Source organism: Miscanthus floridulus, chromosome 6 (genome assembly GCF_019320115.1).
Source record: "Miscanthus floridulus cultivar M001 chromosome 6, ASM1932011v1, whole genome shotgun sequence".
Lineage (NCBI taxonomy): Eukaryota > Viridiplantae > Streptophyta > Magnoliopsida > Poales > Poaceae > Miscanthus > Miscanthus floridulus.
In genome coordinates this window covers 48639843-48711931 of record NC_089585.1, presented here as the reverse complement: position 1 = coordinate 48711931, position 72089 = coordinate 48639843, and the positions used below count along the sequence as shown (strand labels likewise).

Sequence of the window (72089 nt, the reverse complement as noted above, 5' to 3'; positions counted from 1 at the left end):
ATGCGGGAAACTCAAAGCTTCCAAAATTGTGTCAATCAAGGACTTGATGGCATAAAGGATTGATATCAGCTAATTCAGAGGAGACACTAGAATTGACTCTCTTTGAATGATGTCAGCAAATAACGATGATGGGCTACAGTTGGCGTCGGGAGATACATATCGGACTCTACAAAAAGGGAAAGATTAGGGTCCAAGTTATCTTAAGTTAGGAATGTTCTCTTTTATAAAAAAGATTGTAATAAGTCGTACCTGAGTATGATTCATGTTTAAGCTCCGGGTACAAATATTGGACCCCGGCTATTGTAAAGGACACACAATCAATCAAATACAAGTTACTTACTTTTTTGGCTCCAGCCACCCCTTAGGAGTAGGAGTAGAGTAGATCTCGGTGAGTTCTTCAGTGAGCAAGGCTGCATCGGTCCGGCCGACGTCCGGCTTGTCTGTAAGTACCGTCATGGCTTATACTTTTGTTCATACGGTTGCATCGATCCGGTCGACCTCCACTATGACTCTGGTATAAGCTAGTTATCGACTCTTGTCTAGTTCAAGTATGGCTGCATCGATCCGGTCGACCTCCACTGCTCAAATTAGATTAAGGTCAAGTTATTGGCTCTATCTAAGGGTGATGTCTTTCGGGTAGACTCATTAAGTTATCGATCTTGTTGATGTTTTTTCATTATTATTAGTTTACAGCAACATCAATCCGCCCGATCGAGATCGAAATAGAACGGCCTTATATCCTTTCAATCCGTCGTTCACTTTACCACAACACGATGTTTCCTTATTCTGAGCGACAGATTATGCTTCATCGACTATTTTTACTTCGATCTTGATCGTGCATAGTATGCGGTTAAGGCACGAATAATCTTGAAGAGGTCTGCTGGCGAGTTGAATCTAATTTATAGTTCACCATTATGGTTGTAACGATCCGGTCGATCCCCACTGATGGCACTGTAAATTGGAGGATGCTAGTTAGTAGATTTGTTCCTGGTTAGGCATGACCTTAGCTGTTTGCTATGCTTGCATCGTCTAAATAGCCGATCTCCTGTGCGTTAACGCATATGGTGTGTGTCCATGATTCTATTAATCGTGAATAGATCTATGTACTTTAATGGTTTGATTCGTTGTCTTTTTCACGGCTGCATCGATCCAGTCGAACCCCACTGTTAGAGATAGCAGGTTGAGTCTGAGGAGTCCATAGGTTCGTTCATGTAAAATAGTCGATTGTTCACATGCTGTAGTCCTTTTCACCTGAATCGGCTATTTTAGTTGATTCGTTCGAGCCTTCACGTATAGCATGTCTTTCGGAAAGCCTATCGAAGGACGGATGTGTTTGCGGATTCTTTGGTTTTAGTTTGTTACTATCATCATAGCTGTCATCGATCTAGTTGAACCTCACTGTTGGTGGTAATAGATTAGATTCAGAGCGTTTGTAGATCCGTTCGTATCAGATAGTCGTTTCATTCATGTGCTATGTCTTTTTCCTGATTAGATTCATCGGCTTCAATGCTTTACACTGGTAATATCTATCTAAGCCAATGATCTTATTTACATCTATGAGTAATGTACCTATCAATATGAAATTAATCGCTACATATGAGCTTTATAGTCCGTAACAGCCGATTTCTATGTGAATCAGGCTATTCAGTTGCTCTTCCTATATGGCTGCTCTTGAAGTGGCACACTTAGAACTGTCTGGGCATAGATCGACATGTTCCACCTTAAATTAATGATAAACTTTCTCTCCTTGTCAATTGCAGGGTCAAATTGACTGGCACATCTCGGGAGGAATACGTAGGATCAATCATCCCTACTTGAAGCCAGGTGGATCTCTAGCTCCATCGAGCAGACCCTTTCGACTTGCTCGTGTGCCCGGCACGATTGACACATATTTGCGCCGACACATGTTCTGGCATGCTTGGCGGGACCCCACAATCGTCATGGCGGCTTACAACAACAATGACATCCTTATGGTACCTTATGAAGACCAACCTGATGGAGATAAAGATGTCATCAGCAAAGCTATAGAAGAATTTTAGAACAAGTGTTTGTTGTCCTACACTAAGACACATGACAATACAATTGTTTCAGAAATATCCACTACCAAGAATTATGTTGCATGGGTAGATAGATGTAGATGAAGCAGAAGATAGATGTTTCTACATGGAAGCTGTAAACAAATATGTTCATGATGCCATATCGAACCATAATGAAATCTTCTTGAACATATTCCACAACACCATGAAAGAGGTGTTTCATGGATTTCTAGTTGATCAGGCTAGGTCTGGCTTATTACAACATTCCACATCCGTCGACTCAGGGGACTAATCAAGTCGGTACCAGCTACAGCAGATAGAGATTTCCAGTTGATCAGGTTGGTCCAGCTTATTATAGCATTCCACATCCATTGACTTCAGGGGACTAATCAAGCCGGTACCAGCTATCAAGAAGTAGCACCAGCCAGTAATGATGATGTCCAGGTAGTTCAGAGTTCATCTGAGCAAGTTCAAGCCGGTACCAGCTATCAAGAAGTAGCACCAGCCAATAATGACGATGTCTAGGTAGTTCAGAGTTCATCTGAGCAAGTTCAAGGTGCTACTACAAATCAAATACAGTATAATCCTAGATCATCAGTACAGCATGTGCAATAGCCGGCGGGGCAAGGTCAGAACCAGATGATTAATTTTGGCACATCAGGCCATATACCATCGTCGGCTCAAAAAATAGCACCATCAATTCAAAGGATTCCATAGAGATATAGATCCCAACGTCTATAACCAGAGACTTCAAGCAGCAAACCAGCAAAGGACCCAGCAGATAGAGATTCCACAAGGGTATCATTATGGCACATATTACAATACCCTTCACATGATTCTGAATCTAGGGTACCAAGGTACCCGAAATTTTAATCCACAAATGGGTCAGCATGTGCAGAGAAGTCCAAATTCAAATGCTGATGAGTTATTACTGAGAGTAACCGAGATGATGAAGAATCAGTTTGGTTTGAAGCCGAAAGGGCAGACCTTCTCGTACAAACACCCATATCTAGAATGGTATGATTTGGTTGCTCTTCCTACAAATTATAGGCTCTCAGAGTTTGCCAAGTTCACTAGCCAAGACAACACAAGCACAATAGAACAAGTCAGTCAGTATCTTACACAATTGGGTGAAGCATCTGTTGAAGAGGCCCATCGAGTTCGTTTCTTCTCCTTATCACTATCAGGGCCAGTCTTCACTTGGTTTTCATCACTGCTAGTTAACTCCATTGCCAATTGGGCTGACCTAGAGAAGAAGTTTCATATATATTTTACACTAGGACAGGAGAAAAGAAGATTATCGATTTAACAACTATAAGACAAAGAACTAATGAATCGAGCACCGAGTTTCTTCAGAGGTTCCGAGAGACCAGAAATTTGTGCTTTTCACTGAACTTGACTGATGATCAGCTTGCTGCTTTGGTCGTTCAAGGAATGTTGCTAACATGGAGAGAGAAGCTACTAGGACAAGAATTTGACAACTTGGCTCAATTGGCTCAACTGAGTGGCAGTGCTCAATAGCCAATTCCAGAATATGCGTAGAGATACCCGATTCTAGAAAAGTACCACAATGGCCGAAGCCTATAATCCATATTCAGTCGATGGCAGCTATGAAGACGATGAAGAAGAAGAGGTTGTCGTAGCTAAATGGAATTGGGGTAAGAAGACAGTAATGGTGCTAAATCCTTGGGGGAGAGAGGATCGAAGAGAGCTATGACTTCAACGTCACAAAATTAGACAAGCTCTTCGATTTCTTGCTTGAGAAGGGACAAATCAAGTTGCCTGATAATCATGTTATGTTGCCCCCTGATTAGTTGAAGAATAAGAAGTTTTGCAAGTTCCATAACAGTACTTCTCATTCCACTAATGAATGCAAAGTTTTTCCGGCAGCATATATAGAGGGCTATTCAGCAAGGAAGGCTCAAGTTTGATACGCCTCGGAAGATAAAAGTTGATGATAATCCTTTCCCAGGAGAACAAAACATAGGTCGATGCTAGACTGCTCAAGGGGAAGACTAAAGTCCTAACATTAGTCAGATCTAAAGAAACTAGGACAGTCGATCCTAAGATGCAAATATTGGCTGATGAGTACAAAGAAATTAGAAGGCGTCGTGATGAGCAAAAGAGCCAATATAAGCATAGAGAAATGTCAAAGGATGGGGCGACCAAGCCACATGTTACATCTCGAAATTTTGTTAAATAAATGGCAGCGGCCTGAAGGAAAAGGATATCGACGTTGGTTAGAAGAGCAAGAATACCAGCGTCAACAGGAAGAAGAAAGATACGAAAGAAAACAAGCCAAATCACATTGGAATTGTCCTTTCTCCAGACATTGCTGGAACGAATGTTTGAAATTGCCTACCAGAAATAACTGTCTAGAGTGCATCGAACAATATTGGGAGTTTAGGCAATCTTCAAGCCAGCCACCGGTCTATCCATGCTCAAGATGTGTATCATTATAATAACATGGATCAACGGTTGAAAAATAGAACTGTTCATGATCGGCTTGGAAAATAAGTTGTTGATCAAAACTGGACTGATTATGAAGAAGAAAGTAATGAGGGAGAATATGTTTGGTAGGAAGGCCAATGGTGTCCAAGAGGTCTGACAAGAAGCCAGAAAAGAAGAGTGCAATGCCTAAGGAACAAAGAGCTAGAACAAGCTCAGGTGTCTGGTAAACCTCAAGTATGGCGTGCTAAGCAAATAGCCGATAGAAGGCAACCATCGGCTAATATTCAAATGACTTTTTTGTTGCCATCAGAGTTCAGAGCTCCAGCAGATCAAGAGGTTTACTTAGAATTTGATGAATTCAGAGTATGAGGAGATAGTTGCCAAGTTGACAGTTATACAGCAGGCTATATTTGATAAGCCAGTCAAGCATCGACACTTAAAGACTTTATATGTAAAAGGTTTTGTTGATGGGAAGCCAATGAACAAGATGTTGGTGGATGGCGGTGCTTCTATCAATCTTATGCCTTACACCACTTTTCGCAGACTTAGCAATGGACCAGGAGACCTAATTGAGACCAACATGATGCTTAAGGACTTTGGGGGTAATGCGTCTAAGACCCGAGGGGCAATGAACAGTCAAACTGACAATTGGGTGTAAGACTCTGCTCACCACATTCTTCATCATCGATGGAAAAGGGTCATATAGTTTACTCTATGGTTGTGATTGGATTCATGCAAACTATTGTGTGCCATCAACCATACATCAGTGCTTGATTCAATGGCATGGAGATGATGTCGAGCTGGTTCATGCTGATGAGTCCGTGAGTATCGCAACAGCCAATCCAGTGTATTGGGAGCTAGAAGACTTCGAGTGTTTTTCTAGCAAGCTGTGGGAAGGAGGCTTCATTAAGATCAGTAATGAAGGCCAACAGCTGATCCAAGCAATCGGCTCTGAGAGTTTGTTTTAGTGAATAGTCATGGCTTCACGTCGGCCTGATTGGATTAAGGAAAATGAGCATTGGTCCTAGAGATAGGCTTAGGCCAACGTATGTGAGCGTTAAGTCAAATCCTAAGTACAATTTAGAGTTGATAGATCTATTAAAGGAAGTTTTGTTTCGCTTAATGAGATGCTTGGCCTAGATCGATCGATCGTTTAACCTTTGGTATGAAGAGTTCTAATGCAACCTATCAATAGCGATCGATGAAAAATATTTGAAGGGATATCATCCTAGTGTTTGATCAACATTTGATAGCCGATTCATTTAGTCATCGGCTCTAATAGCTGATACCAGAAAGGTATCACCTTTAGTTCAAAATAAACTCAAAGATGTAAGAGCTGATACGATATGTATCGCCTATAGAGCAAAAGCAAAAACAAAGACAGTCATGACATATACAAGGGCATTGCACTGAGACACAATCATGGAAGAACAAGAGATTCTGTTCATTAGTTTGCCCTAAGTACAAACTAATCAAAGACCTTGTTCACCACATCCTGAGCCAATGTGATGTCCACAATGGCCTCAGCCGCATTGATGAATTCTTCAATCAAATCTTCATGCTCCTCGAGGCTATCACCCATCGAGAAGCCAGTCTCCATGGCATGGAGTTCGTACCCGATTTGGACTTGCGCTGTGGCCAGCGCCACCGATGCACCATGACAAACACCATGGAGAGCAATCTCCTAGACACGGGCCAGGACGTCATGGAGGCGTGCGTTGACAAGGAGACCCCAAGCATTAACAGCATCCACGGCCATGTTCGCCGCCAGTTGAAGGGACTCCAACTGCACTATCAAGGCTGGTGATCACAGAAATAGGAGAGCTATCAATGTAAAGGCAATGGAAATCAGAATAAAGGCGTTCCTAGAATTCATCTTACCCACCACCATGGCGTCGGACTTGGCCAGTCGTGCCCGGATGGCATTGGCCTCTTCTTCGATGGCATGAAGGGTAGCCTGAGAGACCCCGAGGCGGATCTCAAGCTAGTTGTTTTCCTGAGTCACCTTGGAATAGTGGTTCTAAGCCGCCCTCCACTCACAGAGAAAACATCGGGCGTTGTCACCGTCATAGGAGTCGAAAGAATAAGACGACGAGGTCGGTGTAGAAGATGTAGCATCAGAGGGCTCATCGGCCCTAGGGAAGAGGACGAAGATAGTCATTCAAAATGAACCTATGGGCAAGTCAGAACAATTCATCATCGTGAACAAGAGATTTCAATCTCACCTCATGCGTCGAAGGCGCTGATTCACCAGCATATTCTCCTCTAGGATCTCCTCCGCTGCACGCTTGTCTCGGTTGTCCTCGCTAGAAATTGAGTTGATTGGATCTACTAGAAAGGGAGGAAGGCCGCTACAAAGTTTTGTGAGGGCGGAGAGGTGCAAAGAAACAGGAGCGGTTGCAAGTGTAGATGTGTTTGAGGCTAGAGCCCTTGGCCGGTATTTGAAGCCATAGAGTGAGGAGGTGGACGCCTTAGGACATGCAAAAGGCAACCGCAATTAATAGAAGGTGAAGCGCCACCTCACTAATATCGAAGAGAATTCAGTGCCTGGGTGACAAAGGATAGAAGATCAAGGGGTTCTCTTAATAATAAAGGTCGTGTTTTTAGAATTAATTGGATCAAGGTTGGAAGTCTGAATCGGCTAGTTTCAAATCGGCTCTTTAGCCAAAAACAAGAAGTACAATTAGGTGATAGAAAGTATGGTTACCATTGATTCTACACAAGATATGTGATACACGAATTACAAGTCTAGAACATCCTGGATTGCTTTCAAAACTTCTAGCCGGATAGCATCAAGTTCTATGATTTGTTGGTTATCTTCTTCGGTTGATCTAGGATGTTCTCGAGGCTACTTCAGGATGGCTCTGCCTTCTCTGACTTTGGCCAGCAGTTCCTATTTCTTTTGTTTAATGGCATCAGATATTTGAGCTAGGGTGGACTTAAGACGATCAATGGCAGCCTTCACGTTTTCCAGCTCCTTCTCAAGTTCTGCACGCCTGACTTCCAATTGAGACTAACTCTGGGTCGATACTTGAGGGAGGAGTTCTTCAAATGATCAATCAATTGTGTTAGCTCTTTGGCCTCTTGCTTGTTGGAGTTCCCTTTGGCCAATAAAGTTTCACTGTCGAATAGATTCCTCTAAACCTTTTTCACCTTCAGGGTCTGATCTTCAAAAATAGATAAAGGTGACAAGACTCTAGAGAGAATTGGGGATGGATTACCCTTAATACCAAGAAGACTCTCTGCATTGAATTAGTGTCTTAGACCAAATCGGACTATATTCTTCTCAAGCATTGACAATATGTCTCTTAGCTGATTTCTGGTCTCTTCCGACAAAGCTTCCTTAGAGGAGGTGGCTGATGAGCTGATTTCATCTTCATCAAGATACTCCTCAAAATTGAAAGAGTAGCTCAGGGCTAGAAGATTGAGTGCATGTGTATAAGGAAATCTTGGTTAGGAGGTTTGAATCAGTTTATAACAAAATGGATGGTGAAGAAGATACAGTACCTTTTCTGTAGTAGCCTCTGTCTGAAGAGGAGGAATAGCTGATGATGCACCAGTAATATGTGGTTGAATCGGCTCTGAACTCTCAACATTGACATCTGCAAACATCAGAGAAATTTTTAGTTCATATTTGTTGTAGAGAAATAAATTGAGCATATGACTTTCCTACCATCAGTTGTGTGCTAGATTGGGGAATCGATAGTTTGAACATCAGCGATGGCAGGATCATTTTCAATGAGGGGACTGTCAGATTCTTGCTCTTGCGTTGGTGTTTCCTTAGGAAGTATCTAGCATGGTAAGAAGTCAGATGAAGAATAAAAGTTGAATAGAATCAAGAATTTTTGAGGAAATATTTTGGCAGCATCAAGGATAAGATGGGAGGACTCATATCTTCTGCCATTTTTTAAGCATCTGTTGTTTCAACCAAAATTGGCTCTTCTTGGGATCAGTTGATGAAGGTCTAGTTGATGCCGAATCGAACGCCTGGGACAACAACTCCTGCACCCAAAACCGATTGGGATGCAATGGTTGATAACTGTGAAGAAAGGGGATTAGCAATTGAATGTCGTTTTGAGAAGGAAATGAATTATTTACCTGAGCAGCTGATGATCTCATTCTATGGAGTCTCTTCCTAGTAGTGGTTTTCTAGGTTGTCCCTTGAGCCACCTTGCGCTTTGAAGATGGATATGTTACGATGGTGGAGGCAGCATGAGTTTTCATCAATTTCTTCAGTGAAGGTGCAGCCGATCCCATTCTTGAAACTCGGGCATGGTGGCTAGTAATCTATAGGATGCCCCTTCCTATCCAAGCTCAGAGGATCAAATTCAGTATCCTAAAAAGGTCGGTTAGAACAGTTGGCAGAGGAATTCATCGAGTAGTTTTCTTGAAAATAAATGGCAAGTTACCTCTCTATTAGAAGCAAATTCCCCATCTAGAACTATACACAAAGGGTGAACCAACCAACAGAAAAGATGAGAGTGTCATTCTTGCCACCTAGAGTCAAAGAGAGTGGAAGAGAAGCTGACTCTGGTCCAGTCATGCAAGCAAAGGGAAGGAAGATCTGATCCTAGTTGGAAAACTCTGGAGACTTCCAGTACTTCACTAATATCTTCTCTTGGCCTCAGTATATCCTTGAAGAAAAGTTAAGGAGGCAATTGATCAAGACCAAACTAACGAGCTACAAAAGAGGGGTTGTAAAATTCATAGGTTGTAAGGTTGCCTAGGAGGAAGGAGCCTATAGCCATTTTGCCATGACCATGATGAAATTTGTCTGGAAGGACGCAGGGCTTGATAAAGGAATTGAAGATTGCAGCTGTCATCTCATCCGAACAACCTGATTCAAATCGAAATTTGAATGGGAAGATCAGCTCATTGTTTTCATCCTCATCGTATGGCAGCCAAGTCAGGATGTCCGCATCAAACCCTTTATAAAACTTTTTGAAGAGATGGCCAATATCGATATCAATTGTTATGGCTGATGTAGCCTCACCATAGCTCATACACTGATGGATTCTTCCTTCTTCGCCTCTATATTCCTCATCAAAGTTGGAAGAAGGGAACTTAGATTTCTAAGATCAGGTCTTATAATCTTGTGCATATACAGGTTAAGCCATAGTTGTATCAACCACCAGGAGCCACTGATAGTATGCACTGGTTCATTCTTCAGTAATTGGGCAGCTACCTAGTACATCAGATGATAAATAGCTCCTAGCAGATACTTTCCAAGAGGGATATCCTTGCCTACTGCTAGATGCTCAGCCATGAGTTTATGATTGTAAGTCAGACCACAAGATAACCCACAGAAGATGAATCTCTCCAACCACATGTTTAGAAAGGCTACATATTCTCTTTCACTGACATTTGATTCATCTCCAATATGGTTCAGAATGTAACTAGCCCATCCTGTGCAATCTGATATCTTAGCTAATTTCTTGGATCCATCACTTAGGAAGTCATAAGGCTACATCGATCCTGTTATCCTAAGGTCAGTCAGCATATAAATATCAGCTAAAGTGATGGTCATTGGGCCATGACCAAAAACAAAGGCATTTAGGGTGTTGGACCAGAAATAAGATGTAGAAATCAGGAGTGGATCATTCCTCTCCATTCTAGACAACGAGAGTGTCAAGCATTGACTCAGATCATAAAGCTCCCAATCTCCACCCTTTTTCTCAGATACCCTACGAAACCAATTTCTCCATCCCTTAGGCATTTTGAGCTAGTTTCTAAAGGGAGTTTTGGTGTTCTAGGAGGATGGATCCACTGCAGACTATTCGAAGGAGTTTTGATTGGTTTCTTGATGGATAAAATTAGATGGATCTAAGTCACCCATAGGCCTAAGAAAATAAACATTGGAAACAACAGCAGATGTAATCAAGATTCCGTTCCTCATCTCCTAGAAATCGGATGAAATAAATTTGAGCACAGAGGAGCTGCAGGGTAGTGACCGATGCTTTGAGAATGGGAACTTGGAAACATACCTCAGGAATGTGGTCGCTAGTCGCCATTGTAGCCGAAGTAGATTTGAATCTGAGTAGAACCGCTTGAATAAAATTCAATAGGGCTAAAAGCTGGCTAGGGTTAAGACTTTGGCGATGGCGGCGTCGGCTGTTAACATTTGCTCAAAAACAAGGGGAAAGCAAGAGGGCCGAGTGAATTGGAAAAGATACTATTGAGATATTATATAAGACTCAGGTCAAAAAGTCAGGAATCATGCGTATATCTCAGAACAAAACGGTTGCGGCGTGATAAACGGATGGAAAAGAATTTTGGACTAAAATCATTTTTATCCCTAAATTGGGGGGCATGTGTTTACACCAAAATTTGGAGAAGAATGTGGGAAACTCGAAGCTTCCAGAATTATGTCGATCAAGGACTCGATGGCATAAAGGATCGATATCAGCTGATTCAGAGGAGGCACTGGAATTGGCTCTCTTTGAATGACGTCAGCAAATAATGATGATTGGCTACGGTTGGCATCGGGAGATACATATCGGACTCTACAAAAAGGGAAAGATTAGGGTCCAAGTTATCTTAAGTTAGAAATGTTCTCTTTTATACCAAAGATTATAATGAGTCGTACCTGAATATGATTCATGTTTAAGCTTTGGGTATAAATATTAGACCCCGGCTATTGTAAAGTACACACAATCAATCAAATATAAGTTACTTTTTTGGCTTCGAACACCCCTTAGGAGTAGGAGTAGAGTAAATCTCGGTGAGTTCTTTAACGAGCAGGGCTGCATCGGTCCGGCCGAGCTCCGGCTTGTCTGTAAGTACCGTCATGGTTTATACTTCTGTTCGTACGGCTGTATCGATCTGGTCAACCTCCACCGTGACTCTGGTATAAGCTAGTTATCGACTCTTGTCTAGTTCAAGTACGGCTGCATCGATCTAGTCGACCTCCACTGCTCGAACTAGATTAAGGTCAAGTTATCGGCTCTATCTAAGGGTGGCGTCCTTTAGGTAGATTCATTAAGTTATCGATCTTGCTGATGTTTTTTCATTATTATTAGTTTACAGCAACATCAATCTACCCAGTCAAGATCAAAATAGATCAGCCTTATATCCTTTCAGTCCATCGTTCGCTTAACCACAATACGATGTTTCCTTATTCTGAGCGACGAATTATGCTTCAACGGCTATTTTTACTTCGATCTTGACCATGCATAGTATGCGGTTAAGGCACAAATAATCTTGAAGAGGTTTGCTAGCCAGTTGAATCTGATTTATAGTTCACCATTATGGCTGTAACGATTCGGTCGATTCCCACTGATGTCACTATAGATTGGAGGATGCTAATTAGTAGATTTGTTCCTGGTTAGGCGTGACCTTAGCTGTTTGCTATGCCTGCATCGGCTAAATAGTCGATCGCCTGTGCGTTAATGCCTATGGTGCACGTTCATGATTCTGTTAATCATGAATAGATCTGTGTACTTTAATGCTTTGATTCATTGTCTTTTTCACGGCTGCATCGATCCAGTCGAACCCCATTATTAGAGACAGCAGGTTGAGTCTGAGGAGTCCATAGGTTCGTTCATATAAAATAGTCGAATGTTCACACGCTGTAGTCCTTTTTACCTGAATCGGCTATTTTAGCCAATTCGTCCGAGCCTTCACGTATAGCATGTCTTTCAGAAAGCCGGTCGAAGTACGGATGTGTTTGCGGATTCTTTGGTTTTAGTTTGTTACTATCATCATAGCTGCTATTGATCTGGTAGAACCTCACTGTTGGTGGTAACAGATTAGATTCAGGATGTTTGTAGATCCGTTCGTATCATAGAGTCGATTCGTTCGTGTGCTATGTCTTTTTCTTGATTAGATTCATCGGCTTCAATGCTTTACACTAATAACATCTATCTAAGCTGATGATCATATTTACATCTATGAGTACTGTACATATCAATATGAAATTAATCACTACATATGAGCTTGACAGTCCGTAACAGCCGATTTCTGTGCGGATCGGCTATTTAGTCGCTCTTCCCGTATGGCTGCTCCCGAAGCGGCACACTTGGAACTGTCTGGGCACAGACTGCACGTTCTACCTTAAATTACTGATAAACTTTCTCTCCGTGTCAATTGCAGGGTCAAATTGATTGGCACGTCTCGGGAGGAGTACATAGGATCGATCATCCCTGCGTGAAGCTAGGTGGATCTCCAGCTCCATCGAGTTGACCCTTCTGGCTTGCTCATGTGCCCGGCACGATTGACACATTTTCACGCCGACACCATCCACTCGTGATCTATCTCTGTACAAAATATTATTGAGACAGTAATTACAGAGAAATTAATAAGAAATCGAGCATCATGAACAATAATTGTTGCTCGAAAACTACAATTTATTCTACACTTATTTAAATTAGTCACCCCATTTTTGGAAAACATTATTGTACACTAATTATTGGAAAATTAAAATTGGTAGCCTCAGCCATATATAAATGTAAAATTGTAGCCCCATGAAAAAACAATTATTGCACAATAATGAAAAACAATTATTCTACTTCATGCCACATAAAAATAGAGACACTAATTTAAAAAACACTAAAATTGGAGATATGATCATGAACAACAATGTAGCTCCAAACAATGTGTTGATAGGTGGCATATGGATTAATTTGCTTACCAAAATTGTAAAAGAATCTACTCTACCCCTATCAAGAACTAATTATAGCATCACATACTAACAATGATCTTGACCACCATGTAATTAATTAGCTAGAAATTTAAATGTGTTCAAAGACACCAACCTTTTGGATGATGGATTCACCACAATTTACTTGGAAGCCTTGCACAAAGTCCAATTGGAAAAGTGCTCCCTAAAATGTAGAAAGAACTAGAATGAGAATCAAGCAATGTAGCCATCAAAACAATGATAATTAAGCAAAAAAATCAAAGGAGTGGATGCTTGTTACTAACCTCAAAACAAGAAGATCAAGCCATTCTTCCAAATCTAAGAGCTAGCTTCATAGTGAAGAGCAGCCGCAACAATGGAGGGAGGGGCCCAAATGCGCGCCTCTATGCTCAGGATTCCAGAGAGGAGGAAGGAGAGGACAGCGTCAGCTTTTTGTACAGTCATTTTATCACCTCGGTTCTTAGCTAGAACCGACAATATTTTCACAAAATCACTGTCGGTTTTTGGCTAGAGCCGGCAGTGATAAGTGGTTGTCAACTCACTGCCGGCGCAAGCCACGAACCAGCAGTGATGTGGACCTTCACTGCCGGTTTTGGCCTGCTCCCAATCATTTTTTATTTTCAAGCTCAGAACTAGTAGTGAAGGTACATCACTGCCGGTTCACCCAAATCCAGCAGTAATGCGGCTGATAGTGATGTCCGAATCTGTAGTAGTGGCTGATGTAGGAGCTCAAGAATGGCAGGTGATGGTGGAACACAATGATAGTGAAGGAGCTCCGAGCGACCATCAATGGTGCTAGCGGCAACGAGAACGATGTACCCTTGCATGGTTCTCCACCTCAGAGACCGTGCCCGATGTAGAGGAGGTGTTGGGGGACCCGACAGCGTAGCTTACGAGGGCCGCAGCGGTGGGGTTTGCCGGGAATAGCAGTGCATGGCCTATGGCCATGAGCCTAGTGGCCACGACCATGGCTATGGCACCCATGCGCAAAGATAGAGGACGAGCCGAGGCGTGGCTTTGGAGGTGCAGGCACGGGCAATCGAGGTAGGGCACCATGGGTGCGTGGAGAATGCGCGGGTGTGGCATCACGTGCATGGTGGTGACACTGGTAGAGAACCGAGCTTTACTCCCGGTGGGGAACCCCCTCTAGTCCCGGTTCCCCACCCGGGAGCAAGCATCCGGGACTAAAGGGGGGGTCCTTTAGTCCCGGGTCAGGAACCGGGACTAAAGGAGGACCTTTAGTCCCGGTGGGTAACACCAACCGGGACTAAAGGTGCCTCCTGACATGCCACGATGGCCGGCACCTTTAGTCCCGGTTGGTAATACGAACCGGGACTAAAGGTTTTTTTCTTTTTTCTTTTCTTTTCATTTTTTTGTTTTCTTTTCAAAATAGGTTTTCGAAGTCGTATTGTACGCTGCTAATTATACATTTATATGCGCATATAGTATGTTTCGGTTCAAGCACAATGAACGTATTAAATCACACAATTCAAGCATAGAAATATATATATATATATATATATATATATATATGCATGCATGCATCATATATATATTTACATGCATGCATGCATATGTGTATTTTACATTATATTATTTCATGTGCATATATTACAAAAGATTGCATTATAGTTGTTGTGACATAACAAGTTTCTTCTCATCCTCTAGCTTGGCTTCAATGGCAGTGTTGGGTCGAAGTAGAACTCGCCCTTGGAATCGATGACCTGCTCATTAAAAAAATCCGGCTATAGACTCTTGAATTGCTTTGATTTGGTCTTGCCGTATGACCTTTTCCTCCAACCATCGAGTCTACAGGTTTGAATTAAAGGAAAATAAATTAATATATGTACATATATATATATATAAAGACATAGTAACACAATCAATAATAATAATTAAATGAATATATAGTGTATTTTTAACGTACTTTGAGTCTCTCTGTAGGAGTTCTTTGGGAGAGCACCTTGATAAACTTGCAAACATAGTAACCACAGTAGTTGTTCCCCTGTTCCTGCCTCAGACACCACTTTATGAGAAAAAGATTTGTCATCCAATCTGGTGATCCGGTGAAAGCTATATGTTTAATTAATAAAGATGATGCGATTCAGGGGACTTACTTTCAATGGGATTACATTCAGTGGCGCTTTGCATTTTTCCATGTGTTGCTTCTCAATAAAGGTTTTCCAAACACTGCCCAATAAAAAATTTGCCACGTCATCAGATATAGTTAATCATCATGTTTGTGTGTATATATAGTTGCTAGAGATCCCGAAATTACCTCTGGATAATATCTATCATATCTTGGTAGTCTTGTTGTGGTTTTCTCATCGAGTCATAGATTATCAAGTGACTTTTCACCAGATCGATGTCCATCAATATCCAGTGATTGCTACATGTGTTTATAGGATATAACGCATAACACTCATTAATTAACTAGAATCAACATATGAGCCATTAAGGCTATGATCGACATGATTAACACTCACTTGAAGTTATAGGGAAAGAGTATATCCTTCTTGTGGCGTTGGTTCACTAAGAAGTTCATGAGGTTACTCTCTGACTCAGACTTCCAATTAGTCATTGGAGTAATTGGGTCTTTGAATACTATATGGGGATCAACAAAACCAATTTCATTGCAGCCTTCCTTTCTGAGCTCTGTCATTGTAAATCTGCATATATATAGTACTTGTTAGGATAATTTATATGCATATACACACATATGATGAGTTTAATAATAGATCGAAAGAATTATTACTTACAGGCAATAGCAGCTAATGATAACTTTGTCCAGAGAGGTCAGGTGGCATAGTTGATGAAATTCTGCAAAGTCAACATACATAACATCATCGCCACGGAACCAATGTTCGTCTCTAATTCTGACACCAACGCAGAAGTCTCCACTGGTAGACGCCTGCATGTACCACTTGTTTAGCAGGTACATTTGTGTCCCCAGATCAGATAAGGCTTGAGGGTTGTATAGACTCTGGCCTAGTACAAATTTTTTCTTCCAAATATCAACCTCCGCCGCACTCTCAATGTTTCCATCACCAAACATCGGGTAAAGGTCGAGACCAGTCTCATCAAGAAATTCACCAAGGTGATCCAAATCGACATCCGGAGGTATGTTTGCCTGATGCATTAATCCTAAATTCGAACCATATTCATTACCAACAACTAGCGGGGGGATTGATTGGTGCGCTTGTTGTCCGAGTTGGGCAACTCCTTTCCCTGCCCGCTTCTTTTTCTGTGCCACCTCAATTGACTTGGTGAGAGTGCGGTCATAGTCTGATAACGTTGATTTGGACGGCTTATGAGATTCCCGCTGTTGTTGCTGGTAAGAAGTCACCTTTTTTTCTTAAAATATCCGGAGCTACGAAGAAGTACGGTTTCTCTAGGTTTCTCCTTGCTTCTTGATTCATTTTAAGTTTGTCATAGAATCTAGACATGTCTTTTTTATATGCATCAGTTCCTTCTTCCTTCTCTTCAGATATTATTTTGGGAATAGCCCTTGGTTTCACGGTGGCTTTCTTTGCAGGCGGGGACTGGTTCTTCGTTTGAGGGGCTGGCCTCTTGCTAGGCTTCTTGGTAGGCGGGGGCGGGGGAGGCGTTGGAGACCTCCTTGGAGGTGTTGGCAGCGGCGTTGGAGACCTCCTTGGAGGTGGCGGCTGCGGCGTTGGAGACCTCCTTGGAGAGGGTGTGGATGTAGCCTCGTCTTCCAACACAATGTCATCGTACAGAGCACTATGATGATCTGGCGATTGAACAATTGGATTTAGGTTGGGGGAGGATCTGCTACAAAAAAAGGAATGACATATTATTATGAGCAGATTGTTAATTATTTAAGCCAATACAAATTAATGATGTAGTGTTTTCATCCGCACGTACCTATGGTGAGGTAGTTCAAGAGGAGGTGGAGCCGACATCCCTGGAATGATGATGTAGCGCTTGCGCCATAGAATGAATGTCTTCTCCACTTCTCCTAGAGTCTTCTCGCCATCACCTCCAGGAATGTCAAGAGGCAAATCACTAAAACCTTTTTCAGCTTTATCTACCGAGATGCTAGCATATCCTTCTTGGATTATATTCCCATGAATCCTTGGTGTCTTGGTTCGGTCGATAGGATTAACAAGACCGATAGCCACCTTGATTGTGGAATTCTCCTTCGGAATGTGTAGCTCACACGTTGTACAAGGTTCAGTGACGTCATCCACAGGGAAGCGCAGTCCTGTGTCCCCTTGATTTGGTATCTCCGTGGAAGCGCAGCTGCTTTTCAACTGAACAGATTGGCTAATGTTGATTCCTGGCTCTGATGCCTGCTTGCTTGCACTCACTTCTATTTGCACTTGCCTTTTGATTTCCTCCTGCATTCACGCTTCAAGGTTTTTTTCCCGCTCCTGTGCTTCACGCACCGCTTCCTCCAACCTCTGGAGACGTTGTGCCTCTTCTTCCTTCTTTCTCTGGCGACTTCTGTAGGAAGGTCTGTCCTGAGGGAATCCATGCTCCCACGAGACACTTCCTTTGCCTCTAGTTCGGCCACCATGTTCAATAGTCCCGATGGCGTATGTCAGCTCATCCTTCTCTCTGTTGGGCCTGAACGCACCACTAGCAGTAGCTCTCTGTTTCTGCTGCTTCTTGCAGTCTTGCGCCATAAACGCACTTCCCTGTCTCCTGGTCTAGTGTTCCCCCATGAGCGAAAAACCAATTCTTTGCACGTTCTCCCCACTCGAGTGATTCTGGTCTGATACCCTTGGCAAGAAGGTCTGCTTCCATTTTGTTCCACTTCTTAATGGCAGTCGGGTAGCCACCTGATCCCAAGGTATGGTGGTATGTCTTCTGTTGGGCATTACGTTGGTTCTTTATCACCCGACTCACACCCTCTTCCGAAGTCTTGTACTGTACAAACTCATCCCAATAGGGCCTCTACTTTGAGATCAGGCCTAGGACAGTAAAATCTGGTGCTATGTTCTTCTTGACATACGTCGTGTATAGGTGTTTCTTCCAAGTCTGAAACTGGGTGGCCATCTTCTTCATTGCCCAATCCCTAACTCGCTCCTTCAATTCATCACCATCTATTATATCATCATAACCATCTGTTTGGAGCGTGAAATGTACCAAGACATCATTCCAAATTAACGCCTTGTCACGATCGGAGACAAAACTGATATGAGGAGCATTGGTCTTCTTCTTCCATTCACGGGTACTAATCGGGAGCCGGTCCCGTACAAGGTAACCACAGTGGTGCACAAATTTCATTTTATTCGGCCCCCCCGGTTCTCCTGTATCCACATTGAACTCCGAGATGATGAAGCGACCCTCCAATGGCTTTTTGGGACCTCGAACATTTTTACTCTTCGTTGTAGTTGTTGATGTTGATCCAGAGGGCTACAAAACATAAACATTATTTTTAATGTCATGAGCACACATAAGACATATGATAATATATATATATAGCTAATAATAAAAAATATATACTTGGCCAATATGTTGTTGCTCATTTTGTTCAAGAGCTAAGTACTGACTCCCGTCATCTACATCCTCTTGCACGTTATTTTTAGCACCATCATCGCCGGCAACTTGAGTGCCAGTGTTGATCAAATTCATCATCAACTCCTCCTCATCCATATTTCTCGGGTCGGCCATCTAGCTTCAAAAAACAAAACCAATATATAGTACATCAAATCTTTGCTTATTACATGCGTAAAATCTACAAACAATATGCATTATTAAATCTTGCCCCTCGATCACGGACGCAATTCGCCACACTAGGACGAACTACGTCGGTACTAGGGCGAATTAGGGCACGAGAAAGGGCGATGTGACAAGAGTGGCGGTGCTCCACTCCACCGTATATATGTCTGTACACATGGGTAAACGAGGGCGGCGGTGCTCCGCCGTATACATAGAAACGCATGGACGAAATGCATATGAATACAAATGACGTATATATACGTGTCGGCGCGGTGGCCGGTGTGCTGACGACGATGACGTGAGGCGGGCCGGCGTGCTGACGACGACGACGACGTGAGGCGGGCCAGGGCGGTGTCGGTGCGTGATGTTGTGATCCTATGTACCATGTGAACCATGTAGTCATTCATCATATGAGAAAATTCTATGTTAATAATGTAAGTCATTATGAAATGTAAGTATATGTGTCTTATTGCTCATATAACCATTACTATTTCCGAAATGATAAGAATTTATTTTCTTCTTCTACAGGCGATCTCTGATGCTATGATATAAAGTTTGAAGATAGTCTTCCCGGAAAAAAATATGTAATGCTCATATTACTTTAGCAACATTAATATATTATATCTGTATATTCAAAGTTCACAAATGAAGAAACATTGAAGTTTTCCTTCATTTGTCTGTAGCCATGCATGCAAGTCCAAATAATATATAGCGTGTTTATTATACAAGCCATGGATTTACATCGATCTAATTAATTTCTAAAGTAATTTCATTGGTGATCCTTAATTATACTTGTCATGAGTTCAGGTCCCAGTGATCTTAAAATGTATTTTTGTACCATAAAATGCAGTTTTTGACACTCTAATTAAACTTGCTAATTTATCCATATAATATCCAAATATTCAAAACTTGCCTTAAGATATGTTTTTATTTAAAATCATTTAGAGTTCCAAATATTCATTTTTAGTTTCTAGATTTTGTGATTCAAAATTTGGAATTTTCAATCGACCTCGACCGTTGACATGGCTTACACCAAAGTTGTAGTTTTCGACGTGATCTATAACTCGGCAGTGGAGGGCTTGGACGAATGTACAAAGAGATCGACGAATATATCACCTCGATCAAGCTCGGCAGTGTACTGGAGGGCCTCGGGCCGGCGCGGTGGGGCAACGCGCGGTGGAGGGCCTCGGGCGCGGAGGAGGGCGCGGTGGAGGGCCACGGGCAAGCGCGGAGGAGGGGCACGGGCGCGCGCGGTGGAGGCCGCACGAGGAAGAAGACGGCGGCGCCGGTGTCACGGAAGGCGAACGGACGCGGCGCGAGGAAGAAGAGGGCGGCGGTGTTCGACGAGGAAGAAGACGAGCGGATCGATCTGCGCCAGGCGCTGGAGGTTATATAGCAGAGAGAATTACTCCCGGTGCCAGCCACCAACCGGGAGTAAAAACCCTTTACTCCCGGTGCGTATTACCAACCGGGAGTAAAGGTGCCTTTACTCCCGGTGCGTGTTACCAACCGGGAGTAAAGGTATACCTTTACTCCCGGTTGGTAACACGCACCGGGAGTAAAGGCTTTTTTTGGCGGGCCACGAAACTGCAGCCCACCTTTACTCCCGGGTGGGCTTCCCACCCGGGAGTAAATGTGGCCTGCAGTTTCGTTTCCCACCTGTTTTAAGCAATAGTCTTGTTAAATACAATAGAAATGCAATAGTTTTTATTAAATACATAGTAAATTAAATAAAAGGCATAAAATTATTTTGTTAAAAATATGAATTTTATTTTTGTTTATTGCACATAGGAAAAATCGATAACCTAACTTTTTTTAATTTTTTGTTAGAATTATAAAACAGAATGTAACTAATATTTATTATTTCGTTAATGCAAAAATGTAGTGTTTAATTAAAATTATTAAAATTATTGGTTTTGGACAGGAAATTTGTTTTCACATCATTTTAACGTTAATATTTTAATTTTTCATCACTCAGTATCCTAATTTACCTTTTTGAGAGAGAAATCCCACCAAATCAAACATTGATTTAATTTCAAACATGACATAATAAACATCTGAATTCACAATTATTACATAATATCTCAAACACACACTATATTAAATCACTATATCATCAAGTGGGCACAGCAGTGAACTTCTTCTTTATGTATGTCCCTTGGTTATGATCGCTTCGTAACCATGGAGTGTCCTCATCATTTACCAAGATGCTAGGGTCTTTGTTCACTTTGAAGGGCGGAATTCAGTCATCCTTTTCATATTCTTCTGACATGTCCGACTTGTCCTCAATTCCCACGATGACTCTTTTCCCTGAAAGAACTATGTGGCGCTTTGGCTCTTTGGTTGAGTCATTATCGTTTTTCCCTCTTTTTGGTTTGGTAGACATATCATTGACATAGAACACCTGATTCACATCCTTGGCAAGGACGAATGGTTCGTCTTTGTACCCAATATTACTAAGGTCTACTGTTGTCATTCCATACTCGTTGTCTACTGTTACCCCGCCTCCGGTCACCTTGACCCATTGGCACTTGAACAATGGGATCTTCAAAGTAGGTGCATATTCTAGTTCCCATATTTCATCTATGCGTCCATAATATGTCTGCTTATTCCCATTCAGGTCAGTGGCATCTATGCGGACACCACTGTTTTGGTTGGTACTCTTTTTATCTTGGGCTACTGTGTAGAATATGTTCCCATTTATCTCGTACCCTTTGTATGTGACGATATGCCATGATGGTTGCATAGCCAATAAATACAGTTGCTCATGGATGCTCTCATCACCTTGACATTTTTTTCGCAACCAACCGCCGAAAGTTTCCATGTGCTTATGCGTAATCCAAGCTTCAGTCTTCCCTGGAAACTCGGATCGTAAGAGATCCTTGTGTGTCTCAATATACGGATCTACCAAAGAGGAGTTCTATAGAACTGTGTAGTGCGCTTTATTGAAATAATCATCATCCGTACCAATATATGTTTTCCTCCCTAGTGTCCCCTTTCCGCTTAGTCTCCCCTCATGTCTCGATTCAGGAACACCAATCGAGTCAAGGTCGGGAATAAAGTCAACACAGAACTCAATGACCTCTTCTGTTCCATAGCCCTTGGCGATGCTTCCTTCTGGGCGAGCACGGTTGTGAACATATTTCTTCAGGACTCCCATGAATCTCTCTAAGGGGAACATGTTGTGTAGGAACACAGGACCGAGAGTGAAAATCTCCTTGACTAGGTGAACTAGGAGGTGTGTCATAATATCAAAGAAGGAAGGAGGGAACACTAACTCAAAGCTGACGAGACATTGAACCACATCATTCTGTAGTTTAGCTAGATCAGTTGGATCAATTGCCTTATGAGAAATTGCATTGAGGAATGCACATAGCTTTACGGTGGCTAGACGTACATTTGGAGGTAGAATTCCTCTTAATGCAACTGGAAGTAATTGCGTCATGAGAACGTGACAGTCATGGGACTTTAAGTTACAGAATTTCTTCTCTGGCACATTTATAATACCCTTTATATTTGAGGAGAATCCAGATGGTACCTTGATGTTGTTTAAGCATTCAAACATGTTTTCCTTCTCCTCTTTGCTTAGAGTGTAGCTAGCAGGACGTAAGTAATGGCGTCCATCATCTGTCTTCTCTGGATGCAGGTTGTCTCTTTCTCTCAAACAACGCAGGTCCTGTCGTGCTTCAAATGTGTCCTTAGGCTTTCCATACACACCCATAAAGCCTAGCAGGTTCACACAAAGATTCTTCGTTAGGTGCATCACGTCGATCGAGCTACGGACCTCCAGGACTTGCCAATAGGGTAGGTCCCAAAATATGGACTTTTTCTTCCACATGGGTGCGTGACCGTTAGCGTCTTTCGGAATAGGTTGGCTTCCATGTCCTTTTCCAAAGACGACTTTCACATCATTGACCATATCGAGTACGTCCTCACTGGTTCAGTTGCGAGGCTTGGTCAGGTGGTCTGCCTTCCCTTTAAAATGCTTACCTTTCTTTCTTACGGGGTGATTTGCAGGAAGAAATCGACGATGGCCAAGGTACACGACTTTTCGACATTTTTTCAAGAATACACCTCTAATATCACCGAAGCAGTGTGTGCATGCATTATATCCCTTGTTTGACTGTCCTGAAAGATTACTTAGAGCAGGCCAATCATTGATTGTTACGAACAACAATGCTCGCAGATCAAAGTGTTCCTGTTTGTACTCATCCCACACACGTACACCTTCTTTATTTCACAAAATGAGAAGTTCGTCAATAAGTGGTCTCAGGTACACATCGATGTCATTGCCAGGTTGCTTCGGGCCTTGGATGAGCACAGGCATCATAATGAACTTCCGCTTCATGCATAACCAAGGAGGAATGTTGTAGATACTTAGAGTAACAGGCCAAGTGCTATGACTACTGTTCTGCTCTCCAAAAGGATTGATACCATCTGTACTTAAAGCAAACCTTAAGTTTCTTGCGTCATTTGCAAACTCCGGGAATTCTCTGTCGATTGCTCTCCACTGGGACCCATCAGCAGGGTGTCTCAACATATTGTCTACCTTACGGTCTTCTTTGTGCCATTGTAACAATTTTGCATGTTCTTTGTTTCTGAACAGACGTTTCAAGCGTGGTATTATAGGAGCATACCACATAACCTTGGCAGGGATTTTCTTACGCGGACGTTCGCCCTCAACATCACCAGGGTCATCTCGCCTGATCTTATACCGCGACGCATGGCATACCGGGCATGCATCCAATTTCTCGTACTCTTTGCCACGGTATAGGATGTAGTCATTAGGACATGCATGTATCTTCTCTATTTCTAGCCCCATAGGACAGACAACTTGTTTTGCTTCGTAGGTAGTGGCGGGCAATTCATTGTACTTCGGAAGCATCTTCTTTTAGATTTTTAGTAACTCTCCAAATCCCTTGTCAGATACACCATTCTTTGCCTTCCATTGCAGCAATTCTAGTGTGGTTCCCAATTTTTTCTGCCCTGCATCACAAGTTGGGTACAATAATTTCTTGTGATCTTCTAGCATCCGCTCGAACTTGATCTTCTCCTTTTCACTTTCACATTCTCTTTGTGCATCACGAATGACCTGACAAAGATCATCAGCCGGCTCATCTTCTGCGGCTACCTCTTCTTCAGCTTCTCCCATTGCAGTATCATTGAAGCACGCACCATCAGGAATAATATCATTGTCGTCCCATTGTTCTTCTTCACCTTCTTCCATTACAACACTGGTTTCTCCGTGCTTTGCCCAACAAATATAGTTTGGCATGAAACCCGACTTGAACAAGTGTGAATGAAGAGTCCTTGAGCAAGGATATTCCACCGTATTCTTACATATGGCACATGGGCAGCACATGAAACCGTCGCGTTTGTTTGCCTCGGCCGCACGTAACAAAGAATGCACGCCGTCAATGAACTCTTGGGAGCGGCGATCAGCATTATACATCCAATAACGGCTCATCTGCATTACATGACATAAATATCATATTAAAACCTAGATCATAATTAATTATTTATACAACATGCGTGCCACCACAAAAGATACAAATTTATGAAAGCATCGCTACAATGTAGACAATCCCAACTACCACTAAAAGAACTAAAGCTAAAATACATTTCAGGAGCACAAGGATTTCGCGACCAATCTCAACTAAAACAGACAGATCCCCTGATTGTGCAACATCTTTGGGCTTCTTCGGCTGGATCACTGCCTCATTAGCCGCCGTATCTGCCTGTTATGCAAGATATTTTTGCACGAGTTCAACATACTCTTCCTCCCAGTAGAAGCCTGAACATCGTCCACTGCCATCCCACTGAAATTAAAACAAAAAATTAGAACTTTAATCACAACCATCATGAAAATAGGTATAAACTAACCATAATCATTAAATACGATAAAATAACTCACATTGCGATCCGGACACTTGTAGAAGATACGATCCTTGTTGGGACCCTCCTTCTTCACTCGGTACTCCATCACAATCTTCGTCTCATCACGACACTTGCCGCATGGAATGAGAGGAAGGCCCGGCCTAAGTCGCTTTGGAAACCCATGAGAGGCCGAGGACCTGGAAGCAGTTGCCATCTACTCTCTATACTCATTTTTTAATACACTATAAATTTCTCCTTTTATAAACAAATAAAATTAACAAACTATAAAATTATCTAGATCTCTAAACAATGATATTTTTAATGGTCATTGTGTTCTCGTCTTTTACTGCGGCAGGTAAGTAATTCATATGATATTTCCGCAAATTAACAGAAGAATGGGAATGTACACACATAACAGACTACTACGTTTAGGTACGGTGATTGACAGACTACTGCGACGACATCGGGATATGTGAATAAATAACCATCCGTACTAGTTGACCTTGCTTACGTGATCAGCTCGGCGAGCATGTCTCCACTGGACGGCACCGTACTTGGTCAAGGAAGAGCTCCGATTCTACGAGGAAGGGAACACGGTCTTCCACGACCGTTGTCGCTCTCCCTCGTAGAATCAAAGCTCCTCCTTGACGTCCGTTACCGCTCGGCAGAGAACATCCTCACCGACCTGAACACGGTCCGCAAGTTCAACTAGTAAGGATTTGCTATAATTTTCTAACTATTTTCTAACTTTATATTTATATATACTACGTTTAGGTACGGTGATTGACAGACTACTGCGACGATATCGGGACATGTGAATAAATAATCATCCGTACTAGTTGACCTTGCTTACATGATCAGCTCGGCGAGCATTTCTCCACCGAACGACACCGTACTTGGTCAAGGAAGAGCTCCGATTCTACGAGGAAGGGAACACGGTCTTCCACGACCGTTGTCGCTCTCCCTCGTAGAATCAAAGCTCCTCCTTGACGTCCGTTACCGCTCGGTAGAGAACATCCTCGCCGACCTGAACACGGTCCGCAAGTTCAACTAGTAAGGATTTGCTATAATTTTCTAACTATTTTCTAACTTTATATTTATATATACTTTAACCTTCTTTCATGTAAATATACAAGCTTGAAGTGATTTTGAGCTCAAATTGCTTACAAATGAAAAAAACCACAATAAAGAACCATAAATATATATAGTGAACAAAACGGCATAAGATAATGGTAAAAAATGAGAGTATGAGATTGGTAACCTTTACAACTGAAGAATCGACGGAGGAATCGAAGAAATCGATGGAGGAATCGAAGAATGGATAGAGGAACAATGGAGGGAGGGAGGAAGCAAGAACACTACTGCAGTGAGCTTCAAAATGTGCTGAGCTCGGGCTCGGGGCCGGGAGGAAGGAGGAGACGACCGATTTATAAAGGGAGAACATTTAGTCCCGGTTGATGGATCCAACCGGGACTAAAGGTAACTTTCCAACCTCGGGCGCAGCCACGGCCCGGGAGTAGACCTTTACTCCCGGTTGGAGCCACCAACCGGGAGTAAAAGTATACCTTTAGTCCCGGTTGGTGGCTCCAACCGGGACTAAAGGTCCCTGCCACCTCTGTCTGGCGCAGTAGCCGTTGGGCAGGGACCTTTAGTCCCGGTTGGAGCCTCCAACCAGGACTAAAGGTATTTCTAGTCCCGGGGGCAAAAAATTCCGGGACTAGAGCCCATTTTGGTCGAGGATCAAAGGTCTGTTCTCTACTAGTGTGACCAGGCCGGCACTACTTGGCCGTCGCTCGCACTTTGCTCATTGCACGCCACCGTGGCGCCAGTTGCCACGTAGGTAGGGATGAAAACGGATCGGATACGGACGGATATCACCGATATTACATTTGTTTTCATATTTTTGTCTGGATTCGGATTCGAATATGGAAGTGTCAACTATGTCGGATAGGATACGATTGGATATCGACATCATAAATATACGATTTGAGTATTTGGATACGGATACAGTATCGGATGTTGGATATCCGGACTTGGATACGGACAGATCTCAACCCCTCTAAACGGATTCAGTTTCAAATACGGTCGGAAAATATCTATACCGTTTTCATCCCTACACGTAGGTAGCAGAGTCCTATATGGTTTGCTTTGGATGACGGTTAGAACATAGATAAAGTTCATGGACCCAGACAAGAAAAAAAAAGTTCATTAACCTAGATGAGTAGTGGGGAAAAGTTTAAAGACCTACGGTACAATTCACTCAATATTGTATATCTCTACGTCTATACCTAATATATCGTCTTCTTTACATTTCAAAATATGATCTCTGCGCGTTCCATGACACATGTGTAATTCGGACTCACGATCTGTGCTGACATGAGATGGTATGGAATACGATTCCATGATGTGTATATTGAGTTCTATTGCAGCGTATGGACGTTTGCTAGTATAATAATAATAAATTGTGATGTAGAGGTCTTTCGTGAAGGTACAAACCTCTTACGAATTCGAGAAAAAAATAGAAACATCCGTGAGAGGGCAAGGATTAATTAGCCTCTATGTAGGCTGACAAAAAGACAAACAAATGAACAACTTTTGGCTGTCGCCATATATCTCTTAGAAATAAAGGCACTTTCGTCTCACCGTCACTGCATAAACATGCATACCTACAAGTAACTTGTAGTGTACCAAACAACTGGCAGGTTCTGGCACTGTGCTAGACAGCTGGTCCTTCGGCCGATGGCCTGGTGCATGCAGATGCAGGCATATGCAGACGATACGTACTTTTGTAGTGTGAGAAACCGAAGAAAAGAACACCGAATAGTTCAAAAGCAAAGAGATTAGTTTCAGGCTTTCAAGCCTTTCTGAGAACCTTGCTAAAGCTGCATGCTCTGTCTCTAGCTTATCTTAACGGCACTACATTTAATTACTTTCCCTCTTTGCATTTATAAAAGGGACAGTTTTTTTCTCCTTTCATTTGGTTTCACGCTCACGTGTTCCATCGCTCTCGCTTGTTGTTTCTTGCTGAAATTGCTCTTGGGTCTGTTCATTTTGAATCATTTCCCCATATCCCCGTTCCCCAATCCTGTCCATAGTCTATCACGGCAGTAGACACTAGACACCATTTCTTGTGTGAACCATAGTTGATGTCATATGTCTTCCATGGCTCAGCCTCCCAATCCCAAGAGAAGATCCCTACCTCTCCCTGACTGGAAATCCGGCCTGCCAGAGGATCTCCTAGAGTCCATCGGGAAGCGTCTCGCGTCAGGCCACGACACGGCGTCCTTCCGATCCTCTTGCTCACCATGGCACGCCGCCGTCCCATTCGCAACCTTCGGGCCGCTCTTGCTGCTCCCGCTCGACCCTGACTCGGACCGCATCGGCTTCTACTGCGTCTCGGAGAAGAAGGTCTTCTCCAAGACGCTGCCCGACGTGCGCGGCAAGGTGCCGTGTGGCTCGTCGTGTGGGTGGCTGGCGCTCATGGATGAGGCGGCGTCCGTGACGCTGCTGAATCCATTCACCGGTGCCCATTCCCCCCGCGTTGAGCTCCCGCCAGCAGGTGAACATGTCGCGGCGGCGTCCTCATCGGAACCCGTGTCTAAGGTCCACGGCCGGTGGGTCATCCATTCCACCAACGGCTACGGGGGGACGCGGATGCCGTAGGCAGAGCCATCAAGCTAGAAGACATGAGGGACGTGTTCTTATGTGAGATCGTGCTCTCTGCGCCGCCTGACGCCGCCGTCCGCGAGTTTGTGGCCATGGCCATGCTTGGGTGCTCCACGGAGGTCGCGTTCTGCCGAGTTGGAGTCTATAGCGCATGGACGCTGCTCGACACCAAACTTCAGTTCTCCGTGGCGTCCATTGTCCACTGCCAAGACAAGTTTTTGGCGATTGACTGCACTGGAGAAATCTCCGTCTACAGCAGCAACGCCGCCGGCGCAACTCCAACCGCGACGCTGCTGCCATCGCTGTCGCCACCTGCGGGGCTCTGCCACCGCAGCTACCTGGAATCAAACGGTGAGCTGCACATTGTGGGTGGCATGGTGAGCACGTTCCATGAGACATAGAGCTTCACCTACAGCAGCGCGATCTACAAGTGCAATCTCCACGACCGTACGCCTGAGTGGTCCAGGGTGAAGGACATCGGTGATCAGACATTGTTCGTGTCTAAACATTTCAACGAAAGCTTAAGTGGAACAAGTGTATCCAAGTACAAGGAGAACAAAGTCTACATGTCTGAACCCTTGTATGGGGATCCATATGACTTGGTCCATTGTTTCGAGATCGTTGATATTGCTACCGGCACATCTGAAGTGAAGCCCGTCCACGAGAAGATGCAGGTTCCGAGGCTCTAGGTTGGATTCGACCCAATCTCTGGAAGGGAGGTATGTTGTTCTTTAAAGGTTTATTACTTGAAATACACATATTAGGGCAAGCGGTTGGGATGTTTTAGCTTCTGCAACAGAAGCACTGGCTATGAAAAGAATTTGATATATGCCACATTTGGTTATTGCTATTAGTCCGTGAACTGAGTTGGTTGAAACAAAACCTTAATTGACGTACATTATAAGTACGAATGCAGCCAGTTCTCTCCTTTTATATTCAATTTTGGCGCGTAATTTATTTCCCGCGCTACAAATAATTGATGGCATTGTAGATCAAGGCCAATGCTAGTGTGTATATGGGCAACAGTGAAGTTGTGACAGGGCGTGTCCAAGCATAAATTCCAGTCATATAGCTAGGTTCTCTCTAAATTCTTATAATCTATTAAACCTTATATATAATAGATTCTAGTTTTGAACAACTTGTTTTTTTTTCTGGTTGTACGAATACTAAATGGATAGGCACTATATACATATCCGATAATCCCATATCACCGTTTTTTGGTTAAGGGCATAGTTCGTCATCTTGGCGACTAGCCATATATCTTACTAAGCCTGCATTATAGTAATTGTCCAAGTAGAATCATCTTATTAACTATATGCTGTAGCTCATTGTATGGGAACAAGGAGTTCAATCTGATTCCTCTTCATAATTTCAGGTGGGTTTTCAAAGCACAAGGAAAAATCATAGACAGAAGCAACTTCTAATGTGACAGGCTCGCCTGAACCTGCAGCAGAAATCAAGTCTGGTGTTGTTCAGTCCAAGAGTACTTGAGACACAGATTCCTGTCCTTGCCCTAGCGATCAACAATCACTGAGCTCAGATGTGAGTGTCAGCATATCTTTTATTTCATGGAGTGACAGACTCTGTAGGTTTAATTATTTGGTTGTTGAAATGAGCCTAACTTTTCCCATCTCAAGGGAAAAAGAAAAGGAAACGGTAATTTTTAGATAAACATGAACTCGTGGGATGTCGAAAGATCCTGTTCATGAATATGTTTGTCCCCAAAACAACAGTAGTCATCCATTATTTTTTTAGATTAAGGAAAAAAAGTATATCGGCCTCCAACATCCAACTGGTGAATGAATATAACCATGCAATACAAGTCTTAGCACAATACTCCACTAAGAGGCGACACAATCAAAAGAAAAAAAACTTAATCTTCAACCCTCTTGTGGTGTCTCCACTGCTTTCCAAAGATCTCTAACACCAAAACTTCCAGTAGACGACAACCCTCCTTCATTTGCAGCCCCTCTTCCTCTTAGATAACTGAGACCAAAGCCTGATCTAGTATGTCCCTCTGAAAATCACCTGTGAGAAAGAGTTAGTTGTTGTTCTGCCAAAGACAATATCATTTCTACACAACCACACAGCCCAGCACATCGCCACTACACCAACTGTTTCTTGGTTTCTTAGCCTTGGAGCAAAGCTCCTTAGCCACGATCCAAACAGAGATGGACTATATCTGTAGGCGGCTGAAAATTAAAAGTTATAAACAACGAATTCCACACACCCTTTGATATGTGACACTCAAAAAAAGAGGTGTTGGATTGTTTCCTCCTTGCCACAAAAGCTGCATTTAGTTTCCCCTTTCCAACCCCTCTTTAACAAATTGTCTTTTGTCAAAATTGCATACCCCTCTATAAATACCAAAGAAAGATCTTTATTTTTAAGCGTAACTTAGTCTTCCAAAACAAGTTCTTTCCTGGAATTCTATCCCTTTCCATGATATCTTTGTACAAAGATTGAGTCGAAAAGCGACCACTTTTATTTAATTACCAAGTAAACACATCCTCATTCTCATTTAATTACCAAGTAAACACATCCTCATTCTCATTCAGAATAGTAGGCAACACTAGAGATACTAGGTTGATCCAGTATTTTAACTTATCCCCCAACATAGCACTCCTAAACGAAATGTTTAGAGGCGTTGTACTTAACACACTAGCCACCATAACGTTCTTCCTTCTCACTATTTTATATAGAGTCTGGTATTTTAATCTTAAGGGTTCTTGTCCTATCCAAAGATCTTTCCCAAAATCTAGTTTGGTTCCCATTATTGACTTTGAATTTTCCCTTTTCGAGAAACAAATCTTTAGCATCCCTGCCCAGAAGTGAGAGTCCCCTGGTTGTTTCACCACTTGAGATAAGCATTTGTTCTTTAAATACTTACTTCTCAGAACCTCTTGCCAAAGGTCATCCTCGTTCAAAAGCCTAAACAGCCACTTGCTAAGGAGACACAAATTTTGGACTTCTAGATTCAAGATGCCCACCCATACACTTTGGTTTACAAAGGATATACCGCCTAGCAAGTTTATACTTCTTATGTTCATCGCACTGCCAGAAAAATCAAGAACGATAATAATCCAACTTTTTAATTATTCCCTTAGGAATAGGCAGAAAGGACATCATAAATATTGGTAAATTGGACAAAACTGAATTGATTAATACTAGTCTACCACCTGCCGACAAAAGTTTACCCTTCCAACTACTAAGTTTCTTTTGGAAGCATTCTTCTATATGTACCCAATCTTTCTTCATTAGCTTATGGAAATGCATAGGAATACCAAGATACTTGAAGAGCAATGCACCTTCCTTACACACAAATAACTCTGTATATTCCTTATTCTTCTCCTTAGCTGAACCAAAACAAAACAACTCACTCTTATAGAAATTGATTTTCCGCCCTGATAACTTCTCGAAGGCAAACTAGTACTAGTTTTAAGTTCTTAGCTTCTTCTATATTGTTTTCCATAAGTAGTATAATATCATTAGTATATTGTAAAATGGATAAACCCTCATCAACCAAATTAGGTATTAAACCCTTAGCCGACCACCACTTTTTGCCCTTGAGATAAGAGTTGCCAACATATCTACCACTATGTTGAGGATCAGGCAAGAGCGGATCTCCTTGCCTAAAGACCTTTTCTAGTCTGGAAATAGCACCTCATCTCATTGTTAATTTTAATCCCTACACTTCCTTGACTCACAATAGATTGAATCCATTTACACCGGACTGGTGAAAAACCCTTCATTCTTAGGGTTTGCTGTAAAAAGGACCAATTTACCTTATCACAGGCTTTTTCAAAAAGAGAATTATTTCCTTGGCCTTAAAAAAAGTTTGGCTTTTACTTTCTTGGCCCTTTTATTTTTGAACTTACCAATTTGGCCCAAATGCTATCATTAGTTCCTTGTATGGCCCTTCCGTTAGTTTTGGGACATACCGGTGTTAAGTCAAGCATAAAATGATGATTTTGCCCTTGAGTAAAAAATAACAGAGGCGGGTTGATCCACTAGATCCGCGTGGATCCAGCTTGCGGGGGATGGTGAGCTCCTCATCTCTTCTCTCCTTCCTCTCCTCTATGCTCACCCTCACTTGGTTGATTCATGCTCGCCCTCACTTGGTTGATTCATGGCGCCCTCACTTGGTTGCTCCTCATCTCTGCAATCAGTAACTATCACTAACTTTCTTTCAGATACTAAAATTGCGTTAGAAAGTTGCTTGATTTGACACCGACATGTTAACAGAACTACTGATGCACTTGTAGTACAGTTCATAACCTCCAACTTTATAATCATTTGCGAAGTTGGAGTCTCTCTGGCTGCAACGGCTTGAGTCCTATGAAAAGATGACACTTTACTGTTGTATGTGCTGCAGCTTCAATGCGCATAAATAGTACTGATTCATCTATTGTCTAGAGCATAATCGTACTGGTCATAGGTAACTGGTGCAAAATTTTTGTCATTGCTCACACAAATCGTCATTGCAATTTTCCTGGACGCCTTGATGACTCGTTCCTTTGGTACCTGTAGTCCTCTATGAAGTGCAACTAGGCAGTAAAATTAGTAAGCTGAGAACATTGCTATAAGTAGTCTATAAAAGTCAAAGTATAAGGAACCCCTGAAGCTAGAAGCTTACATGCCTGCAATATATATGTAATAGCCCAATTTTATCGAAATGATCTATATGCTTCTAGTATGTAGTGCTGAGATGATCTATCTAGTTAAACTGAAACTCTTATATCTTGCTGAATATCAAGTATGATCAGTTTCTGCTACAGTGATGGTGATTGTCTTGCATAACTGTTTTCAGTAAACTTATTGTAAGAGTAGCTGCAGAAATATTTTGACAATGTTTATATTCATGGTCTAATGCTGAAATGCTTGTTGCTAAATTTAACTAAATTTTATCTATTTATTTTGGATCTTGAACATTGTGCTTGGTAAATCATCACTTTTTTCTACTGAAATGTTAGGATTTGCCAAACTGACCCCAAACTTAATGAAGAGCTTATGTACTAAATTTAGCTTATAGATCATGATTTAGTTTCTAATAGTTATCTGCACCTGTCATTTGTACATGTATGCATATTGCAACTTGTTCAATTGTATTATGTGCGTTCAAAACTAGTCTTGGTTCACTAGTAGAGAACAGACCTTTGATCCTCGACCAAAATGGGCTCTAGTCCCGGAATTTTTTGCCCCCGGGACTAGAAATACCTTTAGTCCTGGTTGGAGGCTCCAACCGGGACTAAAGGTCCCTGCCCAACGGCTACTGCGCCAGACAGAGGTGGCAGGGACCTTTAGTCCCGGTTGGAGCCACCAACCGGGACTAAAGGTATACTTTTACTCCCGGTTGGTGGCTCCAACCGGGAGTAAAGGTCTACTCCCGGGCCGTGGCTGCGCCCGGGGTTGGAAAGTTACCTTTAGTCCCGGTTGGATCCATCAACCGGGACTAAATGTTCTCCCTTTATAAATCGGTCGTCTCCTCCTTCCTCCCGGCCCCGAGCCCGAGCTCAGCACATTTTGAAGCTCACTGCAGTAGTGTTCTTGCTTCCTCCCTCCCTCCATTGTTCCTCCATCCATTCTTCGATTCCTCCGTCGATTTCTTCGATTCCTCCGTCGATTCTTCAGTTGTAAAGATTACCAATCTCATACTCTCATTTTTTACCATTATCTTATGCCGTTTTGTTCACTATATATATTTATGGTTCTTTATTGTGGTTTTTTTCATTTGTAAGCAATTTGAGCTCAAAATCACTTCAAGCTTGTATATTTACATGAAAGAAGGTTAAAGTATATATAAATATAAAGTTAGAAAATAGTTAGAAAATTATAGCAAATCCTTACTAGTTGAACTTGCGGACCGTGTTCAGGTCGACGAGGATGTTCTCTACCGAGCGGTAACGGACGTCAAGGAGGAGCTTTGATTCTACGAGGGAGAGCGACAACGGTCGTGGAAGACCGTGTTCCCTTCCTCGTAGAATCGGAGCTCTTCCTTGACCAAGTACGGTGTCGTTCGGTGGAGAAATGCTCGCCGAGCTGATCATGTAAGCAAGGTCAACTAGTACGGATGGTTATTTATTCACATGTCCCGACATCGTCGCAGTAGTCTGTCAATCACCGTACCTAAACGTAGTATATATAAATATAAAGTTAGAAAATAGTTAGAAAATTATAGCAAATCCTTACTAGTTGAACTTGCGGACCGTGTTTAGGTCGGCGAGGATGTTCTCTGCCGAGCGGTAACGGACGTCAAGGAGGAGCTTTGATTCTACGAGGGAGAGCGACAACGGTCGTGGAAGACCGTGTTCCCTTCCTCGTAGAATCGGAGCTCTTCCTTGACCAAGTACGGTGCCGTCCGGTGGAGACATGCTCGCCGAGCTGATCACGTAAGCAAGGTCAACTAGTACGGATGGTTATTTATTCACATGTCCCGATATCGTCGCAGTAGTCTGTCAATCACCGTACCTAAACGTAGTAGTCTGTTATGTGTGTACATTCCCATTCTTCTGTTAATTTGCGGAAATATCATATGAATTACTTACCTGCCGCAGTAAAAGACGAGAACACAATGACCATTAAAAATATCATTGTTTAGAGATCTAGATAATTTTATAGTTTGTTAATTTTATTTGTTTATAAAAGGAGAAATTTATAGTGTATTAAAAAATGAGTATAGAGAGTAGATGGCAACTGCTTCCGGGTCCTCGGCCTCTCATGGGTTTCCAAAGCGACTTAAGCCGGGCCTTCCTCTCATTTCATGCGGCAAGTGTCGTGATGAGACGAAGATTGTGATGGAGTACCGAGTGAAGAAGGAGGGTCCCAACAAGGATCGTATCTTCTACAAGTGTCCGGATCGCAATGTGAGTTATTTTATCGTATTTAATGATTATGGTTAGTTTATACCTATTTTCATGATGGTTGTGATTAAAGTTCTAATTTTTTGTTTTAATTTCAGTGGGATGGCAGTGGACGATGTTCAGGCTTCTACTGGGAGGAAGAGTATGTTGAACTCGTGCAAAAATATCTTGCATAACAGGCAGATACGGCGGCTAATGAGGCAGTGATCCAGCCGAAGAAGCCCAAAGATGTTGCACAATCGGGGGATCTGTCTGTTTTAGTTGAGATTGGTCGCGAAATCCTTGTGCTCCTGAAATGTATTTTAGCTTTAGTTCTTTTAGTGGTAGTTGGGATTGTCTATATTGTAGCGATGCTTTCATAAATTTGTATCTTTTGTGGTGGCACGCATGTTGTATAAATAATTAATTATGATCTAGGTTTTAATATGATATTTATGTCATGTAATGCAGATGAGCCGTTATTGGATGTATAATGCTGATCGCCGCTCCCAAGAGTTCATTGACGGCGTGCATTCTTTGTTACGTGCGGCCGAGGCAAACAAACGCGACGGTTTCATGTGCTACCCATGTGCCATATGTAAGAATACGGTGGAATATCCTTGCTCAAGGACTCTTCATTCACACTTGTTCAAGTCGGGTTTCATGCCAAACTATATTTGTTGGGCAAAGCACGGAGAAACCGGTGTTGTAATGGAAGAAGGTGAAGAAGAACAATGGGACGACAATGATATTATTCCTGATGGTGCGTGCTTCAATGATACTGCAATGGGAGAAGCTGAAGAAGAGGTAGCCGCAGAAGATGAGCCGGCTGATGATCTTTGTTAGGTCATTCGTGATGCACAAAGAGAATGTGAAAGTGAAAAGGAGAAGATCAAGTTCGAGCGGATGCTAGAAGATCACAAGAAATTGTTGTACCCAACTTGTGATGTAGGGCAGAAAAAATTGGGAACCACACTAGAATTGCTGCAATGGAAGGCAAAGAATGGTGTATCTGACAAGGGATTTGGAGAGTTACTAAAAATCCAAAAGAAGATGCTTCCGAAGTACAATGAATTGCCCGCCACTACCTACGAAGCAAAACAAGTTGTCTGTCCTATGGGGCTAGAAATAGAGAAGATACATGCATGTCCTAATGATTGCATCCTATACCATGGCAAAGAGTACGAGAAATTGGATGCATGCCCGGTATGCCATGCGTCGCGGTATAAGATCAGGCGAGATGACCCTGGTGATGTTGAGGGCGAACGTCCGCGTAAGAAAATCCCTGCCAAGGTTATGTGGTATGCTCCTATAATACCACGCTTGAAACGTCTGTTCAGAAACAAAGAACATGCAAAATTGTTACGATGGCACAAAGAAGACCGTAAGGTAGACAATATGTTGAGACACCCTGCTGATGGGTCCCAGTGGAGAGCAATCGACAGAGAATTCTCGGAGTTTGCAAATGACACAAGAAACTTAAGGTTTGCTTTAAGTACAGATGGTATCAATCCTTTTGGAGAGCAGAACAGTACTCATAGCACTTGGCCTGTTACTCTAAGTATCTACAACATTCCTCCTTGGTTATGCATGAAGCGGAAGTTCATTATGATGCCTGTGCTCATCCAAGGCCCGAAGCAACCTGGCAATGACATCGATGTGTACCTGAGACCACTTATTGACGAACTTCTCATTTTGTGGAATAAAGAAGGTGTACGTGTGTGGGATGAGTACAAACAGGAACACTTTGATCTGCGAGCATTGTTGTTCGTAACAATCAATGATTGGCCTGCTCTAAGTAATCTTTCAGGACAGTCAAACAAGGGATATAATGCATGCACACACTGCTTCGGTGATATTAGAGGTGTATTCTTGAAAAAATGTCAAAAGGTCGTGTACCTTGGCCATCGTCGATTTCTTCCTGCAAATCACCCCGTAAGAAAGAAAGGTAAGCATTTTAAAGGGAAGGCAGACCACCTGACCAAGCCTCGCAACCGAACCGGTGAGGATGTACTCGATATGGTCAATGATGTGAAAGTCGTCTTTGGAAAAGGACATGGAAGCCAACCTATTCCGAAAGACGCTAACGGTCACGCACCCATGTGGAAGAAAAAGTCCATATTTTGGGACCTACCCTATTGGCAAGTCCTGGAGGTCCGTAGCTCGATCGACGTGATGCACCTGACGAAGAATCTTTGTGTGAACCTGCTAGGCTTTATGGGTGTGTATGGAAAGCCTAAGGACACATTTGAAGCACGACAGGACCTGCGTTGTTTGAGAGAAAGAGACAACCTGCATCCAGAGAAGACAGATGATGGACGCCATTACTTACGTCCTGCTAGCTACACTCTAAGCAAAGAGGAGAAGGAAATCATGTTTGAATGCTTAAACAACATCAAGGTACCATCTGGATTCTCCTCGAATATAAAGGGTATTATAAATGTGCCAGAGAAGAAATTCTGTAACTTAAAGTCCCATGACTGTCACGTTCTCATGACGCAATTACTTCCAGTTGCATTAAGAGGAATTCTACCTCCAAATGTACGTCTAGCCACCGTAAAGCTATGTGCATTCCTCAATGCAATTTCTCATAAGGCAATTGATCCAACTGATCTAGCTAAACTACAGAATGATGTGGTTCAATGTCTCGTCAGCTTTGAGTTAGTGTTCCCTCCTTCCTTCTTTGATATTATGACACACCTCCTAGTTCACCTAGTCAAGGAGATTTTCACTCTCGGTCCTGTGTTCCTACACAACATGTTCCCCTTAGAGAGATTCATGGGAGTCCTAAAGAAATATGTTCACAACCGTGCTCGCCCAGAAGGAAGCATCGCCAAGGGCTATGGAACAGAAGAGGTCATTGAGTTCTGTGTTGACTTTATTCCCGACCTTGACTCGATTGGTGTTCCTGAATCGAGACATGAGGGGAGACTAAGCGGAAAGGGGACACTAGGGAGGAAAACATATATTGGTACGGATGATGATTATTTCAATAAAGCGCACTACACAGTTCTACAGAACTCCTCTTTGGTAGATCCGTATATTGAGACACACAAGGATCTCTTACGATCCGAGTTTCCAGGGAAGACTGAAGCTTGGATTACGCATAAGCACATGGAAACTTTCGGCGGTTGGTTGCGAAAAAAATGTCAAGGTGATGAGAGCATCCATGAGCAACTGTATTTATTGGCTATGCAACCATCATGGCATATCGTCACATACAAAGGGTACGAGATAAATGGGAACATATTCTACACAGTAGCCCAAGATAAAAAGAGTACCAACCAAAACAGTGGTGTCCGCATAGATGCCACAGACCTGAATGGGAATAAGCAGACATATTATGGACGCATAGATGAAATATGGGAACTAGAATATGCACCTACTTTGAAGATCCCATTGTTCAAGTGCCAATGGGTCAAGGTGACCGGAGGCGGGGTAACAGTAGACAACGAGTATGGAATGACAACAGTAGACCTTAGTAATATTGGGTACAAAGACGAACCATTCGTCCTTGCCAAGGATGTGAATCAGGTGTTCTATGTCAATGATATGTCTACCAAACCAAAAAGAGGGAAAAACGATAATGACTCAACCAAAGAGCCAAAGCGCCACATAGTTCTTTCAGGGAAAAGAGTCATCGTGGGAATTGAGGACAAGTCGGACATGTCAGAAGAATATGAAAAGGATGACTGAATTCCGCCCTTCAAAGTGAACAAAGACCCTAGCATCTTGGTAAATGATGAGGACACTCCATGGTTATGAAGCGATCATAACCAAGGGACATACGTAAAGAAGAAGTTCACTGCTGTGCCCACTTGATGATATAGTGATTTAATATAGTGTGTGTTTGAGATATTATGTAATAATTGTGAATTCAGATGTTTATTATGTCATGTTTGAAATTAAATCAATGTTTGATTTGGTGGGATTTCTCTCTCAAAAAGGTAAATTAGGATACTGAGTGATGAAAAATTAAAATATTAACGTTAAAATGATGTGAAAACAAATTTTCTGTCCAAAACCAATAATTTTAATAATTTTAATTAAACACTACATTTTTGTATTAACGAAATAATAAATATTAGTTACATTCTGTTTTATAATTCTAACAAAAAATAAAAAAAGTTAGGTTATCGATTTTTCCTATGTGCAATAAACAAAAATAAAATTCATATTTTTAACAAAATAATTTTATGCCTTTTATTTAATTTACTATGTATTTAATAAAAACTATTGCATTTCTATTGTATTTAACAAGACTATTGCTTAAAACAGGCGGGAAACGAAACTGCAGGCCACATTTACTCCCGGGTGGGAAGCCCACCCGGGAGTAAAGGTGGGCTGCAGTTTCGTGGCCCGCCAAAAAAAGCCTTTACTCCCGGTGCGTGTTACCAACCGGGAGTAAAGGTATACCTTTACTCCCGGTTGGTAACACGCACCGGGAGTAAAGGCACCTTTACTCCCGGTTGGTAATACGCACCGGGAGTAAAGGGTTTTTACTCCCGGTTGGTGGCTGGCACCGGGAGTAATTCTCTCTGCTATATAACCTCCAGCGCCTGGCGCAGATCGATCCGCTCGTCTTCTTCCTCGTCGAACACCGCCGCCCTCTTCTTCCTCGCGCCGCGTCCGTTCGCCTTCCGTGACACCGGCGCCGCCGTCTTCTTCCTCGTGCGGCCTCCACCGCGCGCGCCCGTGCCCCTCCTCCGCGCGTTGCCCCACCGCGCCGGCCCGAGGCCCTCCAGTACACTGCCGAGCTTGATCGAGGTGATATATTCGTCGATCTCTTTGTACATTCGTCCGAGCCCTCCACTGCCGAGTTATAGATCACGTCGAAAACTACAACTTTGGTGTAAGCCATGTCAACGGTCGAGGTCGATTGAAAATTCCAAATTTTGAATCACAAAATCTAGAAACTAAAAATGAATATTTGGAACTCTAAATGATTTTAAATAAAAACATATCTTAAGGCAAGTTTTGAATATTTGGATATTATATGGATAAATTAGCAAGTTTAATTAGAGTGTCAAAAACTACATTTTATGGTACAAAAATACATTTTAAGATCACTGGGACCTGAACTCATGACAAGTATAATTAAGGATCACCAATGAAATTACTTTAGAAATTAATTAGATCGATGTAAATCCATGGCTTGTATAATAAACACGCTATATATTATTTGGAAACAACGCTACGAACCATTCGCTAATGAACTTTCGTTACAAACTCCTCAGGATGGCAACCATTGTCGTTGTCACTAAAGCTGAAAATGATCCAGCCCATCAACCGCCATATATTCATCACTATATGATATGCCATTATTTCAAGATGCAATTTCAATAGAAGAATTTTTTCTATCTTCATAGATCAATGTTTGTTAACGAAATTTTATCCAAATATATTCATGTAGGGTCTTTTTTTGAAGGATTTGTTGTAGGATATATAATGGTCAAATAGGAACTCAATTTTGATACCCAGTTTGTAAACTAAGTGTTTTTTAGTTTATCAAAAATATCACATGTGATGATGTTAGCAGTTTTTGTTGGACTTGCATGCATGGCTACAGACAAATGAAGGAAAACTTCAATGTTTCTTCATTTGTGAACTTTGAATATACAGATATAATATATTAATGTTGCTAAAGTAATATGAGCATTACATATTTTTTTCCGGGAAGACTATCTTCAAACTTTATATCATAGCATCAGAGATCGCCTGTAGAAGAAGAAAATAAATTCTTATCATTTCGGAAATAGTAATGGTTATATGAGCAATAAGACACATATACTTACATTTCATAATGACTTATACTTACATTATTAACATAGAATTTTCTCATATGATGAATGACTACATGGTTCACATGGTACATAGGATCACAACATCACGCACCGACACCGCCCCGGCCCGCCTCACGTCGTCGCCGTCGTCAGCACGCCGGCCCGCCTCACGTCATCGTCGTCAGCACACCGGCCACCGCGTCGACACGTATATATACGTCATTTGTATTCATATGCATTTCGTCCATGCGTTTCTATGTATACGGCGGAGCACCGCCGCCCTCGTTCACCCATGTGTACAGACATATATACGGCGGAGTGGAGCACCGCCACTCTTGTCACACCGCCCTTTCTCGTGCCCTAATTCGCCCTAGTACCGACGTAGTTCGTCCTAGTGTGGCGAATTGCGTCCGTGATCGAGGGGCAAGATTTAATAATGCATATTGTTTGTAGATTTTACGCATGTAATAAGCAAAGATTTGACGTACTATATATTGGTTTTGTTTTTTGAAGCTAGATGGCCGACCCGAGAAATATGGATGAGGAGGAGTTGATGATGAATTTGATCAACACTGGCACTCAAGTTGCCGGCGATGATGGTGCTAAAAATAACGTGCAAGAGGATGTAGATGACGGGAGTCAGTACTTAGCTCTTGAACAAAATGAGCAACAACATATTGGCCAAGTATATATTTTTTATTATTAGCTATATATATATATTATCATATGTCTTATGTGTGCTCATGACATTAAAAATAATGTTTATGTTTTGTAGCCCTCTGGATCGACATCAACAACTACAACGAAGAGTAAAAATGTTCGAGGTCCCAAAAAGCCATTGGAGGGTCGCTTCATCATCTCGGAGTTCAATGTGGATACAGGAGAACCGGGGGGCCGAATAAAATGAAATTTGTGCACCACTGTGGTTACCTTGTACGGGACCGGCTCCCGATTAGTACCCGTGAATGGAAGAAGAAGACCAATGCTCCTCATATCAGTTTTGTCTCCGATCGTGACAAGGCATTAATTTGGAATGATGTCTTGGTACATTTCACGCTCCAAACAGATGGTTATGATGATATAATAGATGGTGATGAATTGAAGGAGCGAGTTAGGGATTGGGCAATGAAGAAGATGGCCACCCAGTTTCAGACTTGGAAGAAACACCTATACACGACGTATGTCGAGAAGAACATAGCACCAGATTTTACTGTCCCAGGCCCGATCTCAAAGCAGAGGCCCTATTGGGATGAGTTTGTACAGTACAAGACTTCGGAAGAGGGTGTGAGTCGGGTGATAAAGAACCAACGTAATGCCCAACAGAAGACATACCACCATACCTTGGGATCAGGTGGCTACCCGACTGCCATTAAGAAGTGGAACAAAATGGAAGCAGACCTTCTTGCCAAGGGTATCAGACCAGAATCACTCGAGTGGGGAGAACGTGCAAAGAATTGGTTTTTCGCTCATGGGGGAACACTAGACCAGGAGACAGGGAAGTGCGTTTATGGCGCAAGACTGCAAGAAGCAGCAAAAAGATTGTTTTATGCTCAGAGAGCTACTGCTAGTGGTGCGTTCAGGCCCAACAGAGAGAAGGATGAGCTGACATACGCCATCGGGACTATTGAACATGGTGGCCGAACTAGAGGCAAAGGAAGTGTCTCGTGGGAGCATGGATTCCCTCAGGACAGACCTTCCTATAGAAGTCGCCAGAGAAAGAAGGAAGAAGAGGCACAGCGGCTCCAGAGGTTGGAGGAAGCGGTGCGTGAAGCACAGGAGCGGGAAAAAACCTTGAAGCGAGACTGCAGGAGGAAATCAAAAGGCAAGTGCAAATAGCAGTGAGTGCAAGCAAGCAGGCATCAGAGCCAGGAATCAACATTAGCCAATCTGTTCAGTTGAAAAGCAGCTGCGCTTCCACGGAGATACCAAATCAAGGGGACACAGGACTGCGCTTCCCTATGGATGATGTCACTGAACCTTGTACAACGTGTGAGCTACACATTCCGAAGGAGAATTCCACAATCAAGGTGGCTATCGGTCTTGTTAATCCTATCGACCGAACCAAGACACCAAGGATTCATGGGAATATAATCCAAGAAGGATATGCTACCATCTCGGTAGATAAAGCTGAAAAAGGTTTTAGTGATTTGCCTCTTGACATTCCTGGAGGTGATGGCGAGAAGACTCTAGGAGAAGCGGAGAAGACATTCATTCTATGGCGCAAGCGCTACATCATCATTCCAGGGATGTCGGCTCCACCTCCTCCTGAACTACCTCACCATAGGTACGTGCGGATGAAAACACTACATTATTAATTTGTATTGGCTTAAATAATTAACAATCTGCTCATAATAATATGTCATTCCTTTTTTTGTAGCAGATCCTCCCCCAACCTAAATCCAATTGTTCAATCGCCAGATCATCATAGTGCTCTGTACGATGACATTGTGTTGGAAGACGAGGCTGCATCCACACCCTCTCCAAGGAGGTCTCCAACGCCGCAGCCGCCACCTCCAAGGAGGTCTCCAACGCCGCTGCCAACACCTCCAAGGAGGTCTCCAACGCCTCCCCCGCCCCCGCCTACCAAGAAGCCTAGCAAGAGGCCAGCCCCTCAAACGAAGAACCAGTCCCCGCCTGCAAAGAAAGCCACCGTGAAACCAAGGGCTATTCCCAAAATAATATCTGAAGAGAAGGAAGAAGGAACTGATGCATATAAAAAAGACATGTCTAGATTCTATGACAAACTTAAAATGAATCAAGAAGCAAGGAGAAACCCGGAGAAACCGTACTTCTTCGTAGTTCCGGATATTTTAAGAAAAAAGGTGACTTCTTACCAGCAACAACAGCGGGAATCTCGTAAGCCGTCCAAATCAACGTTATCAGACTATGACCGCACTCTCACCAAGTCAATTGAGGCGGCACAGAAAAAGAAGCGGGCAGGGAAAGGAGTTGCCCAACTCGGACAACAAGCGCACCAATCAATCCCCCCGCTAGTTGTTGGTAATAAATATGGTTCGAATTTAGGATTAATGCATCAGGCAAACATACCTCCGGATGTCGATTTGGATCACCTTGGTGAATTTCTTGATGAGACTGGTCTCGACCTTTACCAGATGTTTGGTGATGGAAACATTGAGAGTGCGGCGGAGGTTGATATTTGGAAGAAAAAATTTGTACTAGGCCAGAGTCTATACAACCCTCAAGCCTTATCTGATCTGGGGACGCAAATGTACCTGCTAAACAAGTGGTACATGCAGGCGTCTACCAGTGGAGACTTCTGCGTTGGTGTCAGAATTAGAGACGAACATTGGTTCCGTGGCGATGATGTTATGTATGTTGACTTTGTAGAATTTCATCAACTATGCCACCTGACCTCTCTGGACAAAGTTATCATTAGCTGCTATTGCCTGTAAGTAATAATTCTTTCGATCTATTATTAAACTCATCATATGTGTGTATATGCATATAAATTATCCTAACAAGTACTATATATATGTAGATTTATAATGACAGAGCTCAGAAAGGAAGGCTGCAATGAAATTGGTTTTGTTGATCCCCATATAGTATTCAAAGACCCAATTACTCCAATGACTAATTGGAAGTCTGAGTCAGAGAGTAACCTCATGAACTTCTTAGTGAACCAACGCCACAAGAAGGATATACTCTTTCCCTATAACTTCAAGTGAGTGTTAATCATGTCGATCATAGCCTTAATGGCTCATATGTTGATTCTAGTTAATTAATGAGTGTTATGCGTTATATCCTATAAACACATGCAGCAATCACTGGATATTGATGGACATCGATCTGGTGAAAAGTCACTTGATAATCTATGACTCGATGAGAAAACCACAACAAGACTACCAAGATATGATAGATATTATCCAAAGGTAATTTCGGGATCTCTAGCAACTATATATACACACAAACATGATGATTAACTATATCTGATGACGTGGCAAATTTTTTATTGGGCAGTGTTTGGAAAACCTTTATTGAGAAGCAACACATGGAAAAATGCAAAGCGCCACTGAATGTAATCCCATTGAAAGTAAGTCCCCTGAATCGCATCATCTTTATTAATTAAACATATAGCTTTCACCGGATCACCAGATTGGATGATAAATCTTTTTCTCGTAAAGTGGTGTCTGAGGCAGGAACAGGGGAACAACTACTGTGGTTACTATGTTTGCAAGTTTATCAAGGTGCTCTCCCAAAGAACTCCTACAGAGAGACTCAAAGTACGTTAAAAATACACTATATATTCATTTAATTATTATTATTGATTGTGTTACTATGTCTTTATATATATATATATGTACATATATTAATTTATTTTCCTTTAATTGAAACCTGTAGACTCGATGGTTGGAGGAAAAGGTCATACGACAAGACCAAATCAAAGCAATTCAAGAGTCTATAGCCGGATTTTTTAATGAGCAGGTCATCGATTCCAAGGGCGAGTTCTACTTCGACCCAACACTGCCATTGAAGCCAAGCTAGAGCATGAGAAGAAACTTGTTATGTCACAACAACTATAATGCAATCTTTTGTAATATATGCACATGAAATAATATAATGTAAAATACACATATGCATGCATGCATGTAAATATATATATGATGCATGCATGCATATATATATATATATATATATATATATATATATATATATATATATATATATATATATGCTTGAATTGTGTGATTTAATACGTTCATTGTGCTTGAACCGAAACATACTATATGCGCGTATAAATGTATAATTAGCAGCGTACAATACGACTTCGAAAACCTATTTTGAAAAGAAAACAAAAAAATGAAAAGAAAAGAAAAAAGAAAAAAAACTTTAGTCCCGGTTCGTATTACCAACCGGGACTAAAGGTGCCGGCCATCGTGGCATGTCAGGAGGCACCTTTAGTCCCGGTTGGTGTTACCCACCGGGACTAAAGGTCCTCCTTTAGTCCCGGTTCCTGACCCGGGACTAAAGGACCCCCCCTTTAGTCCCGGATGCTTGCTCCCGGGTGGAGAACCGGGACTAGAGGGGGTTCCCCACCGGGAGTAAAGCTCGGTTCTCTACCAGTGGTTTGATTTAAACTGTATGATGTGGTGCTAGTCACCACTAATTTAGTACAATATATAAAAAGAGCTTTAAACCTGACTACTTATGTTGGTCTGTTGTGCCTCTGGCCTGTTGTGATTGGCTGCCTGGATTTAGAATTTTGTATCATGTTACACACTCAATAGATTTATTTGCTGTGCAGAAAAGAATTCTTTTCTCATGCATTCTATCCTTATCTAATAACATTTATTTGTATTTTCAAATCTAAATTGTCTTGCTGTGTATTTTTGCTGTTAAGATTTTCTGTAGCTCTATTCTGTGCATTGGTGCTGCTATAAATTTGGATCAGCTTGGGATCTTAAGCACTGACGTTCTTTCTCTTTTTCAATTCTTCTGTAGTATCAGCATGGGAGCCAATCCATCCAGAACAGCAGGGTAAGCTGGCTGCTTTCTTTTTGTGCTATTAACAGATGCAAAAAGCAAATTAAATAGTGAGGGTCTATTACTACGTGCATGCCAACGGACTCTTGGCCGAATGGCTAGAGCGGCCAGATGGCACCCCAGTGACCCGGGTTCTACTCCCAAGTGGGAGCGGATTTACGTGGCCTGGGTAAAAAACCCCCTCGTCCGACTCACTCAAAGCACGGTGGTTCCGAACCAGCTCACATGGTGAACGGTCCCATGTAAGGGTGGGACGGAGGTTCAGGGGTTTTCTTGATCTGTGTGAGAGATCTTCTCTACCAGGCTATGTCGGCCGGGGGCTGTCTTACCCCCCGCAGGTCAAGTTTTTTTTATTATTATTACTACGTGCATGTGGTTCTGCAAACTTGTTGATAGTTGACTTGGCAATATTAGACAACTGTATTGTTTAACAAATATACTAATATGGCTGGTTCGAATCTACTAATATGGTTGTTCAGTATATAATATTTTGGTGTCCTTATCCTTTTTTCAAATCAACACATGGTTATGTTCTCAGCTCTCATGGAACGTGTTAAGTGAAACTGAAAAAAAAAACAGCTACAACTTTTTTTTCCTGGAATGCATAGCTAAGTCAATGGATAAATTGATTAGTATTGTGCTGAATGCTAATTTATTTATAAGTGCTTTGCTTAGTGTCCCAGTGCTTCACTCTTAATTACTAGTTCTAACTTTTAAGTGCTCACTGTCTTGTAATGCTTTCTATAAGTGCTCACTGGATTGTGCCCAATGCTTTCTATTCAGTTCTATAATTGTTACTGATATCTGCCAATGTGCTTACTACGTACACTGTGTTTATGCAGGTAGTGAATGTTTTGCCCTTTTGTTTTTATATAGGTTGATTCTTATAAAATGCTTGAGAATTTGAGTATGTGACTAAAATATCTGAAATGATGAAATTAATTGTAGGGGCCAATATGTGGCCTTCTACGTCCAATTGAATCTTGGAGGATGTTCTACTGCAGGTGGTTTTATTCTTTGAACAGCAAGTGCATTGTCATATTTGCCCAGTAATTATAATTGTAGTTGCACTATGTTTATAATTGCTCCACCACATCCCACGATTGATCTACTGATGTTTTTGGTAGTTGGCAAAGTAATGTTTTTGACAATATAATTGCTCTAGTACATCTTAGAATTTTTTTGATGTTTCTGTTGATGTTCCCTTCAAATTGACTACAGAAAGTTAACGTACCAGAAGATTTTCTTGTGGCTATTCAAGTACTCAATGCAGACTAGTATTATAGCTATTGTTGTGCATGTTCTAGTGTTTCCTTCTACTGATTTTGTTGGCAATGCCTTCCAGGACTGTACAGGAACTGTGGTTACTTTATGGTTTCGTGCAATGGTGGGCTTAACCAAATGCGAGCTGCAGTAAGCAATTGGGAAAACCTTATTTGTATTGATTGAGCAGCCGGTAAAATATAGACCGTGGATATTTGATGGCTGTAATGATACTGACTCTGGCTGTTGACGATATTTGATGGATGTAATGATCTGAACTTGATGTGCAACTGTAATGTTTCTGATATTGTAATGTACTTGATGTTGGTGGATATCTGCAATTATATATGTTGAAAACTGTCAAAACAGAGAAAAGTAGGGGCTTCCTCCTACTTTTGAGGGCCAGAGTAGGGGCCATGCTGGAGTGAGTTTTTTCTTTTTTTGCCCCTTGGCCCTTAAAAGTAGGATGAGGGCTTAAGTAATGGCCCTACTCAAGTTGCCCTTAGAATTGAGTTTTGAGCAGGAACTATTGTAATAAGTGGTCGAATCTGATTCTTGGATACAAGAGATAAAACCGGTTTATTTTTATTAATTATGTAATAAAACGGTCTAAGAAGTAGGAGCCGAACAATGCATGATGTAATCCAACATGTTCTCCTAGGTTCACAAGATAGATGAACTGAGCATCTAGCAAGTGAGGTCACTCCCCGGGTCAATGCCGAAATGGTGGCAGTACTCTATGTAGAATTGCACGCGGTCTTTCATTTCGGCTGTGTTCTTTCCACCGTGGCGCTCGTCGAAGCCGTTGATGGCTCTGCCCTGATGGCGCCGAACCCCTGGGGCATGAGCTGGTGCATGTTTTCCATCCAGTACCAGAGCGCCGACTTGAACGACAACACGGAGTCCTGGGCCACCCTGTCCGGGTCCCGCAGCCCGTCGAAGCCGAGGCTCCTCCCCGCCGGCCCGTAATTGTAGTTCCACGACAGCTGCAGCGGGCCACGCCCATAGTACCCCTGCGCCGGGTAGCACGGCCACTGCTTCTCACTCTTCCAGTCGCAGTATTTCGCCACGTCGATCTCGTTGATGTAGCATAAATCTGTTGTCATGGACGCACATACATGCAAACACAACTCTCATGCATCAAGAGACTAGTAGGCGGCCGGATACGAAAAGAGTGCAGCCAGCAAACAAGCGTTTAGATGCCTCAGGAATCCACAACTTACGCCCGGTCTCGTGCGTGACATGCGCGAAGAAGGCGGCAATCTCGCGCTTGCGCTCGACCTCCGAGCCACCATGCGCGAAGCCCGGGTACGCGGCGACGGCCTTGAGGAACGCGCTTCGCGTGTAGAAGCCTATGCCCTCGCACTCCCGCCATGGGACTTGATGCCGTTGAAGGTCTCGGTGACGACTATAGTTTTTCAAATGGGCCAGGCCCGATGGGCCGACACGGGCACGACCCTAAAAAGCACAGCACTAGCCCGGCCCGGCCCGCTAGGCATCGTGCCCGTGCCTGGGCCGCACATTCGGCCCATGGGCCAGCACGAGGCATGGCACGAAAAAAGGCCTGGCCCGACATCGGCACGGCTTCGAGCCATCATGGTCGTTGGATCCCCCGACCCCTGCGATTCTAGCCGTTGGATTCCGCCGTTGGGGTGGGGGTGTATATAAGCAACGTCGTCGGCCGGCTCCCCCTCGCACCCCAAACCCTAAATCATTCTCGCCCTCCCCCGCCGCGCTCTCCTCTCGCTCTCTCTGGCTCTCCTCTCCGATTCCAACGGCGCGGGACGACTCCGACGGGCGACGGCGACGCGCCGCCGTCCCCACCTCTTCTTCTCGCCCTACGGCAGCTCCGGGGCTCCGAAGATGCAGGTAAGCGCACTCATCTTCTTCTTCTTCTCGCCCTCCGGCAGCTCCGGCACGAAAGATGCTTTCTCTTCGTGATCTTTTTCTTCTTCTTTCTTCAGATCCGCTGATTCGCAGCTGCTCCGAGCTCCGTCTACGTCGCCGGCGTCGTTGAGGTAAGAATCCACAGTAAACCCTAACCCTAACCGTTCTTGTTATTTCTTTAGTTCTTGATCTTGACCGTCTTCTTCTTCTTGTTCTTGAATCTTGATCTAATGATCTACTTCTTCTTGCTCATGTGCACTTGTGCAGCCGTTTCAGGCCAGTGGTGATGCCTCCCCGGCCCCCCTCTGAAGAGACAGTCAAGGCTGCCTTGTCTGCGTACCATGAGGAGTCCGAGAGGTTAGCGCGAGCTCCCTGGAGAAGACGAAGACGACGACATGGGCGACGAGGAGGTAGACGAAGACGACGACTTAGGTTAAAAATGTGTCAGTGCCTGGGCCGGCACGGGCACTGGCGTGCCACCGTGCCTGCTGGCACGGCACGGCACAGTTTCCCCTCCATAGTGCCGTGCCTAGGCTAGCCACTTAGGCACGGTGGCACTAACCGGCACGGCACGGCGGGCCACCAGTGCCGCATAGTGCCGTGCCTCGCTGTGCCGTGCCCGTGCCGTGCCGTGCCGGGCGGCCCATTTGAAAAAGATTAGTGACGACGCTCGCCACGGACGCGCTGCGGCCTCCTCCTGAGCCCCAGCACGGGCCCGACTTGCACCCCTCGCCGCAGTAGGCGCTGGTCTTGCCGCAGTAACCGAACTTGCTGCAGCAAAAGCCTGGCAGGTAGCCACAGTCCTGTGCGGCCGTGGGCCTGCCGGCGCAGATCAGGAATGCTAGCCCGATAGCCAAGACCGCCGTCGGGATCATGGCAGGCGGCGTTGGTGAGTTCGCCATATGGGCAGACCCTTTCAGCTGTATGCTGTCAGCTGTGGTTATTCCTCGACAGTGCAATGGCATGCTGATGGCCTTTATATAGATAGCTAGAGACCGATGCAATCAAGGCGTGCGTCTTCTTGATGTATGGCATGATGCGACTTACCTCCAAACAATCATATTTTATTGTACTTGTAGTGTAGCTTGAACTTCGAGCATGTCAGTCAACACATACCTCCTCGCGGAAAGAACTAAACACGTACCTGCAAGTAGCCGCGAGACATATACTGCATTTGGATCGCGCCCCCGTGTAGGGCTAGATTAAATTGGTGCCAAATTCGCATCGTCCTTTTCCATTGCCTACATGCCTACATTATTCCTTCTTACAATCCTACTAATCAACGTTAGCTTGTAAAATTCTATTTGCAGTAAATTAATTTTCTCATTATTTTCTATCTACTAGGTTTATTCTCATGGAATGGACCACCCGTTAATCTGTCCACGAGTTTGTTTTCGAGTTAAAACCACCATCTTCTTCCATGACATCCTCCAACCACACTATTGAAACTAGTCATCATGCATGAGCACTGACCGACCTCTATCCAACAACAGCCACCAACCGCCATCAACCTGATCTCCATGTCTGGACACATCAGTATCTATTGCAGCCCATTGAAAGATTCAAGCCACCCGCTCGAATTTTTCAACTCTAACGATTGAGTCGTCGATCGCTGCAATGCTCTACATTGTGCCATGTCCTTTCCCGGACACACCCGTGCATTGCACGGTGTGCGACATATCTATCTCACCTTCATGAAATGTTCTTTAATTTTATGACTCTGGCTCAGGTACCACTTTGTTAGAGTGCATGGTTAATCTAAGATCCAAACAGGGATACTAACCAAAGAACACAAAAATATAAACACCATAGGAGAAAATATACAAGTGAGAATGACAAAAGACACGATGTTTTTAATGAGGTTCAGTGATGTGTCTACGGTCCTGTTCGTTTAGCTGAAAAGTCAAGCTGAAAAGTACTTGTTCGCTAATTTATTGTGAGCGAAAAACACTGTACAATGGCTGAGAATCCTCAAGACATTACCACAGTTGCTCCTCCCTATAAAACAGCGGGTACATCAACATTCATGTGTCCTTGCCACCGTCCAAACCAATCGTCAAGTCTTCCCATAGTTACAACAAGGGTTGCTTCATATTTATGGTTGTCTAGGATATATACATAGTCTGACTCCAACTCTAACCTAGCTCATAATATAATTCAAGTCGTAGTGTAAGCAAACTATACTCATATATATTCAGTACATATCTAACATTACTATTAGTAACTTTTATCTCCTATCTCCATTTCTCCAGCCTTCACTCTAGAACCGTCTAGCATTAGAGTCATTTCTAAGCCACCAAAACCCAAATCGCTAACTCTATTACTCATTGTCCCATCGCCGCTAGCCTCAATCACGGTCAATGGTGCATCAGCGAGCTTGCATGCCGTACTATTCCAAACCCTCTATCGCCGCCGCCACTAGCACCCCCTCCCTCTCGTAATCCGAACGGGAGGAAGAAGATGATGTTGGCTTTGATCCAAACGCGTGTCGACACATGCGCATGGGTGTTGGCTGGCATCGCTACACGCACATGCTGAATAATGGTTTGGGGTGTCAGGGTAGCGCAGCAAAATAACATCATAATCTCGTAGCGTAAGCGTGATAGAGACACACACACCACAAGACAACTTATATATCCACATCACTACGAACTAGATAGAGCCACTGCAACGAATGTTATTCTTAGGTCGGTTCGAAATCAGATAGGCTAATGCAAGCATCCAACAAAAAATTAATAGGATAGATTGAATTATAAGATGATGGAATGGCAAAATAAATAGCATGATGTGTGTGCCTTGTATTTTTGATATATTGAAAACAATAATTATGCTTAGTAGAGGATAACGTTGAGAGGTTTTTGTACCTAGTGGGGGTGATTTGGGTATTTCTAGCATTTAGATTGGAATGACATTATAGTCCGCACAGAAACACAAGTATGTTTGATAGACATTCAAATCCTTGTAGAAACATTTTGGATCCAGATTCTCTAAAGAAACGTCATATTTTGTAACACTCTCGGTGTTACACCCTAAATCATTTACTAAAACATGTCATGAGCATCATGTTTATGTGTTAATGCATGTGATAGAATGTGTAGAAAAATTTCTTATAACTTAAAATGATCAATAAAAATGCTAAACGAAAGTTGATTCAATAGCTCATGTATATCAAATAGGGTTTAAAACTAATTTTTATTGAATAAAAATAATATAGAACATGTGTGTGATACTTAAATAAAGTTTGAAGTATAAAACTTTATAGATGACAGTGAAATACTTGATGTCGAAAAATGATATTACTAGCTAATATTTCTACTAGCCTAGAAATGGCAAATTGAAATCAAGTTTAGCTCAAAACTTAGAAAAATTTTTTGTCAACAACTAGACATTGCTATGTTTAGCAAATTATTTTGAGAGATTAGGTTAAGGAGTGTTGTAGTATTATAGCTCGATTTGGTAGCCTCATATGTCATCTTGAGTATGGTGAAGATGGATTAAGGTCCAAAAGCAACCGTTTAGTTTTTATAGGCGCTTTAAAATTCGTGCATGATACGGTTTTCGGGCTGCTTGGCCACGTGGGCGCGGTCACCACACTCGGGCATCCAGCGTCGCTACGCTGGCAGTTCCGCGCGCACGCACACTGCCGTGCGTGGCCGGCCATGGCTGCTCTGGCCTGGCTATGGCCTGGCCACCTGCTGGCTCCTGGCGCGCAGAGCCGTTGCTGCTTGCAAAGTTGGGCGGTGCTGCCGCCGGCCCCACCGCGTTGCCACACTGTGACTCGCCCCGTGCCTCGCCGCAGTCCGCTGCCGGTGCCGTCGCCTCGCCATCATGTCCGTGCCTCACTCTGCATCTCTGCGCCACTGTCGGCCTAGTGCGTTGCCGCATCTCCCGCGCACGTGGTCGGGCTCGTCCGTCGCCTTGTCACTAATGGCACTATGGCGCGCAGGCCACGCCGGTCACGAATGCACGCGTCTGTCTGCTAGCGCCTACGTGTGGGCCTCCACGATCACATCGACCGTGTTCTGCCAAGGCGAGGATGAGCCAAGCCCACCTACCGTGCCCCGTCCCTCTCTTTTTCTCTTTCTCCCTCTGCTGCCGTCGTCGAGCCGCGCCATCAAATTACCCTATGAACGATCACCTCCATTCAATTCATCGCATCCACAGCTTCATCATCATGTCCTCTCGCTACCCGACCCCACCCAGCCTTAATGCGCACACGGCCAAGCTCCAATTTTGGAGTTTCTCCTGCCGTCGTGTCGATAAGGCCGCGACTGGATGTGGATGTGGGCAACCCACCTACCATTCCTTCTGAACCAATTCACCTGCACCACTAGCATAGCCTTGACTCCCTCTTCACCCTGCGCGCCTTAGCCAAACCGCTACCACCTCCCCGTCGTCGCTGACGTGACTGTGCCACCGTGGTGCTCCGTCGTTAGGTCCCAGCGTAGGTCCTAGGTGGCCGACGTAGGCGCTTAGTGCCGCCACTCGCTGTGCCGCCTATGCACTGAGTTGCCGGGGGTGCGCACGGGGGAATTCTAGAAAAGATAGGGGTTAAGTGAGAAGCTCTGAGAGAGGAGAAAATAGTGTTAGTACTTAATTGTAAATTAAGAGGAGTTCGAGGTCTCTTTTACAAAGTCATCGACGCGCGCGGGATTCCTCGGCATGGGCCGTCCTCGTGTGGGCCACACCGTGGGCCACCGCGTGCTGTGTTGCATGAGCCGTGCGTGTGGGCCACGCGGGAGAATTCATTTTTCTTTTTCATAAGGAATTAGAAATAGTTTTCTAATTTAATTTTTGAGCTGATCTTTTGTAAATCATATAAAATCATGTAGGTGTCCAAAAATTGTGAAACAAATTTTGTTAGGTTCATAAAATTGTGCTCTATCTGTTAGTGTATTTAGTTCATATATATACATGTTGATACCAGGGGCTATTAAATCATTTGAGAGTGCTTAATATTATTAGGTTAAATATTGTAGGAATTTTTGTGGTAAATGGTGATAGCTTTAGTCCTGAAATTTTTATGGTAGCTTCATTGTATTATTATGTGCTCACTGTAATTTTTGTAGCTTTAGAATAGACTAAGCATTAGGGTATTTAAATGCTCTTTGTTTTAAATATACATTAAATCATTAGTAGAAACAAAGATATATCCTTCATTTGTAAAGCTAGGTGTTTGTTAGTTGAACCCAACACTTTGCTTGGTAAAGATGATAGTTAGCTTAGTACCTTAGTCATTAGAGCTAGCTTAATAGCTTACTATGAGTATTCTTAGTTTAGGAGTTGTTGTTGCCTAAATGCTAAGTGTTGTATTATCATCGCATGCATGTAGAGAACGAGTTGGCGAAGATCGTGACCACCAGCGATCACGAGTTCGAGGAGATCATCGAGGAGGAGATTCTCGTGCAGGAGATCTCAGAGCCATCACTAACTGACTCAGCTGACACCACGCCTGCCCAAGACAAGCCCCGATTCATTACCCTTATTTTTTATAATCACTAAATACATATATGTGATGTGCATTTACATTATAGGCATTTTTATGAAAACCACATGCATAGATATATCTGTCCTAAGAGTCTTACTAGTGCAGGTTCGAGTAGTTGCTATGCTTAGGTATATCTATGCATAGATATATCTATAACCTGTCATTACTCACAATAGATGATTATTATAATTACTCTCATGATAAAATGACGAAAGGAAAAATAGAGACAGGGCAGGGATATGGTATGGGTATTGGTGGGGTTTAACAGGTTGTGTCCCGCGGCCAACGGAGCTTAGCTTGGTTACACTGTTTTCCCTGTCCATATCGATTAAGGACCATCTGTTGCTATAGATGGTAGTCAGGTCATAGACTTATTATCCTAAGCACATACTTGCTTATGGGAGCGGGAAGGCTCGTTGCGCTCTTGTCGTGGGTTTCAGCTCTTTTTGGACCGACTAATTGGAGACGGGGAAAGGTGAAGGTCTAAGCACCACATTGAGACCGGGTCTCAAGTATGGGGGCTCGGAGTCCAAGTTTAGAGGGGAACCTAGACCTAATGATAGGAGTAAAATGGGTTGGTCTTGTTTGTGCCTAGGATATAAACAGGGCGTGTGTTTCGGGGTACCCAGCTGGGATACATTGGTTCACGAATCATAGTTTCTGTGAGACGGTACGACTTGGCTATGGTCTAGCACTGTTGTAAGAACTGGAAGATGAATGATGGTAAAATAGTTCTGATTGCTCAACCCTTGCTTGAAAGTAGAACAGGTGCTCACCTAGAATGGTTAGCAAATGAAGTAATCAGGACTGCTAATTAAACTTAATTTTAAGGACGTACTTCTATTAATGCTTTTTGCAAATAAAAAGAAAATAACAAACTCATATTGCCTATCATATCCTTGAAAGTCGGGAAACTATTTCCACTAGTCAGGTAAGTCTTGCGAGTACATTGTGTACTCAGAGTTTATTTACCTCTGTTGTAGGTGCAGCTTGAGGAGAAGCTCTTGTGTAAATGATTCTTCTGGTGGGCACAGACGGATCATTGTATCATTTTCGTTAGATGTTTATTTTTATTTCGCTATTTAATTATCGCACTCTGAACTCTGGTATTATAATAAATAATTTACAAGAACTCTTGTTGTATGAAATGAATTAAGTATTGTAAGCTCGTTCTTATTATTGGATTCTGGGTGTAAAACGTGGATTGTTCAAGTTCTCCCTTAGGGTGTGCTCGACGGAACTGTCCAATGTAGCTAACTTTTGAGGTGTTTAGTGTCTAGTGGATGACGAGTGCCTCTGAAAACGTGTTATTTCGGGCGGTTCTGCCACATATTTTAGATGATGAATCAGAATCGCTTTGTGATTTTGTTTAGCTAATGGGCTGAATTCTGATGTAAAAATATTATTTTTATTAAAAATCATATAAATAGTTTTTAAAAAAACTGAACTTTTTTAGGTGAAAACTACTTAATACAATCCTGTTCCACTTAAAAAATAATTGAAAAATTATGGTTGCTAGTACTGAGGGGGACGAAAAGCAGAATCATGTCAAAACCAGCTAACTGTTGTTTCTAAACGATTCTAGTGATTTTTTAGCGAAATATTTCTCACCTGACCTCTCGCTTGGCAATGATTCTGGTGATTCGTACAAGAATTATAAACACATCTAGCATGGTTGATGCGAATCCGACTACATTCAAACAATGCCTCGATCTCTCTCATTCCCCTTGGTTGTCATAGAAAACGAATAGGGTCTAAATCTTTCAACATCTATATATCACACCATTAGTATAACATAGGAAGAGCACAAAAAATGTAAATATTGAGCGTCCCCCCCACCACCACACACACACACACATCCGACCCCTTCAATGCAACAAGCAGTGAGTTCCTATAAAGTAGACTTATATTTTCAAACTAATGATTTCAGTCTTGATCATTTGAAAGGACAACTAATGAGTATTGTTGTTTTAATTTTCTTATTCATGCTACTTGGTATCTAGGTCCCGGAGGATCTCTCAAATGGAAATCAAGTGAATGGTGGCAACATCTATATTGGGAAGACTACTCCACAAGTTGTGGTAAAACTGTTCCGGGAACAATTTGGAAAAGGACTTTGAATTGTTTCTGAAACTGCGGTACGAAGAACTTGTATCTGGTGGTCATATGGTACTAACATTTGTTGACCAAAAGCAGGGAGAGATGCCAATTCAAGGGGGTGTGGCACGTGTTTGGGAACTGCTTTCTGAAATGCTCCATACCTAGTCCAAAAGGTGGATTGCATGTACAACCATGTTCGAACTCTACGAAATGAGTAATGAAGACCATCAAAAGATCAATCTAGAGTTTATCAATAATATATAGATCAATTACTTAGGATGAAAGCGGGCTTGTCCGCGAAGCCGCAAATATACCTACTTTTTTAGGGTTCTCACGGAACCTGCAGAAATTAAGTCCCGCTTCGGGTTCATTAACAAATCCGCTTGCATCCTTGTCAAATACAGTTGACACTAAAAAAAACAGTCGAGTTGCTTAACTGATGGTTCTATTTTGCACAACCAATAAATACATTATGATATTATTGTAACCCTATGTGATGCATGTTTTGATTTGTAGGGCCGTGTGGAGAAGAAGAAACTTAACTCGTTCAACATCTGTAGATGAGGTGACCCAGTTGATCAAGCATAGTGACCTATTTGACATTGAAGACATTAGACTCTCTTCGAGTCAAACTGGGATGCCCATGATGACTCAGATGGTGATGTTGTTCTCGACTGTTCTAGCTGGGCAAAAAACATTGCCAAGATCATAAGAGCTATTATTGAGCCACTGATCAGGAACCAATTTGGTGAGGACATCCTTGACGAGTTGTTCGTTGTGTATGCCTCCATCCTTGCAAAGAACCTTGAGAAAGTTAAGGCCATGTGCCCTGTCATTGTGGTCACCTCGAAGAAATCCAAGCGCAGAAATTGACCATTAGAGCCACCTGCCAGTGTGCATCAGAAACCTCGTGAACGGCTTATAATTTGGAACTTAGGAAGTACTAGCTTTTTAGCTATATCATACGTCACTACTACAGAAATAAGATCTAGTCCCGGTTGAGAACTAGCTCTACTCCACCGGGACTAGCAATCCGGGGCTAAAGGTGTTGTTCTTTAGTCCCGGTTTGCTACAACCGAGACTAAAGATCCTCTCAGCTTTAAAAAATAATAATACCTCCACCGCTGCGCCCTGTGAGATTCGAACCCAAGACCTCACGCACTGTCTCACGCGTAGCTTACCACCCCACCTACACAACACATCTAACAATGGATGGGATGCTTTCCTTTTGAACTAACCCATCCGGAGACCTTTAGTCCCGGTTGGTGTTACCAACCGGGACTAAAGGGTCCTTTAGTTCGGGTTGGTGTTACCAACTGGGACTAAAGGGTCTACTTTTAGTCTGGGTTGGTATTATCAACCGGGACTAAAGGTTAGAGGACTTTTAGTCCCGGTATAGCCGTTGGGCAGAGACCTTTAGTCTCGGTTGGAGACACCAACCGGGACTAAAGGCTTTCTAGTCCCGGGATAAAAAATGCCGAGGCTAATGCCAAATTGAAACATCGTTCTAAAGTCTGTTCTCTAGTAATGCATACGTTGCCATGTTGGTAGTGCTAGCACGAGACAGGATCCAGGGAGTCGAAGAGGAGTCGAGGACGAAGACTGAGCGCGTGTTCAGTTGCTACCCAAAATCTCAAAAAGTGCTACAGTACCTATCACATCGAATCTTGCGATACGTGCATGAAGCATTAAATGTAGACGGAAAAAAAACTAATTGCATAGTTTGTTTGGAAATTACGAGACAAACGTTTTGAGCCTAGTTAATCCATAATTGAACACTAATTGTCAAATAAAAACGAAAGTGCTACAGTAGCCCAAAATCCAAAATTCACCCAACTAAACACCCTATGATACGGGAGCGAGATCTACCGACATTCTGTCACAAGTGACGTGTGGACGGCCGCAAGTTCACCACTTCACCTGCTATTGTTGCCTGAATTGGAATTCGGCGTGCTGTCGCTGATCGGTCGAGAGATGGATTAGCATGCATGGATGCAATTGGACAACTGGTGACCCGCTAACCGTGCAACTATAGTACCTTTTTTTCAATCAATGTGCAACTATATAGTATGATATCATCGCATCATGACAAATCTTACCGAATCCTTCTCCACGCTACGATTTTTCTTCTAAGATACTTCGGTTTGTAAATATCGTACGTGACAAATTGTACGAAATCTTCTTAATTTTTTATCACAGCCTCCATGTATGATATCATCACATCATGACAAATCTCATGATTTTTAGACTTCGTTTGTTTTTTTTTAGAATTTAAAAATTAATCGACCACATGTTCGTGGTCGTGTTTTCTGAATAAGATGTTTGAAATTTCTTTTCATTGAAATTTCTTTTCATTTCTCGGGTAAGGCCTTACACTGGACTCAATAACATGAATATTATTTTTCTACTCATTTTATTCTATTATTTGAATCATTTGCGGTTGAAATTTGACTTGTACTAAAATTTTTTAGAAATGCAATAAATTAATTAAATATAGCAAACTGATCCAGAAATATACCAAATTTTAACATGGAATACCACAAGTTGTTTGTGGAGAGTAGAAAAAGTTTCAAGGTGAGAAGAGAAAAAAATAAAATTATTTGCCAAGTGTCAAATGTTTACGCTCGGCAAACATATTTATTCACCGAGTGCCATAGGTTTAGCACTCGGCAAACATATTTCTTTGCCGAGTGTTTTTGGTCTCTTTTGTCGAGTGTATTTGTTTGCCGAGTGTTTTCACTGATGAACACTCGGCAAATGTACTAACTGACGACACACGTACTAACGGATGTGAACTTTGCCGAGTGCCTAGCTTTTGTCGAGTGTTTTTTTTTCTCGTTTGTCGAGTGTCAAACTTTGCCGAGTGTTTTTTTTACCTCTTTTTGCCGAGTGCAATTATTTTGCGAGTGTTTTGTGACAAATAGCTTCTTTGCCGAGTGCCCGATAGAATACACTCGGCAAACAATTTAGCACTCGACAAACACCCAGTTTCCAGTAGTGTATAATATCTACAGACAAATTTAATAAAGTTGTGAATTTATTTTTTGAAAAATAGATAGAGAGAAAATTCTAAGAGGAACACATAGGACAAACAAAAAATGTTAAAAAGAAAAGACAGGACAAACAAAAAAGGCCAAAATGCAGAAAAAAAAAGAGAGAAGGGGAAAACTGCTAAAAAGAGAACAGACAAATAGTGATAAACTGAGAGAAATGCTAAAATAAAAAGCAGGACAGACATAACGGGAAAACATTAAAAAATAGATTGAAAATGCTAAAAGAAGACACGAAAAGGGGAAAGAGAGAAAAAGAAAATACTAAAAATAAAAACATGGGACAAACAAAAAGGAGTAAGTCAAAATTTAATTTTAGAAAACAAGAGGAAAAAAGAGGAGAGAGGGAAAAAATGCTAGAAAGAGGACAAACAGAAAGAGAAAAGATACGACAAAAAAGGATAAATTGTAAATTTATTTAAAAATGATAGGAAGAAATGCTAAAAGAGAAGACAGGACAATTGAAAGGAGAAAAAAAACTAGAAACATGCTAAAAGTGGCCAAACAAAAAGAGAATAAAGACAGCAAAATGGATAAAAAGAAAGGACAGGACAAACAAAAAGGTGTAATTGTTTCAAAAAAGAGGGAGAAATGGTAAAAGGACAAACAAAAGGGATAAATTGTATTTTTAGACAAAAAAGTTAGAAAAGAATATATTGTTAAAAAATAAAAAAGAGGGAAAACAAATAGGACAAAAATACGATAGAGGGAGGTCTTGAACCTCCGATCTTGCGGTTAAGACCAGACGCTCTAACCAACTAGGGACCAACTAAGCTACTCCAATCCTTCTTATTGTTCTCTAGGTTGTAATTTTATCTAAAATGTAACAATAGTTGTTTATACTAATTAATCTCGAATCGAGCCAGGATTCCAATATAATTTGCATGCACCAGAGATGAAACAAAACTCTTGAGGGCCTGTTCAGTTAGTGTGGAATGAGGCTAGAATTATTGCTGCTATGTTATACAAATTAGACAATCGTTCCGGCTGTGAATTGTTCCAGGTGTCCATTCCCGAACAGGCCCTGAGTGATTTTCAATACCTTAGTAATGGCGCAAACTTTGGTAGAGTGATTTTCGACACCTTAGTAATGGCGCAAATGGGCGCAAACTTTGGTAGTGATTTTCGACACCTTAGTAATGGCGCAAACTTTGGTATATATTGTGGTGTATAACTCCGTATAATCGAAGCAAGACCATAGACTGAGACAGCGTCTGCATGGCCGAACCAGTTCGGTTTTATGGAAGAATTTATAAGATCTGGCCTAATAAATAAAACTTGCTCATGATTCTAAACTCACTTTTTGTGTAAGCAGATCCTAACTCCAATACATCGAGCAAAGTTTCTCTGCACACGAGTGAAATAAAGGATACATTTGTCTACAGTCCACTAAACTTTCAGCAGCGATTTAGTATTCGTAACAAACCACACTGGCGTCCCCAATTTGTCTCAAACAAGGCCCTCCTTCCAGGTGGCACTACAACATAGCTAGAACGAGAAAACACCATATAATCATTTAAAGCCTGCAGAACAGCAACAATGAAACCTAAAGTCTGAGAAATATTAGAGCTTTAACATTCAGTGATATTTGATGCTCTTTAGGTCAAATATTCAAGGATGTACAATTGGCATGGCATACAATCTAGACACCACTTCCTCATCTTGCCACACAAACAAGCCTTGCGAGGTTAAAGGAAAGAATTACAACAAAGCATCAATGGCTTTGCAGATTATCAATGGTATCATTAACTCAATTGTTCTCTATACAATGCAATAGCTATGTACAACAGCTTATATAAGAATTCACAAATCTTCAGCACAACTAAGAAAAAATAAGGCAGCAATAAGATTTAACTGTGAGAAGTATAGGCTCCAAAATAAACCCAAAAAAGTTGAGCTTCGTCATCGTTCTCGGAGATCAGTCATATCAAACTTTATATCGGTGTCCATGTACACATGGGAGCACTGCTCATAGATTGGCGAACCATCAAGAGGTGCCTTATGAGGATGGAAACCTCTCTCTTGACAATCATGGATCACGCCCATACCACCTGGATCCGTGAGATGAAATATACCATGTTTTCTGGTCAAACAAATACATAACCATGATCACAGTCAGATGTCTTCTGATGCTACGATGCTTACAAACTACAGAAAGGGTAACACAAACTAGCAAGCTGCCAAACAACAAAAAAGCCAGTTAACTCCAGGTACGAGAAGATTTGCCAAACCTATGGATAAAACAATAACCACAACCAAACAGGTTTACAACGTAGATAATTTATATTTTAAAGCTTGCAAAGACAATGATGACCTAAAGAAACCATACATTCCTCAAACCAAATGAGACCCAATCTAGTGGAACACTGGAACTAGGCTCTTTTCATTAAGAAGGAAAAGGTGCACAAATTCGAGTCGAAGAGGACTCAAACCTAGGTGGTTGAGATGCACTACCACACCTCCCACCTGAACCAGTTTAAGCTAGTCACACTTCCTGAAACTATATGTTCCTTACTAACCAAGTTATTTTGGAACATTGGTAAACATTGGAAAATAGATGAAACATTGAATAATTTGGCACCCATGAAATTAAGTATCAGGAAATGATGTACAGTATCATATATCAACAGAAGTGTTGAAAAAAATGCAAATAATGGATATCAACAGCATAGAAGGATAACCTTGTTGTGTCAGTAGGTGCCATAACTATTGCAATTGCTTCAGGTAGCATGACCTATCAGCAAAAAGAAAAGGCAAACCACATAATCAAAGTAAAACATTAGGTATTTTCAATTGATAGACCAGTAGATACTTTTTTTTTGGAGGGGGGGGGGGGGGGGGGGGGGGGGGGGGGGGGGGAGGGCACACATAACAAGCGGATACCAAAAATTTAATTACTAGAAAACACTTTGCCAAATCTAATCTTTGGGTATGGATTAGTATTCCAGAAGAGAATTGAACATAATTAAACCTAGTGTGACCAGTCATTAAGCTTATTCTATTGAAGAATAGTAGAAGAACCAAATCTCATTGAGCTACTCCATTGGATCATTCAAATCTGGAACTATGAAAGCGCACTAAGAACATGTATTAGTATTGGAGAACATCTTCACAATAGCTAGAATCCAGTAAGTTTTTCCAAATTTAAACAATAAAAAGAATAGTTATGAATCAAATAAGATCAATGGCTGAGGGACTGGTTGCAGTAATAACCAGAGAACTGTGCCATCAAATAAGCAGAAACATATTATGAGATCCAGTCTGCCAGCATTACCTGATAAGAATAATGATTGTGGAGGTCAATGGAAGAAAGGAAGCAGGACTGTGTCGGATGCGTCTGGGAAAAAAAACATTGAAGAATGTGATATTTTCTCTAGCATGAGTAAAGCAATCAGTCAACCAATGCAACCACAGTTCCAAGTAATTCCAAGACTATTTGCACTTTTGCAGGTACAAAAAAAACATCAAACACCGCATGTAATTTAAAAGATACAGCTCCTGAAAGATTGGAAGAATATTTAATACCAAAATTGTAACGGCCACGTATAATATAAACATGCAAGTGCATGATGTCAAAGTTAAATGATAAATCATAGTGTAGTACATACAATGCTATGCAAACATGCTAAATGTTGGTCAAATTCTTCTGTACGACCAATAAGATAAGACAAAAGCGCTGGATCAGGCACTGCTCAACATGCACAATGAGACTGTTAGGATCGTTAGTGATGCTCCGGAGGTTGTAGCTATGGGATGTGGGAGGTTTGGGGCGAGTCTCTCGGCGGTGGTGCACGTTCGACGCCGTCCTGACGGCCGGCGGCAACAGAGACGAGAGAGAGTCGACTGGGGCTCAAGGGCCAGAGAGAGCTTTCTCAATCTCCAGCTGCCTCATTATTGAATAATTGATTGGCTTATATGTTCCAATCTTACAACTGAAAGTTCCTAAAATTACTCCCTGCCTAACAACTTGAACTGAATCAAAACAAGATCCTAGAAACTAGGACTCCGAATCTGGACTGAACCTGGGCGCGGTCACCCCGCGCCGGCGCATGCGCGCGTTGCACCTAGCCACTTGCACGCTTGCGCCTCTGATACACTTGACCGACCATAACATCTCTCCCGCCGTCGACAAACAGCTCGTCCTCGAGCTGGAAGTCCGGGAAGGCTTGGCGAAACTCAGCGAGGGGTTCCCAGGTAGCTTCATCGGCCGACAGTCCTGCCCAGTGGATGAGAACATGCCAATCGCCACGACGGAGCTGGGCGCGCAGGGCGTGGGCTGGAGCTTGAAGGATACGACCGTTGCGGAGCGGTGGAAGCGCCGGCGTAGTCGCGGGCGGGGTGCCGTGGAAGGGCTTCAAGACGCCAACGTGGAACACATCGTGGATGCGCGCATGCTCCGGGAGCTGCAGGCGGTAGGCGACGTCGCCTATGCGTTCCAGCACCAGGAACGGCCCGGCGAAGCGAGGGCTTAGCTTGCCCCGACGGCCAGGCAGCAGCGATTGCGCCGGGCGGTGGAGGCGGCGAAGAAGCACCCAATCGCCGACGTTGAACTCCAGCGCACGGTGGTGCGCATCATAGTGCTTCTTGGTGTAGTTCTGTGCATGGAGGAGTCGATCGCGAACATCAGCCAGGAAGACGTCCCTGTCCTGCAGGAGTGTGTCGACGATGGCCGTGCGCGCCGTGGCCGGTTCATAGGGCAGCAACGGGGGAGGTGCCCGGCCATAGACCACCTGAAAAGGCGTAGAGCGCAAGGCGGAGTGGAACGCCGTGTTATAGCAGAACTCAGCCCACGGAAGCCACTCCAGCCACGTGCGAGGGCGGTCACCACAGATGCACCTCAGATACATGGCGATGGTCTTGTTCACTGCCTCGGACTGCCCGTCCGTCTGTGGATGGAAGGCAGTCCTCATGCGTAGTTGGACGCCCGCCATCTTGAACAGGCCGCGCCATACGTTGCCGGTGAACACGGGATCACGGTCACTCACAATGGAGGCCGGAACCCCATGTAGCCGGACGATATCGGTGAGGAACGCGCGCGCGACCGAGGATGCCGTATACGGGTGGCCGAGCGCAATGAAGTGTGCATACTTCGAAAAGCGGTCGACCACCGTGAGGATGATGCTTTTGCCGTTCACCTTGGGAAGCCCTTCGACAAAATCAAGCGAAATATCAGGCCAAACCTGAGAGGGCACCTCCAATGGCTGCAGCAGGCCGGCTGGATGTAGTGTGTCTGTCTTGTTCCGCTGGCACACCGAACAGGAGCGGACGTAGTCGCGCACCACCCTGCGATCATGGTCCACGGCGAAACTGAGGCGGAGCCGCTGTAAGGTCTTTTGGACGCCCTCATGTCCCGCCGTGTGTGCCAGCTGCAGCACGTCGACGAGGAGGCGGGACGTCGGCGGAACGTAGACGGCGGACCCACGCAGGATCAGGCCGTCCGCGACATGCCACGGCGCACCACGCGACTCCGTTATGGTGTCACGCAGGTGGCGCAGCGTGGCGTCAGCCTAGAGCTCCGCGCGGAGATCGTCGTAGAGGCTGAACGTGGGTGATGACAGGGCAGCAAGGTGCTCTGCCGGCAGCTCACGGCGAGACAAAGCATCGGCAACCGTGTTCAACCGGCCCGGCCTGTACGCCACAGCGAAATCAAACCCGAACAACTTACTGATCCATTGGTGCTGCGGTACCGTGGAGAGTCGTTGATCGAGCATGTATTTGAGCGCGTAGTGATCCGTGCGCACCACAAACCGGCGCCCCCACAGGTAGGGCCGCCAATGGCGCACTGCCTGTACAAGGCCAATGAGCTCTCTCTCATACGCCGCCACCTTCAAGTGCCGGGCGGCGAATGGCTTGCTGAAGAAGGCCAGGGGTCCGGCGCCTTGGTGAAGTACAGCGCCAAACCCCGTGCCCGACGCATCGCAGTCCACTACGAACTCCATTGTGAAGTCGGGAAGGTGCAGGACCGGCGCCGTGGACAGCGCCTCCTTGAGGGCGTTGAACGCCGCGGTTGCTTCGTCGGTCCACTGGAAGCCGTCCTTGCGCAGCAGCTTGGTGAGGGGCGCTGCGACATTGCCAAAGTCTTTGATGAAGCGCCGGTAGTACCCGGCGAGGCCGAGGAACCCGCGGAGGCCACGCGCCGACGTGGGCTGCGGCCACGACGCCACAGCCGCTACCTTCTCGCTATCCATGGCTACCCCGGACGCAGATATGATGTGCCCGAGGTACGCCACCGACGAGGTGCCGAAGGCGCACTTAGAGCGCTTGAGGCGCAGCTGATGCGCGCGGAGCTCGGTGAAGACCGCACGTAGATGTTGCAAGTGCTCGGTCCAGGAGGCGCTGTATATGAGTATGTCATCAAAAAATACAAGGACACACTTACGCAGGAACCGCTGCAGTACTGCGTTCATCAATGCCTGGAACGTTGCCGGCGCATTGGTAAGGCCGAACGGCATCACTAGGAACTCAAAGTGCCCGTGATGCGTGCGGAACGCCGTTTTGGCCACATCCTCCGGGTAGACGCGCACCTGATGGTACCCGGCGCGAAGATCCAACTTGGTGAAGTATTTGGCGTCGTGCAGTTCGTCGATGAGCTCCTCGACCACAGGGATTGGAAACTTATCTTTGACGGTGTGGTCGTTCAGTGCGCGGTAGTCCACGCAAAATCTCCATGACGCGTCCGGTTTCTTCACTAGCAGCACCGGCGCGGAGAACGGAGAGGTGCTCGGGCGAATTATGCCCTGCTCAAGCATGGTCGTGCACTGCGCCTCCAACTCGTCCTTCTGGAGCTGCGGATATCGGTAGGGGCGGACCGCAACCGGCGCGGTGTTCGGCAGCAGATGAATGCGATGATCACAGGGGCGTGCGGGTGGCAGGCCAGCTGGGGACTCGAAGATGTCGCTGAAGGAGTCCAGCAGCCGGTCCAATAATGCTGGCTCGGCATCGCGAACCGCATGCAGCCGCCCCGCTGGTGGAGTGTCCGTGCGCATGGAGCCGATCCCCTTCCAGAGGACGCGCTTGCCGTTGTGCCAGAACGCCATGCACAGGTCGTCGAAGTCCCACAAGATAGGGCCCAGGGTGCGTAAGTACTTGACACCCAGGACCATGTCGTAGCAGTCGAGTGGAATGGTGTAGCAGTCGACAGTGAAGTGTTCTTCGCCGATGCGGATGGCTACGGCGCGAGCCAGGCCGCGGCACGCCACGCGGTCGCCGTTGGCAACCACCACGTGAGCGCCCTTGCTGTCTTGGAAGTGGAGGCCGACGCGGCGAGCTGCAGCGGAGCTGATGAAGTTATGAGTGGACCCGGAGTCGATGAGGGCAGTGAGCTCATAGTTGCCGATGGCGATGTGGACTTGCATCGTGTCCGCCGTCCGAATGCCGGTGATCGCGCTCAGCGAGATAAGCGGTGGCAGCTCGTCTACCGCCGGCTGTGGGGACTGCTCCTCATCCGGCAGGGGGGGCTCCGAGTCGTGGAAGTCGGTGACCTCCAAGTAGAAGAGGCGCTGGCATCGGTGGCCGCGAACGTACGGCTCGTCGCAGTTGTAGCACAGCCCTTTGCTCCGGCGATCCGCCATCTCCGTTGGCGACAGCCGTTTGAACGGTCGAGGTGGAGTCGTCGGGGTCGCGGCCGGCACCGGCAGCTGCAGCTGTGTCGACGTTGGCGCTAGCAGGGCCAGCGGCTGCTGTCGCGGCGGTGGGCGTGGTGGCCGGCTGGGCGCCACCGGCACCAGGGCAGCCGCGCGGCGCTCGTATGCACGCGCAGCTCCACATCGGTGCGGATGGGTTCGGGTAGGCCCCCGGTGAAGAGCCGCACCTGCTGCATCGGGGTGAGGGGCTCGGCGTGCGCTAGCCGAGCCAGGAACGCCTCCTGGTACCGCTGAACGGATCCCTCGAACGGTAGCCGCGCCAAATCGGAGAGATGGTTGGTGGCGAGGTCTGGTCCGAAGCGCTGGTAACATAGTGCCTTGAACAGCGGCCAGGAGATGGCGCTGACGTCGCTGTAGTCGCGCTCGAGCATGTAGTACCACTGCTGCGCCACACCATTCATGTGAAAGGACGCCAGCCATAACTTGTCGCCCTCCGGCGTGCGCTGTGCCCTGAAGAAGTGGTCACACTTGTTCAGCCAGCCGAGAGGGTCTCGACGCCGTCGAACGTGGGGAAGTTCAGTTTCTGGAAGCGCGGAACGCCCAACGCGTCCGCGTGTCCCTCGTACGGCGCCGGTTGCTGCTGAGGCAGGGACATGTCGAACGACGGCAATGGAGACGGCGAATGTGGGAACGGAATCTGGTGGATTGGCAGCATCGGTGGTGGCCCTGACTGCTGCCCCTGCGCCGCGGTATGAACCACGGCGGAGTCCGTGGTAGGCAACGGTGGGATGCCGCCGTACCCCGGCAGCCCATACGGGAGAGCGGTGGACGGCGAGACGAGGGACGATGGACCGGCTGGTGATGGTGAAGTGCGGCCCTCCATGGCCGACAGCCTTGTGGCGAACTGGCCCATCTGTCGCTGCAGACCGTAAACGGCAGCAGCGAGGGTGGTGGCGGGGGCGGAACGGTGGTGGTGGTCACGGTGGTGGTATTGGCTGCGGCGGCGGTGGTGGTTGGGGAAACGGCGTAGGTGGGCGGAACGGTGGTGGTGTGAACTCCGGACATCAGGCCTGACCACGATACCAGATTGTTAGGATCGTTAGTGATGCTCCGGAGGTTGTAGCTATGGGATGTGGGAGGTTTGGGGCGAGTCTCTCGGCGGTGGTGCACGTTCGACGCCGTCCTGACGGCCGGCGGCAACAGAGACGAGAGAGAGTCGACTGGGGCTCAAGGGCCAGAGAGCTTTCTCAATCTCCAGCTGCCTCATTATTGAATAATTGATTGGCTTATATGTTCCAATCTTACAACTGAAAGTTCCTAAAATTACTCCCTGCCTAACAACTTGAACTGAATCAAAACAAGATCCTAGAAACTAGGACTCCGAATCTGGACTGAACCTGGGCGCGGTCACCCCGCGCCGGCGCATGCGCGCGTTGCACCTAGCCACTTGCACGCTTGCGCCTCTGATACACTTGACCGACCATAACAGAGACTCAGCCTGGTGTAGCAGAAATGAAGACCATAGGCAAAAATCTCTATCAGACACCCAAGCTTCCATGTTCCATGACAGGTCAAACCAAGCTAAAGATTTTTCATATCATAATATCCATATTTATAAAGCACTTGCAATGCTTAAGCAGATATTTTTGCACAAGGCAGAAGTAGCTTGAAAACAAGTAAGCATCTTCATCAGTATGTTCTTACAAATATTGAGTGTAGTCAAGGGCGCAAGTGGGTATCCAATGGTGTTTTGTGGGTCAGCTAGCCTAGTTCATGTCTCTCCCTAAATTAATTACATGGCATGACATTCTAGTTCATCTTAACAAGTTTAAGGTTGACCCAATGACCCAAAAATGAGGGACTTGCATCCCTAAGTGTAATCCATATACCCTTTTTTTCCTTCTCTAGGGGATGGAGACATACTCCCTCCGTCCTGAAATATTAAGGTATCTGAGCAATTTTAGGACATTATATGGTAAACAAATGCACATGTAACCCTCCCTGATTACCATATTTGGATTGGTGGTAGACATTAATGGTAGCCTGGTAGGTATGCATGTGAATGTTTCCTTTTAGAGGGTTTGTACACCTAAAATCCATTATAATTTGGGACAAATTTGAATGCTTGGATACCTTATATTACAGGACGGAGGGAGTAGAGTACATCTACCTTATTCACTTCACTTGAGAAACCAAAAGAAAGTGTCCAAGTTAGATAGAACTCACATGAATCCAACCAAGAGTGAACAGTGAGCCTGTGTCCTGAACTTCAAATAGTTCTTCTTCATTTGTAGCTTCACACTGGACAAAGAAAGTCATGCCATTCAGTACTAAACTCAAGTACAGGGGTACAAGCGTACAGCATTGCATGTGTTGTTAACTTTGCAATAAAAAGAATAGGAATGGAACGGTGAAGACAAAGATAAAAAGTAAAAACTAAGATCCTACCGTATTAGATGTTGATTTCTGCTTTGGAATAATTAAGGTTGTCACATAAAAAGTCCTCTTTTTCTACATGAAAAAAATACGAAGTGTCAGAAATCCAGCAAACCACCATTCTTATTTCCTATAAGTGATGTATTCATACCAGGGTACCAGCAAGAACCCCACAGGTTTCTAAGCTTCTTTTGGTGTTTGACTCAGCAACCCTTAGAAAACACTCCATCAACTTGATCGGCTAACAACAACGCACAATGAAATAAACAATCAAAGTAAGTTAAAAAAGTACATGAGTTAGAATTTAGAAATGTTAGAAACGAAATAGATGGAAGAACCTAAATTGTTATAAATAAAATATGTATGCATGAAATGCAATGTGATGATTGATATAGATTTTATAAAGGAAAAAGATGCATTTCAAACTTACAACATGCAAGTTCTGAAAACGGGCAGTTCCTGAGGTCGGAAGACCTGGTGTTGGATCAGCAACTCTTGATGGAGAAATTGGCCTTTGTACCTCTGCCAGAACTGGTGGAGGAGAAGGTTGTTTGATATTCAATTGGAACAACTCTTCTTCCAAACTAGCAGAAGGAAGTGGAGTGCGTTCTTCCGCTGGCACAGACCATCGACCATCATCAAGAGAGAGAACAGATTTCATATCATCATTGTCATTTGAGGAGCTATCTGGAGGTGGAGGTGCAGTACTGGGACTATGCGAATCATCTTGGTTCAAGATGGATGGCACTAAACTGCAGAAGCAAAGCATCTGATAATGTCAAGCAATAGGAAACAAAATGGCATAGCTATGAGGATGGACTAGTTTCCAAATAGACATGACTAACTGCATCTCCCTCCAATCATTTTCATACATGTCTCCTCTAGTCTAATCTCATACACAAGGCTAAGTTTCTCTTTTAACTTAGGTGATCAAGTAATCTTTCTTTCAAAATTCTATTTGACAGAGTCCACTTGAGCAATACATGTTCAGGTGCCTTTACGTTGGTACAAAATATTTAAAATATTTGTGCAAATTTGTAAAAAATAGCTAAAATTTCTAAAACAGAAAAACCATTACAACATTACTCCATAACTAAGAAACAGTAAGCTTCATTCACCTTGCCAATATCTCATGTTTACCATTAGTAAATTACTGTAAAAAAGGGCGTACCCAGTGCAGAGAGCTCCCGCTCTATGTGGGGTCTGGGGAAGGGTGTAAGTGGCAAGCCTTACCCTCGCCTGTGCAATGCGAGGAGACCGCGACTCGAACCCGGGACCTTCCAGTCACAGGCGGTAAGACTCTACCGCTTGCACCAGGCCCGCCCTTCATTAGTAAATTACTGTAACCATATGAAATTATTGTCATGTATTGTGGAATAATTATTGCTAAAATAAAATTGGGATCTCCAAATGTACAGGTACCTTGTGAAAACAAACACAGAGGAAATCAAAATATTAACGAACGCATAGGACATACATGTGTTTATATTGCCCAAGTACAACATAAACCCAAACATTGAATATTAAAAAGAAACCAATATAAAGTACAAATGACATAAATCTTCCAAAAAATGATCATATTTCATGATTAAGGAAATAAAGATATTGCCAGATCTGCATTTTGAACATAGAACAGTAGAATCTCTCCAAATCAATGAATTTTAAATAAAACAGCCCTTTGCTATTTTTTACAACAGTTGGATTATTTTGGTTTTCCAGTAACCTGATACATGCTGCTGGGACGGTATAATTTTTTAATCCTCTACAACAGGATTTAGAAGAAAGAATTTCACATGAAACAG

At 43.7% G+C, this 72089-nt stretch overlaps 1 protein-coding gene and 2 pseudogenes across 1 annotated transcript in view; 1 reads left to right on the top strand and 2 right to left on the bottom strand.

The window, feature by feature from the left end:
* The first annotated feature begins 27852 nt into the window (after positions 1–27852).
* On the top strand, positions 27853–29847 carry LOC136461457 (F-box protein SKIP23-like; annotated as a pseudogene).
* Positions 29848–48430: 18583 nt separating this feature from the next.
* On the bottom strand, positions 48431–50532 carry LOC136460581 (endochitinase A-like; annotated as a pseudogene).
* An 11290-nt stretch (positions 50533–61822) lies between these two features.
* LOC136456010 (AMSH-like ubiquitin thioesterase 3) overlaps positions 61823–72089 on the bottom strand; it is a 13175-nt gene continuing 2908 nt past the window's right edge. The window contains exons 8-14 of the mRNA XM_066455760.1: positions 70718–71039; positions 70439–70528; positions 70300–70362; positions 70078–70152; positions 63543–63605; positions 62950–63002; positions 61823–62351 (exon numbers count right to left, since the gene is read on the bottom strand). Coding sequence (XP_066311857.1) covers positions 62171–62351; positions 62950–63002; positions 63543–63605; positions 70078–70152; positions 70300–70362; positions 70439–70528; positions 70718–71039 — 847 coding nt within the window. The 3' untranslated portion in view covers positions 61823–62170. The remainder of the gene's footprint in view (positions 62352–62949; positions 63003–63542; positions 63606–70077; positions 70153–70299; positions 70363–70438; positions 70529–70717; positions 71040–72089) is intronic.